General features: G+C 37.0%; 4 protein-coding genes across 11 annotated transcripts; 1 reads left to right on the plus strand and 3 right to left on the minus strand.

Annotated features, from left to right (window-relative positions):
- Positions 1-19,430: 19,430 nt before the first annotated feature.
- LOC110800313 (uncharacterized) lies at positions 19,431-20,684 on the minus strand. Its single transcript, XM_022005623.2, has one exon. It carries the CDS (start codon positions 20,682-20,684, stop codon positions 19,431-19,433), a length of 1,254 nt encoding a protein of 417 aa, XP_021861315.2.
- A 1,815-nt stretch (positions 20,685-22,499) lies between these two features.
- Positions 22,500-30,972, plus strand: LOC110800320 (myb family transcription factor PHL7). 8 transcript variants are annotated; one of them, XR_008920470.1, is made up of 9 exons: positions 22,500-22,731; positions 22,857-22,996; positions 23,374-23,529; positions 25,209-25,285; positions 25,380-25,422; positions 25,632-25,689; positions 25,980-26,081; positions 26,160-26,320; positions 30,132-30,273. XR_008920470.1 is itself a non-coding variant. In XM_056827926.1 (8 exons), the coding sequence occupies exons 3-8, from the start codon at positions 23,403-23,405 to the stop codon at positions 30,157-30,159; spliced, it is 435 nt and encodes a 144-aa protein (XP_056683904.1). In that variant the 5' UTR covers positions 22,502-22,731; positions 22,857-22,996; positions 23,374-23,402; the 3' UTR covers positions 30,160-30,305. The 8 variants fall into 8 exon arrangements, 7 of the variants coding, with proteins under 7 accessions (XP_056683904.1, XP_056683905.1, XP_021861324.1 ...); XM_056827926.1 differs by lacking the exon at positions 26,160-26,320 and having other exon boundaries at positions 22,502-22,731; positions 30,132-30,305; XM_056827927.1 differs by lacking the exon at positions 26,160-26,320 and having other exon boundaries at positions 22,503-22,731; positions 25,980-26,063; positions 30,132-30,305.
- Positions 30,973-31,748: 776 nt separating this feature from the next.
- Positions 31,749-38,836, minus strand: LOC110800319 (C2 and GRAM domain-containing protein At1g03370). The gene is made up of 9 exons (XM_022005630.2): positions 37,681-38,836; positions 36,470-37,570; positions 36,003-36,185; positions 35,605-35,888; positions 35,384-35,500; positions 34,899-35,161; positions 33,867-34,035; positions 32,527-32,796; positions 31,749-32,394 (listed from the first exon to the last, which is right to left on the minus strand). The coding sequence occupies exons 1-9, from the start codon at positions 38,027-38,029 to the stop codon at positions 32,209-32,211; spliced, it is 2,922 nt and encodes a 973-aa protein (XP_021861322.1). The 5' UTR covers positions 38,030-38,836; the 3' UTR covers positions 31,749-32,208.
- Positions 38,837-40,692: 1,856 nt separating this feature from the next.
- LOC110800321 (farnesyl pyrophosphate synthase 1) lies at positions 40,693-45,676 on the minus strand. Its single transcript, XM_022005633.2, has 12 exons — positions 45,483-45,676; positions 45,345-45,369; positions 45,127-45,242; positions 44,758-44,844; positions 44,565-44,681; positions 44,374-44,462; positions 43,330-43,381; positions 42,323-42,418; positions 41,692-41,736; positions 41,503-41,592; positions 41,351-41,422; positions 40,693-41,234 (listed from the first exon to the last, which is right to left on the minus strand). Exons 1-12 carry the CDS (start codon positions 45,600-45,602, stop codon positions 41,106-41,108), a joined length of 1,038 nt encoding a protein of 345 aa, XP_021861325.1. The 5' UTR covers positions 45,603-45,676; the 3' UTR covers positions 40,693-41,105.
- Positions 45,677-72,089: the final 26,413 nt, after the last annotated feature.

Genomic DNA, 72,089 nt, shown 5'->3' on the forward strand with positions numbered 1-72,089 from the left:
TTTAACTTAACATGATTTGAACATATTCTTTTTAACTAAACTCTTTGCTTAAAGCCTATTGAATTCTACTATGCGCAAAACCCGTAAGGTTTTGCACTTATGGTCAAGAACCTTTGCTCTGAATACCAAACTGTAACGCCCCGACCTCTAATTCAATAATTAACACATAATTAGCAGCGGAATTATCCTAATTGGTCGGGACATTACCTGTCGTAACTTCCTTTTTGGAAATTACAAGGCAACATCATACATAAGCCATAAAAACCTCCAATTTAATATAATAATCCTTTATATTCTCAAAATAAAAGTACATAACTTACTAAAAGTCTTTAATTAAACTATTATAACTTTAAGCATAAACTAGGTGAATATTATTAAAGTGAAATTCCTCGCCTCTACTCGTTTCCATCGATCCCCGCAGTACCTAAAATGGAAAACAAAACAGTGAGCCGAAGACTCAGTAACGACTACCCTAGCAACGTAAATTCATTTCAATTCATTTTATTTAATAACACAGGGAGAATAGAATGGTTAAAACATTTAACAAAACATCATATTTAATTCATTCATAAACTTTGCAATTTAACATGCTAGTTGTCGGCAAGTACGAACCGTGAAGGAATTCTCCACTGGGCCTGGGCCCATAAGAGCCTGGGCTCATCGTAACATGGGGCCTGGGCCCTGAGCCTGGGCTCATAAACCATGGGAGCCTGGGCTCGTAATCCATGGGTGGACAGGTGTCCGTGGTGCATGCATGACCGGTAGATAGGAAGATGGTAGTTTATATACCGCCAGACAAACCTGTTAGGTTATGATACATATGACAATTCATAAATCATGCGGAAAACCCATAAAGCCAGGAAAACATATTATTTACACATAATCATTTAGCATAGTTTAGATGCATACTCTTTGTTGCGTGCCTTCCCTAGCTGCGCCCGAACCGAACAAGAACAAGTCTTTAGGACTCCAAGTGTCGTCCCTCCGTAGATAGTCCACAGCACGTCCGCATCCGCCTTAAGATTGACCAACTAGAATCGCCCTTAAGGTACTTAGAATTTTCGGCACTTTATAGGCAATTGTATGACTGAATTTTGCTCTCAAAAACTCACTTTGAATACTTGAATGCTCGATGTAAATATGTGACCTTAGGCACCTATTTATAGAGTTATGGAAAAGGATTTGGAATCCTATTAGGATACTAATTTATTTAATTATAATCCTATTAGGACTCTAATTAAATAAACTAAATCTTTTAGGATTAGATTTAATCATATGAAAAATCCCGGTAGCTTTAGGATTCGAGTAGCACACAAACACACACGCACGCACAGCAGCCCACGAGGGGCGCCATGCGCGCGCGCGCAGCCCGCGAGCTCGCAGCCCACTGCCGCAAGCCCACACGCTGCCGTAGCCTTGGCGCGCGTTGGGCCTGCCTTGCGGTGGGCCTGGCGCAGCCTTGGCTGGTGCGTTTGTGGCGCGCTGGCTTGCTGGGCGATGGCCCGGCTTCGTGCTGGGCCTTCGTCTGGCAGGCCTCGTCCGATGCTAATTCGTACGATACGCTTCCGATTAATTTCCCGATTCCGGAATTCATTTCCGATACGAACAATATTCAATATTTCCGATTCCGGAATCAATTTCCGTTTCGAACAAATATTTAATATTTCCGTTTCCGGAATTATTTTCCGATTCCGATAATATTTACGATTCTGACAATATTTCCGTTTCCGGCAATATTTCCGATTCCGGCAATATTTCCATTTCCGATAATATTTTCCGATACGTACCATGTTTCCGTTTCCGGCAACATCTACGACTTGGATAATATTTATATTTCCGATACGATCCATATTTCCGTTTCCGGCAATATCATCGTTTCCGGAGTATTCATTTCTTGCCTGTGACGATCTCAGCTCCCACTGAAACCAAGATCCGTCGATTCCGAATATCCATAGATGGAGTATTTAATGCCATTAAATACTTGATCCGTTTACGTACTATTTGTGTGACCCTACGGGTTCAGTCAAGAGTAAGCTGTGGATTAATATCATTAATTCCACTTGAACTGAAGCGGCCTCTAGCTAGGCATTCAGCTCACTTGATCTCATTGAATTATTAACTTGTTAATTAATACTGAACCGCATTTATTAGACTTAACATTGAATGCATACTTGGACCAAGGGCATTATTTCCTTCAGTCTCCCACTTGTCCTTAGGGACAAGTGTGCATTTCCTAATTCCTTTGTCGCTCGATGCTTGCTCTTGAACATAAGGTAAGAGTTGTCATCCTTATTATGTCCAGAGGTGTTCCTCGGTTTCAGAGTTCAACTGATCAAATAAACAGATAATCATAGCCTATGATTCATCCGAGCACGGCCATGCATTTCACAGTTTCTAGCTCTCCGAGTGGCCTTGTACAACTTTTAAGCATCTCATCCCGATTTATGGGAGGACAATCCCAATCTTGCGATCTTGAGATTAGACTTCGTTTGATAGGTGATTACCTGAGCGTTGCCTTTATAGCCTCCTTTTACGGTGCGACGGTTGGTCAACGTCAAAGCAACCAGTTCTCAAACAAGTAATCTCAAATCACTCAGGTATTGAGGATTTAGTGTCTAATAATTTTAATGAAATTTACTTATGACAGATTTTCATCTCTTACAGTAAAGTTTCATAGGTCTTGTCCGATACTAGTCTTCCCAAAGTAAGTATCTATGCAAATGATTATGACATTGCCATGTCCACATAGTTCAAGAAACAGAACTACTAGTCATCTTGCATTCTAATCGTCTAACGTTTTCTATGCGTCCAATTTTATAGAAAACTCCGACTAGGGACCATTTTCAACCTTTGACATTCAAGTTCACTTGATAGACATTTCTTAGTCACAGGACTGGTCCTGACAGTCTATCTTGAATATATCGTCAAATTGAAGGGACTCATCATTTAATACTAAACCAAGATTAAATGGAATATGAAAATGCATTTCATATATGATAAATGTTCAACCCCAATGTTTTACAACCATGGGCCTCAAACCCATCTTCTAAAACAGTTCATGGAATTTCAAAGCTATGCTTGATTTCCAGTGCTACAATGTAAGTGTTGCTTCTCACTTGTTGTATAGGTTTAGTTATCATGCTTTGCCAATCTTAATATCCTTTTCATCGAATGTTCTTCGAGATAGATGATAAGATCTTTTGAGTATGTTTATTTTGTGATCTAGTCTTTCTCGCTACAATGGTGGTTCTACGCATTTCTCAATGAAGAACCATCAAGTTAGCAGATAGGTGATCTTCCCAAGTTCAGTGAAGAACTCTTTAACATAAACAACCCTGTTTTATTGCTTCTTAGGCAATAAGTACTTTTACTTCAACTGTTTAGGTTGCTAGTGATGCTTTGTTTGGATTTGCTTATCCAAGCAGTTCACAGATATGTGGAAGACTTTCCAGCTGTATCTTAGAACATAGAAATTAATATTTTAATTTCCCACGCAACAACTCATGGTCTCCAATCCATGTTGCCATTTCGAAACACGATGCTCTTTAGCTCGTCCTTGTCAATGGTTAACTCCAAAGGGTCTTGCTTGATCCTTTGCCAGTGTTTATGCGTGTAGCATCAATATTTAGCATATCTTTATTTCCTTGAATCAAGAACTATTCCTATGTACCTTTTCAAGTACCATAAGTGTTCTTGATCTCAATCTAGTTGATCTTCACTTAGATCAATAGAGATTGGTATATGTTCGTCATGCCTAAAGTCATACGATACATTTTTGGTGATCCTCATATTATATCATACATGATAAATTCTTTTGCAGAATAATTCCCAATTGAATTCTATTCATGTAACTTTAGCTCATTCAATTTCAGTAGATACTGAATCCAGCTAAATTCTTTGACATATAATATAGGTTAAGAATCTCACTTAGATCCTTTGATGTTTTAACTTAGTAAATGCTTATACATAGTTCAAACATTCTTTTACTTAGATTTATTCACATGGGTCGAATATCTCCAATGGAGTATTTCGTGTTTGATTTAGTAAATGCCATTACTTAATCCAAAACAATATTATAAGATCTTTGTAAATAGATCTTAGTACCCAGTATGTACTAAGTTTCGCCTTGGTCCATCATTGATGAATAATCTCAAATCTAAGTATTTAGCATTTGAATGTTATTTCACAATAGAGAGATATGTGTGTGATACACATAGGACCAATTAAGTTTTATGTACTCCCACTAAACTTCTTATATATCTATAAGAATCATGTACATTTTATGAAACCAAAATACTTATTAGCTTCACTAAAATACATTTCTAATTCCCAATTGCTTGCTTAAATCTGTACTTAGATTTTATAAACTAGCTTTTCTTTTCAAGCATTTATTTGGATCCACAAATCCTATGACATAGCATGTACATAGTTTCTTCCAACATTTGACTGAGGAAGATGTTTTGTCATCCAATTGCCATATGTACCAATATGCAATCATTGCTTGAATTATAGACTTAAGCATTACGATTTTGCATGAGGTTTCAACACAATCCACATCGTGAATTTGCTTGTAACCTTTAGCAACTAATCAATTTCATGTTTGATGGTATTTATCCTTAAAACAAACTTTGCAACCAATAGGTGTGAAACTATTCTTGCAAATCAACAAAATTTCAATTTTGTCATCAAAACATTGAGTATGTTTTATGGCTTCTAACCATTTAAAACATTTGAGTCTATATATGGCCTCTAACCATTTTAGGGAATCTGGGTTTCGTCATAGCTTTCTTACAAGTCACAAACTCATTAATCTACATGATAATAGTTTGACTGCAAGTTGTAGGTTTCTTCACTATCTAATAGAAGAATTGCATAGTTTCAGTGACCGGAACTCCATGTTTCTTCACTATCTAATAGAAGAATCTCATAGTTTCAGTGACTTGAACTCTATGCCTACAAGGGTATAGAACATCAAACAACAGAATGTCAATAGCCACTTAAAAGTCCTTTGAATATTCTGTTCTCCTTGAAGCACTTGTAAAGTCTTCTAAGAGATGTCTATTCTTTAAAGCCACTTCTAAAGTCCTTAAATAATACGTGTTCGGATTTTCTAAAGAACTTCGAAAAGCCTCCGGAATGTCCGTTTATGTTTGTTGTTCGCCTCGAAGACTTTCGAGGTCTATTTTCTCCCACTTGTCATTTTGGAAACGAATCTCCAAAAGGACATCATTTCGAGCAAACAAACATTATGTTCTCAAAAATTCGTGGTAGAAACAATACCCTTGTGTCTCATTTGAATAAATCACAATGAAACATATATCTATACTTGGGCCTTAGTTTGTTGAATAACAAACACTAAGCTCCCACTGAGTTTAGCAACTCTCTAGATATATATTATCGAAAAGATATTCTGAAATTTCTTTTCTATAGCTTTGACGAATTTAGTTTAGTTTGGTGGTAGTTGAGCATTTTGTTTTAGAAATTAAAGGAAAAGTCTTTATGATCCATCATTGATCGAATCAAGTACTAATCGACTTCGATCATTCCAACTTAGATATGCCATATCTTATGGAGCTAGATTGTGAATTTTACTACACAATCATTGATGATCATTCTTGATTTAAGTAATCATCAACATGATCTAACCTAGATCTTTATGATTTCTTACCAAGTGGGATTTATACTTCTGAATCTTTGAACTAGCCAAACAGATTCAAACTTATATCACATTGAGTAAATAAACCTATATTCACTCAAATCTGTGTGAAATAATAAAGTCATAAAACCTTTCTTTAGCTTTGAACTCTATTGTCTAGGCGTTCTAACAATAGTTCATATCTTTTGTTACTTTCAACAAGTAAGACTAGTCGTCTTAAATTGATCTAGAAATCAATGAACTTTCAAAAGTCCATCAAAATAGAGCTTTTAAATGTTAATTTGTTGATATGGTCTAAGCAACAATGCCAAAGATTAGTGGAACTCAAATCAAGGGGTTGATTTGAACCTAGTAAAGTTCTTTAAAGAGTTGTTTGTTTTAATCAAGCATATTGACTCAACCTGTAATTGACCATTTCATTCAAATAAACAAACAAACATTGTTTTTGTTTTTCTTGAATGTGAGTCTTTCTGTGTTTGAAAACAGAAATTTAGGTATGTTGATTATGGAACAAAATAGCCATTAAGTTCCAGCCTTTGAAAGGACTTAAAACAAACTAGATGACCCTACAACTAATGTAGCATTGCCATGCTTCATTTCCCACTTGTAGTTCATTAGTGTATCCTAGTTTCCATTGTTTGAGTTATTACCGAAGTAAGAACCTCAAGCGGTATATGATACCAAGGAAGTTTGATTGCTAGGTGACTTCTCTTTAAACATAAACTTATAGGTAGAAACGGAATCGTAAATTCCTTTCATTTGTTCCTCGTTTTCCTATTTCTTGTACCCTTTCTTATAGTCTTAAGAATTGATTTCTTTAGTGTTGACTTTTATACTTTGTTAGACATGTCCAATGTCACCAACAAGGTTTTTACCATTTTAATTTATGTTGAATATTTTGCTTCAACTAGATGATCTTACCAGAAGCTTCTAAAGTTCTCTAAGCATCGATCTATTCGAATGTCTAGGGACTAGACTCATTCGAGAATTAAATGGACAAAGATGTTTAGGTTGTTAACCATTGGTAAAGCTGAGCGTTTAAGCTCAATGCTTTATGATCTCAAAACTACAGTGTATTTTGAATTCACAAGCACCAATTGGTTTGCCATTCGATTTTGATACTCGAAAAACAACCATAAAAGTCGCTATAAGAAACGTACATTTTAAATTGCTCATTTTCTCTCATTTCCGTGAATCGTTCTTGGATTCACTACCAATCGAGGAAATTTACTGTTACCTTTCTAAAAGGATTTATTGCAGTGCAAGATATTTAATTATAAACAATACTTAAAACATACATTGAAGCATGCAAAGTCTAAACATTTATCATGAATAATAACTTGAAAATTAAAGCAATCATGCAACAAGTCATTAGCATTTTATTCGAGTTATGTGTTCCGGCAGGTGTGAATAAAATGATTCTAAGACCCTAAAACCATTGAAGAATTAAGCACAGTTTGTCGACTCAATTCTAAAACATTTTAGGTAAGCAAAAGCCTTTTGCTAATAGTCTAGAAACTACTCTTGGTTGATAGGTACGTCTAAGAACTTATTAGGTAAACCTATCGATTTTGCCACGACATAAAAGGACTCCTTACTTATATCGTTGAGTTTCACCAAAACTAACGTGTACTCACAATTATTTGTGTACCTTGCCCCTTTAGGACCAATAAGTAACACCTCGCTGAGCGAAAACTATTACTAGATTGATGTAAAGGATATCCAAGCAAGTGTATATTTTTGCATGGCACCTTTTAACTCAATTTTTAAGTTTGGAACTTAAGGCTCTTACTATGTTGGTTAGATTTTAAGTGAACTAAAATCCTTAATCATGCAACATAATCAAGCTTTTGATCTCATGCATTTTAAGACATATTTAAAAGCAATAAATAACTTAAAACATGCATAAGATAAATGTGATCTAGTATGGCCCGACTTCATCTTGAAGCTTTAACTTCAAAGTCCGTCTTGAAAATCTCCGTGGGAGGCACCATTTTCTTCAAATAGAATAAGCTATAATTAAAACTAATTACAACTATTTGATGGTACGCAGACCATATTTGAATTGAAAAACAACTTTGGTACTTTAGACCAATTACATTCAAATTAATGGTACGCAGACCATATTTTCTATTCTATTTGGGCCATACTAGTCACTTCATAACCTGCAAAACAGTACATATACAATATATACCATTCACCCATTCATTATCATGAATGGCCCACATAGCTGGTTAGTAAAACACATTATGCATCACGTAAACATTTGCATCAATTAATCAAGGGCACCAATAATCTACAAATTATTCAGTCCTTATTAATTCTAATCAAGTTGTTTTAACCTTAAGGTTTTGTAGACCTAATCAAGAGTTTATGACTAAAAAGGGGCTCCCACTTAAACCAATAAATTCATATGCTTTACTAATTTTAAACATAAAAATGTATTTCTAGTCTAACCGGAAACATACAAATTTAATTAAAATTTAAAGCTCATATAAATTTATAATTGAATCCAAAAAGTTTAATTTAATTTCAGTCGTATTTAAATTAATTCATGATTTTAATTTTAGTAAAATAATTAGAATAAATAAAATTTATTATAATTACAATATTCAAAATTAAAATCCAAGAAAATAATTTAAATTATTAATTTTAAAATTAACTAAAATTACGTAAACTGAAAATTTCAAATTAAAATTTCAAAACGATCCAATCGCAACGCAACAACCCCACGCAACGCACGCCCATGGGCCACACGCACACAGCCATCGTTGGCCATGTGCGCGCAGCCCATGCACTGTGTCGCATCGCTGCTGCTGCTCTCCTTCGCAAGGCATCACGCGAGCTGGTGCTCGCTGCGCGCGCCAGCACTCGATGCACGCGAGCCATCGCTCGCTGCGCTCGCTCGCCAGCGCTCGCTTCATGCGAGCCAGCGCTCGCTGCGCGCGCTCGCTTTATGCGGGCCATTGCTCGCTGCGCGCGCTTGCCAGCGCTCGATCCTGCGAGCCATCGCTCGCTGCGCGAGGCATCGACGCTGGGCGTAGCACTCGTGGCACGCGAGCTTGCGCTGGCTGCGCGCGAGGCTCCGCACGCTTGCGCGAGGCAGTGCGCGCTGTGGCGCAGCTCGCTTGCTGCCCACACGCGACTGCTCTGCCTTGCTTTCGCCCTCGCCCATTCGTCCATTGCTCATAGCCCACGACACAAGGCAGGGCTGCTGCCTTGTGCTCGTGCACCATGGCCTTGCTCATTGCATTCGTGCCGCATGGGCGACGAGCTCCCTTGCTCGTCGTCACATGCCCGCACTATACAACACCCCTTAAGGGTAACACGTAGCGTCCATTGCTTTGTGCGTGGAAGTTATATGAGCGAATCGCATAAAATTTAAAAATTTATATTTAAAATTAATGACAAATTAATAAATAATATTAATTTCAGAATTTTAGGGCGAAAAATCGAAAATTTATTATTCAATTGATTTCCGATTAACATGGATTCAAGTCTAGGTCATAAAAATTTAAAATTTAACATAAATTTACAATTTTTATGGTGGTTTTTAATCATAGGTATCTAATTAAATTATAATTAATTATGAAAATCAAATTAATTCTAAATTATTCTAATTTTCAACAAATTAATCATAATTACAAATTAGATTGCATAATTAACAAGGCTAGGCATTCAAACTTGTTAAACATATACAGTAGGTCAATCAAAAATTCAAGATTTATCAACAAGAATCGCAAATGTTTAATTTAACATCTTAAATTTACGAAATTTTGCATTCGAAAAACTAAAACCTCCGAAAAGTCATAGTTAGGCTTCGAATTTGAGAATTCTGGGTTCGGCAGAAAAAAACCCTTTTTGTCAAAATTTTAGAATGCCTTTTACATGCGGAATTGACACAAAAATCACTCGATTTGGATGAGTAACGAAGAAACTGCCGAAAAACTGCGTACGTATAATTAAATAAACGCAATTTGCAATTAATTAACAATTACGAAAATTAATCACCCCTTTTAATTCTTGCAAATTTGTAATATTTAACCATGTTCATGCAATTTAGATTATGAAAATAATAAGAGGCTCGTGATACCACTGATAGGTTATGATACATATGACAATTCATAAATCATGCGGAAAAACCATAAAGCCAGGAAAACATATTATTTACACATAATCATTTAGCATAGTTTAGATGCATACTCTTTGTTGCGTGCCTTCCCTAGCTGCGCCCGAACCGAACAAGAACAAGTCTTTAGGACTCCAAGTGTCGTCCCTCCGTAGATAGTCCACAGCACGTCCGGATCCGTCTTAAGATTGACCAACTAGAATCGCCCTTAAGGTACTTAGAATTTTCGGCACTTTATAGGCAATTGTATGACTGAATTTTGCTCTCAAAAACTCACTTTGAATACTTGAATGCTCGATGTAAATATGTGACCCTAGGCACCTATTTATAGAGTTATGGAAAAGGATTTGGAATCCTATTAGGATACTAATTTATTTAATTATAATCCTACTAGGACTCTAATTAAATAAACTAAATGTTTTAGGATTTGATTTAATCATATGACAAATCCCGGTAGCTTTAGGATTCGAGTAGCACACAAACACACACGCACGCACAGCAGCCTACGAGGGGCGCCATGCGCGCGCGCGCAGCCCGCGAGCTCGCAGCCCACTGCCGCAAGCCCACACGCTGCCGTAGCCTTGGCGCGCGCTGGGCCTGCCTTGCGGTGGGCCTGGCGCAGCCTTGGCTGGTGCGTTTGTGGCGCGCTGGCTTGCTGGGCGATGGCCCGGCTTCGTGCTGGGCCTTCGTCTGGCAGGCCTCGTCCGATGCTAATTCGTACGATACGCTTCCGATTAATTTCCCGATTCCGGATTTCATTTCCGATACGAACAATATTCAATATTTCCGATTCCGGAATCAATTTCCGTTTCGAACAAATATTTAATATTTCCGTTTCCAAAAATATTTTCCGATTCCGATAATATTTCCGATTCTGACAATATTTCCGTTTCCGGCAATATTTCCGATTCCGGCAATATTTCCATTTCCGATAATATTTTCCGATACGTACCATGTTTCCGTTTCCGGAAACATCTACGACTTGGATAATATTTATATTTCCGATACGATCCATATTTCCGTTGCCGGCAATATCATCGTTTCCGGAGTATTCATTTCTTGCCTGTGACGATCTCAGCTCCCACTGAAACCAAGATCCGTCGATTCCGAATATCCATAGATGGAGTATTTAATGCCATTAAATACTTGATCCGTTTACGTACTATTTGTGTGACCCTACGGGTTCAGTCAAGAGTAAGCTGTGGATTAATATCATTAATTCCACTTGAACTGAAGCGACCTCTAGCTAGGCATTCAGCTCACTTGATCTCACTGAATTATTAACTTGTTAATTAATACTGAACCGCATTTATTAGACTTAACATTGAATGCATACTTGGACCAAGGGCATTATTTCCTTCAAAACCAGGTCTTTCACTTTCATTTATCATGTTTTATGTAATTTTACCAAGCCTTGGCTTGTATTTCAGTTGAAATAACATAACTCATTTTATATCATAAAACATCATTTAGATCCTGGGATCCATAAAACATCATTTCATTCAACGCATCATATAAACATCATTTTATGAGAAAACTCAATCAAATCATATTATAAAGAATAATTCAACAAATCATAATTCATTCCCACAATCCATAAAACATGTCAAAACATTAATTCATAAATCCAATCATAACGTCATAATTTCATAATACATTTATAAAGGGATTGCGGGTACTAGCAATAGCCGTTACCTCAATTCCATGATTGCTAGGCCTTTTCCTTGGTTCGTTCGTCCTGAGCTCCGAGTTCGATTTCTTTCAAAGTATCAAATTATTGAATTAATATTAAATCGACAAACAATCTAAAATCGGTATTTTATAAATATTAAGTTTATAAATAATGAATTTATAAATAACGTATTTTAATAAAAAATATAATTTCATAATTTAAATGAAAATATTATTAATCGACATTTTAATCAAAATGTATATTTCATAAATCGATTTACATTATTTAAATTCCATTTTTGGTAAATAAAGCTAGTAATCTATTTTAGTAAAATCGATAATTAAATCTGAAAATAATAACAATTTCTTAGTAATTACTTGGATTTTAAAAACTTATTAAATCATTACTATGGCTAAATTAAAAATCTGAAAATTTAAATTTGGTCTTACCCAAAGCCCAAAGTTCTAGAGTTTTTGGCCCAACTTAATCAAAGCCAAAGTTTCAAAAAGAAACTTGGTTTTGGTTTCTGAAAAATAGAAACCAAGAAACAGGGGAGGGGGTGCACGATGAGGAGCAGGGGAGGAAAGAGAGATTGGGGTGGCGGGCTGGGTGGTTCGGTGTCGCAAGGCTGCGCCGGTGAAGGCGACAATGATGGTGGGTGGTTTGCAGCGGTGCGACGGTCAAGGGAAGGAGGAGGGAGTGCGAAAGAGGCGAGAAATAGGGGAGTTTGGGAGTGGGTTTTCCGATTAGTTCTGGGGAGGAGGAAGGCCGGTGGCGGCTGGATGGGCGGCGCACCAGGGTTGCGCTAGTGGTGGTGATGGTGGACGGTGGTGGGGCGTGACATTGCTAGTGTTGTGCGCAAGGAAAGAGAAAAGAAACAGGGGAGGGGGCAGGGGTGTGCGTGTAGAGGAGGGAGAGGGTGGGGGGGTGTGGTGGTGGTCGAAGGTGTTGAGGTGGTGGTCGAAGGTGTTGAGGTGGTGGTCGAACGGTGGTGGTGCGTGATGGAGGTGGTGCGGCGAGGTAGAGAAAAGGAAAGAAGCAGGGGAGGGGGCAGGGGAGTGCGGTGTTCGAGGAGGGGGAAAGGGAAGACGGTGGTGCGGTGGTGGTTTTGGGTGGCCTCAGTGGTGTTTAAGCAGTGGTGAGGGTGGTAAACAGTGGTGGATGCAGTGGTGGCCTACGGTGGTTGCTGGTGGTTCGAACGAAGGAGCAAGGGAGTGAGAGTTTCAGTTTTTGGTAATTGATTTTTGATGTTGAATGTCTGAAATTGAAAGGGAATTTGTATACAGGAAGAGTGAAGAACAAAATGAGGTGCTTGGGGTCCAAGTATCTGAATTTGGACTGATTTGAGGGAAGGAGGAAAGGAAATTTCCATCCTGGTTTATACGTGGAGAGCAAGGGAAGAGGGGAAAGGGAATTTTTGGTTCCTTGAGGGCATTTTAGTAATTTCACATGGTTGGACTAAAATTCATAAATTTTGTTGCTATTTTAGGAAACTACTAAAAATGGAAATGTTTAGCTACATTAATTCTTTATAAAAATAAAAATAATAATAGATATCGTTAACGAAAAATAAATTTAGTTTTCCGAATAAAAATAAGAACGTTAAATAATTAATTTAGTTTCTGAATAAAATAAATTTAGAAATCCGAAAATAATTAAAATTTAAAAAGTTCATTAAGCTCGTAAATATGAAAATTAAATTATAAATTGAAAAATAAATCGTGTAGCAATATTAAAAATTCAAGCGAAATAAAACTTCGTTAATTAAAATAAAGTTCGAAATTAGGATTTAAAACTATTTAAGCTAAATAAAAATAATTAAGCATAATTAATCGAGTTTTTTAAAAACTCGGGGTATTACAGTATAGTTCAATAGTTAGACTTTGTTAAGTCTTTCCCTTAATTGGATAACATGAGTATAGTCGTAAACTTTAACAGTTGCAATTTTGTTTGGTCTTTGTACAAATGATATGTTATTGGTGGTAATAAATGATTTAAAGTGGATCTATTTTTTCAGGGAAGATGAACATAAGCAGAAAAATGTAATGATTAAAAAGACAACACTTCATATGTTAAAGTTTTAATTATTGTCATTTGGTTTAAACACCTTCTAACACCTACTTAAGAACAACATAACTTCTAAATTTCATTACCCGACCAATATATAACGACGAATGGGCCCAAAAACTAGTTATAATAAAAAGTAAGGCCGTATCACTGTTGTAATAATTAAATAAAGTAAAGTAGTTTGTATAATACAATAGTATATGTAATATCTTTATATTTATTTGTGTATTACATACAATAAAATAAGCAACGGTATGTAGTACTCCCTCCGTTTCTTTTTGATCTTCCTGTTTCTATTTACGTCGTTTCTATTTGATCTTCCTGTTTCTATTTTTGGACATAAAATTTGACCAAAATACCCTTATATTTCCACATAATTACACCAAATACCTTAGAATCTTTTCAAATCAACCCTCAAAATCATCACCATACCTTATTTAATTATTTATCTTTCCGAAAAACCCCACCCACCCCTCCCTTTTTAAACGTTGTTGTCTCTCTCTCTCTCCCCTCATTCAACCTCCTCATCTCTCATTTTCCGTCTCTCTCTCTTAAGAAACCTCCTCTATTCTCTCTCTCTCTCTCCTCTGTTCTTCAGAAAACCCTAATAATCTCCGCCTCTGTTCTCTCATTTTCTCCTCCTCTCTCTCGGATCTGAAGAGTTTTCGAGTGAAAATCTTCATAAACTTTGATCCAAATATTGATCCGATCAGATCCCCTATAAATTTGTCCCCTCTAATCGTCCCTTTTGGTCGCTGCGAGTTGATTTGTTCCAAAAAAATTTGCGGGTTTTCATCGGAGATTTCTAGGGTTTATTTTGGTCTGATCTTATGGGGTCTTTGAGTTCAAAAAATTTGGCCTCTTCTTTGTTGGGTACTTCTGGCCAACATATCCCAGATCCAAATTGTGACTGGGTCCCAACTGTAAGTGTCCAAACGACGAGCACTCATATTCGGCGGAGTTTTTGCATAATAGAATGCTGGCCCAGAAAGAGAATACGAGCACTCGTAACTATCTAAAGGCGTGGTTCGAGAAGTGGGAGGTAGAGCCTGGTGAAGAGGTCGAATCGAAATACGACGATCGGTTGCACACGGCCTCATATCTGCGCTTTTTTGGAGAAGATGACAAAGATGAGGTATAAATTCTTGTGTTTGTTTGTTTTTATGGTTAAGATCTGAAAAATTAGGGTTTTTGTTGAGTTGCATGTCAAAAAATCGTGGTTCTGAATTTGCCTGATTTATTTGGGGATTTTTTGAATTTATCTCGTTTTTTGATGTTATATTGGGTTTCAGTTTAATGTGTTGATGAAAATGATTTTAATTCATTTGCATGTGGGTTTTTGTTGAGTTGCATGTCATAAAATCCTGGATCTGAATTTGCCTGAAATGTTTGGGGATTATTTGAATTTATCTCATTTATTTATGTTATAATGGGTTTCAGTTGAATGTGTTGATGAAAATTATTTTAATTCATTTGCATGTGGGTTTTATTTGAGTTGCATGTCATAAAAAGTGGATCTGAATTTGCCTGAATTATTTGGGGATTTTTTGAATTTAACTCGTTTTTTGATGTTATAATGGGTTTGAGTTGAATGTGTTGATGAAAATGATTTATATTCATTTGCATGTGGGTTTTTGTTGAGTTGCATGTCATAAAATCGTGGATCTGAATTTGCCTGAATTATTTGGGGATTTTTTGAATTTATCTCGTTTTTTGATGTTATAATGGGTTTCAGTTGAATGTGTTGATGAAAATGATTTTTATTCATTTGCATGTGGGTTTTTGTTGAGTTGCATGTCATGAAATCGTGGATCTTTTGGTTATTAAATCATGCATTGGTTGGTTAAAAAAACATTGTAATTTTAAAGACTCTATTTTTTTTTATGATGCTAATGACCCGTATTTTATGTCCCCTATTGCGTGCAAGGAACCCACTCGGTCTGACTCGTGTGAACTATATTACGTTGGTGAGTGTGAGAATGAGGATGGCAATTCTGTTGTGTCCTCTGGGCAAGAATCATCAGCGTTCCCTTATTCAAAGAAAAAAGACACGACTGCTGCAGATGATCATGATGATCATGATTAGATAAGTCTGTCCCCTCTTTTAATTTTAATTAGCAATTTAGTAAACATGGTCAGCTGTTGAAATTGTAGGCCAGCAAGTGTGATCTCTTGCTGGCAGGGTTGGATTTGTTGTTGTTGATGAAGGAGGATTTGTTGTATCATGTGGAGTTTGGAGGGTTTAAATATTGGAAAATGCTCTGTTTTCATTCATGCTGATATGACCCTGTTTTGGTTTATGATTGTATGCAAATGATGATATTATATGTCCATGTATGCAAATGATGATATGATGGTATGCCAATATGTCCCTGTATTGATCATATGTCCTTGTATTCAGTTCTGATATGATGGTATGCCAATATGTCCCTGTATTGATCATATGTCCCTGTATTCAGTTGATTTGCACCTGTTTGCAATATGTCCATGGTATATGTGTTTATTGTCCCCTTTATGTGCCTTGTGTATATGTGTTCAATGATGAGTCTTTTAAATGTTGAGAAGCAAGCAACACAACGACGTTTACAAAGGGAGGGGTGGGTGGGGTTTTTGGGAAAGATAAAATAATTAAATAAGGAAAGGTGATGATTTTGAGGGTTGAATTTGAAAAGATTCTAAGGTATTTGGTGTAATTATGTGGACATATAAGGTATTTTGGTCCAGATTTATGTCAAAAAATAGAAACGGGAAGATCAAAAATCAATTAACGTCTTGTTTGTTGTGTTGTTTATTGTCCCCTTTATGTTCCTTGTGTATATGTGTTCAATGATGAGTCTTTTAAATGCTGAGAAGCAAGTCCAAATAACTACAACCACTCATGCTGCCATTAGTATGTCTTTTGATATACTTTTCAGGCGCTAAGTGTTTGTAGTTTGGATTTGTAACTATGAAGCTTGGGGACATCTAAGACCAAAATGAGCATGATTTGTTTTGGCTTTTTGATCTTTTTCCAGTCTAAATGTCTTTGGAAACAATTAAATTGATTCCGTCACATATAAACTGGCATTAGACCGGAGAGGCAATTCATGTCTTGTTTACTTAGAGGTTAGTTGTCCCCTTAAGTTCCTTTGTTGTGTAACATCGATGATGAGTCTTTTATATGCTGAGAAACACTTTCATTTACCTACACCCACTCGTGCTGCCATTAGTATCAGTTATGATGCTTCTCAGGCGCTAAGTGTTTGTAAGTTGAATTTGTTTCAATGATGCTTGGGGACATTCTGAGATGAATATTGTTGTCTTTCATGAATGCAGCATTTGTTGTTTGATCTATGATGTAAGTGTTGATGATCTGAGATATTTGTTTCTTAATCATTCCTTCGTCCCCTTTTGCAAAAGGGGATAACTGTCATTACTCATAAGACAAAGTGATCATGTATTCCCTTTTGTGAAAGGGTGATGAGGTTGAAAAAATTAAGAAACAAACAAGGTCAATGATGTAATTCAACCTAACTGAGATTGAAAATGATCTTGTGTATCCCCTTGCATGTTTGACTTTTGTTAATTAGGTGGTCCTTCAAAGGGGATTGATTGATTGTTAAACTATCCAATGTGACAGTTCACAATTTGTCAATTCCCTTTGGAAGGACCACCATAACACTAAAAGAACATGTTTGAATGTGGTGTAAATCAACCTACCTGAGATTGTTGTTCCTTGTTCATTGCTGCCTTGTTATTGCTTTTGTGTGATCAATGATGAGTCATCATTTGCTGAGACTCAAACCCTTTATTCCATTAACACTCATGCGCCATTAGCTTCAATAATGCTTTTCAGGAGCTAAGTGTTAGTGGTTGGGGTTTGTGTCAGGGATGCTTGGGGACATTCTGAGATCTTTGTGTGTTGTTTGTTTCTAAACATGTCCTTCATCACCATTTCCCAAAGGGAATAGAGATCATTTCACATGATTGAGTGATCATGTATCCCCTTTGGTAAATTGGTGATGCGGTAATTAATCATTTAGAAATTGCTTATGTTCAATGATGAAATGGTTGTCTAAATCGAATATTGCTTTTGTTGACGCATCGGCGTCGAAATGGGATGATTTTCCATCTGAAAATGATGTGATATGCATTCATCCCATTTTGATGCCGATGTGTTTAGAGTTGTGATTTTGTATGTCCTGAGTTTCCTGAACTTTAAGTATCCTCTATCAAAATGGAGTGATTTTCCTTTCCCATTTCTGTTTGAGTTAGTCACTTACTCAATTTGGTAGAAGGATATTAAAGTCATAGGATTCAATGATGATAAAGAACTAAAAACTGAGAACAACACCAATATTAAAGTCACATGAAGTATGCCTTGTGCTTGCTGCCATGAAGTATGCTGCCTTGTTCATTGCTGCCTTGTTCTTGTTGCCTTGTGCATTTCTGACTTGTTCATGTTGCCTTGTTCATTTCTGACTTGTTCATGTTGCCTTGTTCATGTGATGACCCAAAATAACATGATTTGTTTTGGCTTTCCGATCTTTTGCCAGTTTTAATGTCTTGGGCAACAATGAAATTGAATCCGTGACATATAAACTGGCATTAGACCGGAGAGGCAATTCATGTCTTGTTTACTTAGTTGCTAGTTGTTCCCTTTAGACCCAAAATAACATGTTTTGTTTGATCTATGATGAGTCATCATGTGCTGAGACTCAAACCCTGTCTTCCATTAACACTCATGCGCCATTAGCATCAATGATGCTTTTCAGGAGCTAAGTGTTAGTGGATGGGGTTTGTGTTGGTGATGCTTGGGGACATTCTGAGATCGTTGTATCTTGTTTTTGCTGCCTTGCTCTTGCTGCCTTGTTATTGTTGTCTTGTTCAATGATGAATTGATTTTCTAACTCGAATATTAAGTCTTTCGGCACATCGGTTTCTAAGTGGGAAGATTTTCCATCTGAAATTAATGATGTGATATGCATTCTTTCCACTTAGCAGCCGATGTGTCTAGAGAAGTGATGTTGTGTGTCCTGAGTATCCTGAACTTTTAGTATCCTATCTCAAATGGAGTTAATTTCCTTTCCCATGTATATGTGTGTTAGTCATTTACTCCATTTGGGAGTAGGATATTAAAGTATAGGATTCAATGATGAAAACCAACTACAAACTGAGAACCAATAAAGTTATGTTATGTGTTGCCTTTGTTATGTTGGTTATATTTGTGTTGCCTGGGTTATGTTCTGTTAAATAAGTCAGAACAAGGATATTTGTGTTGCCTTTTTCCTTGTTCTTGCTACCTTTTTCTTGTGTTGCCTTGGTTATGTTATGTTATAAATTAAAAAACAACATTCTCATTAATAACATTGATTTCATTCATTGAACTTTCCAAAATGATTGACATTTACAAAATGTTTTGCCTACATGTAATGCTTACATTCAAGCCCACAAAAGTGACATTTTAAATATTCGTGTTACTTTCAAAACATGTCCCCAAAACACAAAAAGTTACCTATCTTTTTCCCCTTGCTTCATTGATTTGCTTTCCATTCATCATAGAGTTGTGTGCACTCATTCACTGCCCATATTGGTGCCTTCACTTGTTCTGGCAGATTGCCTTCATCCTCTAAATTTTTTTTCTTGTTGTGTGGAAGTTGGTAGTTATTGTCTCCCTTATGTTTTAGAATTTCATTACCCACATATTGTAGTGTCATCCACACATTAGACAATGTCTTTGGATGAAGTTCTTTGTAAGAGTCCATCACTGCTCCACTTAAATCTTCCACTGTCTTTGGCATTTTCTTATGCATGAGTGATTGTATTGACCTAAAAAACCCCAAATCCAATATGTTACAATCTGGACGGTTTGCTGGTTGTTGAGTTAATACAAAAGTAAACCCATCTTGTTTGTAGTGTTGTTGCCACTATGGATCAGATTGCAATATGTGTGCTTTTGCGTTGTCTTGAATTATGTAGATCACCTTTTCCCCGACATGAGGTGGCCATTTCTCTTTGATTGTTGGAATTAACATGTTGATCATCATGTCCCTTGTTGCTATTTGATTCACTGACTTCACTGGCTTGGTTTCTATTGTCCCCTTCACTCTGTTCTTTGATGTTCTTTTAGCTGCAACTGAATTTGTGAATGGAAAAATACCTAATTTTCCATCAAACTCACAATTGCCATCATCACCCCATCTTGGCCTTGCCACTGCTGCCATGAACATAAACTTATGGATTTTTGTTCTTGACTTTCCAATTCTGTGTGGCTTTGGTTCATTGTTTGCAAGATATACTCTTTGACTTTTCTGTGTTAGGTAAAACCATTTTTCATCTATGTGAATGAAGTCATACATGCCATAATATGTTGGGTCATGTGGTATTGAGTAATCCATAATTAATCTAAGTACCCATCTCATTCTTGTCATCTTGCAAGTTTCTGAAATACCGGGACATAAGGGACTTGAGTGAGCCTTTAACACCTTTCTCTTGATTAATCTCCAAACTGTTGACGGGCTCAAATTAAGCATCCTTGCAAGATCTATAATGCATGTTCTGTCCCCCATTGCAATCTCTACAATTTGTTCATATGGTACTTCTTTTCTTTTTCTGCCACATTTGTGGAAATTGGTGGACATATCATATGTTTGCATTTCTTCCTTCTGTCTCCTGGCCTTGTTCCATATGCTTCCGATTGTTCTTGGAGTGTAATCATACTTGATAGCTGCCTCTTTGATTGTCCCCTTGAAGAGTTTCTCTAAACCTGATTTTTTCCTACGTAGGAGGAAAATCAAAATTTCCAACTTCAATCCAACAGTTAACCTTGGCTTCCCCGGCTTATGATGACCAATGTTAATAGGAGTTGCTGTTTCATGGTATGGAGATGTTTCTGACTCATCTGTTTGAGGGGTGTTTAAATCAAATAAATGTGGAACAACCTGTGAGTTTGCTGAGTTTGTTGATGCTGTCCCATCTTCATTTGGAAAGTCTTGTGCCAGTTCATTTAAATCTGGTACTTGCTGAAATTGCTCCATGTCCCCATATTGATGAGCATTTGTGGGCACTGCACCATCTTCAACAGCAACTCCTTCGTCCCCCGAGTCAGAATCCGTGCTGGAACCATCACCTTCATCGTCTGAAAATCCGAGGAATTCATCATCCTCTTGATCTGAAGCCATGATTTTAATTTTTTGGAAGCCAAGTGATGTCAGAGATTGAGGTTGGAAGTTTTGTCAAGTTGTATTTATGTTTGCAAAACAAGAAGTCTTTTATATGTGTACTCTGTTTTTTTAGTTGGAGGGAAATCCTAAATTTCGTTTTGGAGGGAAATTTCCCTCAAAAATTTTAGGGGGAAAAATGATGACACTGTTGGTATTGTATGCTGATCCGTGTATTTGAGTATACTGAATTCTCATTGGTCCATTTTTGGTGTTGAGGTCCCCAACTCAACAAAAGTGGTCCCTCTTTGTAACAGATCGATTTTCTGATTTCCCCATTAATTTAATAAAATATCTCAATTTTCCTTATTTGTTTAATGTTTTCTCTCTCCTTACTTTATTCACAATCATTACTCTTACACCCAATCATTAAAAGATTCCAGTTTCTTAATTTCCACCCAATACTCCAAACAGGAAGATCAAAAAGAAACGGAGGGAGTATATGTTATATATCAGATATATGCATACCAAAGTTTATTAAATTATTATAATAAATTACAAAGTAAATTTTGTTCTTGCATCTTAATTCTTATTTGTTTTAGTTGATTCTTTATATTTAGTACAAACTCAAATAGTATGCATCTTTTCATAATATACGGTACCAATATTATAATTTTGTTATGTATATATTTTCTTTTTTCTACACCAAATGTAACAATTTAAACATAGGATATTACGAGTGAATTGTTCTACTAGTTTGGTTGTTATTAGGATTTATTCAATATTTCACCTACGTAATGCGTATATGATTTACACAATGACTAATCGTGATTATATTCTACTAAAAAAAAATTAGTGCCAACAAAAAGATTGACTTTGAGATGACATAGTATTAGGCTTGAATGAGTAAGGTTTTTGGTAAAATTAGGATTTGTCCATGTGTAGTATCAACAAACAACATTCGTTTGTCGAGGACCGCATTACAATTCTATGTAATCAAACATTCAACATAGAGATGACCACGTACGCACAACTAAACACATTTTGGAAGTTAAACCTTGAACATATAATGTGCAATAACTATATACCCTTCTGTAGTACAATAGATGCACGTATTGTGAAATATGTTCTATATTATGTACAACTATCACCATGCCGAAACACTGCGTATGCATAGGTTGTAAAATATATCCCTTGTATTTCACTTACCTGCTACTAAGATAAATTACTTTTTTCGATAATAGAAAATTTATCTATGACCATTCAGGTTTACTATTATCATCATTAATTTGTGAGTAAAAAAAATATTAATCATTATTTGTCATGAAATTAAATGATGATTAAAGGACAAGTTAATAAACATATTGATAGGCATTTTAACTAAGTCATCTTTAACATTACCTTTTGATCAGATAACTTCTTTTTTTTTCTTTTTTTGATAACAGATCAGATAACTTCCTTGATGCTATGTTCTTTTCTGTTTTTTTAGATATATATAAAAAGGTAGAGCAATAATATCTAACTACCGTTGATTGGAAAATCAGCTTCAACCATTGATTAACCAAGTTGGCTGCCGCGTGCGTAACACGCGAATGCCCAACTAGTATACATAAGACAAAATATAGTCGTGTGTAGTCTTGTTAGATTTGTATCAATGAATAGTTTTTAAATATCAACTTTTTATAATTTTTTCTCATCCATAATGAAAAATATTAATATTTGAAAATCGTGCATTAATAAACGTGCATAAATAATTATGTCATTTAAAAAGAACAAACGAAGTATTTCATTAGGTTGAAGACCAAAATTATTTGATAAACATGCTCTTATCCTCATCCCTATCTGTATTACCAAATCCAAGTAGGTGTAAATAGGAAACGGAAAACAATAGAGGTAAAATGTTTTGAAGTTGAGCTACATTTGAAATTCATACTTGTATCTCCGACTCTCTTTCTCCCCCTCCTTTCTCCTCCTGAAACCTGCTGCCGGCAACCCAGCGAAGCTGCTTCCCTGTAGATTCTCCATTCTCCATGACAGAATGGCAGCAGAACTAAGAAAGATTTCTAAGGTTTGTCTTTTTTGGAAATCTACTTCTCTCTCTCCCTCTTCTCGAATGAATGTTTCTGAAATTAAGGTTTGCAATGACTTGTAGAACAAAGTATGATTTGATTCTCACTTTATATGTTTGTCTAGATTTCCAATTGACTAAATTCCTGGAATGCTTGTGTTTTATCACCACGATCAAGCCGAATCAAACGCAGGATTTGAAAACCACTGCGTTTAAAGCGCATCAAACCCAAGATCAGCAAACCACTGCATCTGCGCTTCTGCGGGTATGTTTTTGATTCAATGATCATATTGCCAATTCGACCAACAGGTTTTATCAAAGTTCTGGTTTAAATTTCTTTAGTTTTCTGATGAATGAGCTATGGTTTTTGGGAGATATGGAGGGTTTTGGACTTGAGTGAGTTATGCTGATGCGAGTCTGAACATTACACTAGTAATCTTGTACTTAATTCACTTGAACACTTTGTTTTTCCTTTTCAATCTTAACATGATAAGATAAAACCCTCCTGTTTGATTGTGCATCTTTTGTTTATGATTGTGCATCTTCTGTTTATGATTGTGCATCTCCTGTTCTTTACCATAGCCAAACTTGTGTATTACGTGTAAACATTACAAATTTACATGTCGAAAATCCTTCCTCTAGTTGGCATTTGGACTGTGGTGCTGGTAACAATGGATCCAGTCAACGGCAATAATCTCAGTAACAACCATAGTATGTCTTCGAAGCAGCGACTCCGTTGGACCAATGAACTTCATGAACGTTTTGTTGATGCCGTAGCACAACTTGGTGGGCCAGATCGTAAGTTCCTTTAACTCCCATGATACTTGCTTGGAATACGATGGTGTTAACTGAGGACCTAGGAGGGACATGCTTGTTAGTGATCTGCCCCCGGATAGGGGTTCTAGTATTCATTCTCTTTGTGTTTGACCAATTGTCCCCCCTTCCCCAACACCTTATGAATCATAGGCTTACATAATATATACTTGATCTTAATGTCTCCAAATCAAAAAAATTCCGTCCTCCTTAAATATGAAATGGTTCACTTGTTTAACTTGTTTATGTTCTTCCATTTATCAGCGCATATTTTTGTTCATTCAATTTTTTCAGTTTGTTCAGTGGGTGTTTGGAGCAGACCTGTGATTTTTCCTTAGCATGAGGTTGTTAATGTCCTAGTGGCTGCATGTAATCCACTTTCTCTTTTAGTTTTTACGACTTATGAATAGGCTTTCTGTATTTTTTGGTTTGATAGCACTAGGGATTTTGTACTGTTATTCTGCATATTGGTTGTTCAATGATTATGTAATGCCCTGACTAGAAAGCAATATGAACAAAACACACTTCAATTTTCTGGTTTTGATAACAATAATGATTAATGGGTATATTGTGTATTGACCAGTTATATACACCACCAGATTGCATATTCATATAAAGAACAAAACAGACTTCTATTTTCTGGTTTTTGATAACAATAACAATAATGGTTATATAATTATGTGAAATAGAAAACGGAAGATTGAGCGATGTCTTTTTTGTGGTTGTGCATGTGTTTTGTTATGTGTGACAATCAACCATTTCCGATGGAGCCAAAGATTCATTTGTTCTTTTAGCTGTGGGATGTAATGGACTAAATCAAAATGGCTCTTAAAACATATTCGCTTCCTTTCCATGAAGTAGAAGATGGTCTTTCCGTTGTCCCGTTATCGCTTTTGGGTCAATTGGAAACAACCTCTCTGCAATTGCAGGGGTAAGGCTGCGTACACCTGACCCCCCCTTACCCCACTTCTTGCGGGAGCCTCTTTAAGGCAATGGGGTAATGATAATAATAATAATAATAATATTGGATCCTTAGCATCATACAAATTTTAGGAGTACGAGTATCATTATGCTAATGAGTGTAAGGGCATGTAAACATACCTTTTTGGACTAATTAGGATAATTTTGGGATTGCAACAGAGCCTAGTCCCTAATAGTACTACGTGCTAGAAAGATTAGGCCAATAAACATCTCATGACATAAATATCTAAGTCATTCATTTATTTTTGCACTACTCGGCATAAGTTTGGGAATTGGGATTAAATTTGTAATTTGTTCTGTTTGTTTCCTTCCATGCCATCATCCAAATGATTGCGGGATCCTCTCTTTTACGAAAGGTGTTTTTATATCTTCCTCAATCTACTGTCTTATTCATATGAGTAATAAGCCAAAGATGAACATTATGGAAAGACACAAATCAACAAGTATGGTATATGTGCAAGAAAGAAACTTCACAAGCTTTATATATTTAGGTAGAAGTAGACCTCGAGCTCTGGGGCTTTAAAGGATAGGGCAGGTTAACTATTTGTTTGATATGGAAAACAAGATGCAAGAGGCTAGGTTTAGATGGCTTAGGCTTGTCAGAAGAGGTATCCAAAAGTCAATTTATAGTTTTCATTTTATAATCATTATTATTGCCTAAACTTAATTCTTATTTCTTTCAGGTGCTACACCCAAAGGTGTCCTTAGGGTTATGGGGGTACAGGGCTTGACAATATACCATGTGAAAAGCCATTTACAGGTAACTCTTTTATGGACTTGTTTTTCTTATCTTGTATTCAGCTGTAAAATAATAATAGCGCTTCTTTTTCCATTGCTCATGTTCTTCCTTTCAGAAATATCGTCTTGCTAAGTACCTTCCCGATTCCTTATCCGAGGGTTAGTATTCTTACACGATTGTGCTAAAGGTTATTTGTTTTGATGTCCATAATATGGTTTGTTATTATTATCTGCGTGTAATCCTGCAGCATAAAATTGATGTTTGTGTTCTGGGTTTGATAGATTTGCTTTTCATTTCCCCTTTTAAGGTGATTCATTTTTGTTACTTTTGCCATATTTATTTTTCAAATTTGGCATTGTTATGCTAGGGGAAAAAACAGACAAGAAGGAATCTGCAGATTTGCTTTATGGTTTGGAAAGTTCATCGTAAGTTAATCTTGTTTTATGTTGTTAATTTATCCGCTTTATGTTATTTTTCTTGTAACATTCAGTTGAGGAAGTACAGTAGATGGAGAAAAATTGTCATTTACATCTAATTTATATTGTATTGATGAAAAGATAATATTAGATTCACCTTTTGTATGAAGGGTTTTTTGAGGTGATGGGGGTGCTAGCTAGATATAGCCAGTCAGCCCAGTCTTTTTAAGTTAGTGCAGGTCTTTTACAATTGGATTAAGGTGGAAAGTCATGCTGATTGGAGTTTTCTTCTTTTGCAGTGGTATGCAAATTACTGAGGCACTAAAGTTGCAGATGGAGGTGCAGAAGCGATTGCATGAGCAATTGGAGGCATGTGTTTCTTTGTCAGTCTCTATAAAACTGTTAGATCCTATTTCTCTTGAAAGTTTATCCATTCCAATTGTTGTTTCGTTCCGCTTATGTTAAGTGACTCTTGTTAGGTGTAGGACTGTGGGTGCAAACCTGATGTTTTTCTTCATCTTCATGCCCCCCTTTCTCTCATTTTGTTTCTTGGGAAGAGGCCGAGGGTGGTTGTTCTGCTAACATTATGCTCTTCTTTGAAATGTGTCAAAAGCCAAATTTCTGACATCACCACAGACCGGTTTGTTTTCTCGCACTTTTTCGCTTTTAAAGCAGATAGTAAATGGGAGGGAAGTGATACCAGTCTAGGTTCTGAGACACTATACTGGTGTCGTTTAGATTTCTTTTTATTTGTTTGATGTGGCAGAAGTTCTCTACGCCCTTGTCAACATTATTATGGTTTCTTAGGCAGTGAGTGAGCAGATCTGCTTAGCATAATGTATTTTCAGGGGCTACTGGACTTGATAGTTATCTGTTTTATATTTTTATCATTTGTACTTGTTTGGGACTTGGGGGTGCAGCTGTGCAGGGTTGTCATGGGCCTCATGGCATAATAGATTTAACAAGTTTATGCATGTAAAACTGAGGCTACCAAAAAAAAAGTAAAATCATCCGATCAGAAGTTTATGGTTTAAACGAACCATTACCATCTAGTGTTTTGCTTACAAAAAATTGAATGCTCTATAAATGAGAATCGAAAGGCAAAAAGATTGTTAATTTGGATAAAGTGTAATCTTTATTACAAGACCGATGAAATAAGCATATCTAAAAAGAACAGGATGCTTTAAAAACTAGTCCAGCCAATTAATACCATAATTGAGTTATAGCTCCTCATCATGTGTATTGGTTGCCTGGAATCTTATCTCTCACAATTATGGGGTCCAAATATGGAATCACTTCATTGTAAACTAAGCAGCCAGAGGGATTACATTACACAATCTGAGTTCTATCTATATAAACTAAAGCTTCATTAAAACAACGAGGTACATGACCATGAAGTATTGCTGCAACACTAGGTACACCGAACACCCATTGAGCGCAATACTTAATCCACTTCAACATGCATCCTTTCAATCCAAGACGAACCCGTGAGAACTCTTCTATTTCCATGTACATCCACATTTCCATCACAAAATATCTGTTTCACCAAATAATTCTTAAACAACCAAGTACACTCAAGAAATTACATGCATCAAATCTAATAGGAAATATTAATTTTGTGAGAGAGAAAGAGGGTTGCTCGAATATGGTAGTGGCCTGGCACTAATTGTGGGACTTGGTTCAAATTTGGTGGGGTTAAAGAGATGAAATATCCTTACAATCTTTTGGGAGTAAGAAAATAGTGGCTCCTAGAATTAAGGAACGACAGAATTGTTTGATTATGTATGTGCATCTGGCACACAAGAATCGGAAATAAATGGAACAAAAACTTTTTGGGGGAGAACTCACTCAACGAACAACAAAAGTAAAGGTGGTATTTTTGAGGGCCGAAACCCGTCAACAAAATCCTCAAGTATTTAAGAAAATCCTCAATCAAGGATCACTAAGGCTAATATCCTTGCCTCATATACTACTTTGATCCAAAAACTTCAAATTTCCGAAACTTTTTCCACTTTACAGGCTACGGTCTTGGGGGGGTTTGTATCTTTTGGAATAATAAAAGAACTAACAAGGAAAAAGGATAAATTGCCTCAACAATCACAAACTTGATGAACTTCAATCTTTGTGATTAATGAATCTTAATCATATTTAGTATGAGATCAAAGATTCCAGCCATCGTAGGTCTTGATATCTTTTAACTTAATGATAATTGAATCAAGCTTTTGTCGTTTTCTTGTCTTTTCAAAATACAACCCCCCCCCCCCCCCCCCCCCCCTTTGGAAAGTTGAAGATTTTGAAGTTGAAATATATCTGAAATTTGAAGATTTTGGATCAGAACTATGAAGATAGACTTCAATACTTACCACTTGTGAACAAACAAGCAACTATTTATTATTTGCAAGAATCATTATTTCAAATACTTTTGACGCATTTACTTCTAAAACTACAAGTTGCTCTCACTTATCTGAGATCTTCACATCTTCATTGCACAACATCTTGATAAAGATGCTTTCACCAAATTGGTTTGTTTTTTGTTTTTGTGTGAGACAATAAAATACACAAGTTTTTGTTAGGTGTTTGGTCCTTTTGGTTACTAGGTGGGTTTAGCTTGCTATGTTTTCAGGAAAAAGTTTCTGCTCCCTCAATTTTCTGCTTCACATATCCATTATGAGTTATGACATAAATTAGCCCTCTATTCTTAGGTCTAATACCAGCATTCTGGAAAATGGAATGCCTGTTTGCTAAATTGGCAAATCGGGTGTGGAACATGTCTAAAGCTGACATGACCTGTATAATAAAATACTGGATCCATGACACCTCCTTATGCCAGCCACGAGTCATCAGTCCATCACCTTTTCCTGCCTTGTGTGCAGCTTTTAGCATTAGGTGGGCTAGTTAGAATGATCTGTCTTAATGCCCGTATTTATTTTGTTGTTCATTGGTCTGAAGAGGCCCTAAGAATGCTGAGATCTTTATACTCTTCTATTGCAATGGCAATAATGTTGAAACTTTCAAAATGAAGGCTAAAAAGAGTTTTCCCAATTATGTTGCTATCTGAAATAACACCTTTGTAAAATCTTTTTTCTTCATATTCTGGAGTTCTTCTGAGGCTTAATGGACCCTATCTTGTCTTAGCCTTGAGACAATGAAACCTGTCCTCCCGGAGAGTGTCAGGAGACTTGTATATTTTGCCCTCTAATCTATTTAAATTTTTTTTTTTGGGTATGTGAGACTTGTAAGGGCTTGTTTTGTTCATCTTATTTTGTCATTAAGTCCAGATAATATAAATTCAGAAAAAATAAGTTTAGACAAGTTCAAATAATATAAGTTTAGACGAAATAAGTTGTGACTCTTACAATTTCAGCAAACTTTTAGATAACAGATAATAATAATATAAGTTCGGTACATTAGGTTCTGTTCTCTTCACCTGGTGTGGTATGATTTTTCTAGTTTTTGGTCTCGTCTGAATTTTTCTAGTGTGTCTGATCTAGTCTGAATATTTTCTATGAGTATTTTTTGTTTTTTCTGGTCTAGTTTGAATTTTTTAGTTTGATCTGAGTTAAGAAGAATAAGTAATAAACAATAAGAATAAGGCGAAGAGAACAAAGCCTAAGCGTTATGGAGACATTTTTTCTTTTCCTCAGGTGCTAAGCCTCATTTTTTTTAGAAGAATTGTCAGACTTCATTCCCTTGGGTGTATCTTTAAATACAGTTTTAACATGTCCGAAAAGAGATTTGTTGAGGAGTTCAGGTTACAATTGAGAGAAAAAAATTCCATGATGGCTGATTATAAACTTCTAGCCGTTGCATCCTTTGAGATTATATCAATACCCATACGGCCATACCCCTCATCATTGAGTATTTTGCTCCTTCAGGTGGTTCAAACTCTAAATCCATCGATCTTTCTTCGGCCAATTATGAAGCCTTTGTTTTGTCACATTAAGTATTGAATTTTATTTTCTCAAAAAGGTGGTGCCAATGTAAGTGTTGAAGTGATGGACAGTAGAAACTATGGTTCAAACGTAAAGTGTTTGTTGTTGTTTTTGTTGTTGTTTAGAGGGGAGGAAGGGAAGGACCAATTTATTTAGAAATGGAAGGAGGAAATTTTGTTTCTGGTCTCTACTGTAAAATTGATTATAGTACATGGTGATGTGGCTCTACTCCAAACACTAGGCATGTGGACTTCTTTTTTTTTTTTTTTAATATTATTAATGTTAACTTCCCTTTAATTTCGCATGTTTTATACATGATTAGTACTTGATTTTATGTTTCTCCCCAGTTTAAAGGACTGTTCAATGTCTACAAGGTGTTGTGTTAACTGGTGCCATTTTCCTTTGGAAACAAAATCTTTGCTAGACTTCTGTTTGTGTTTATGTGTTGTAACAAATCTAGTGCTTCAAGTACAACAAATCCTAGTTTCAGAATCAGTTTATGTATTTGATGTGAAATAGGTGCAAAGACAGCTGCAATTGCGAATAGAAGCACAAGGTAAATACTTGAAGAAAATAATAGAGGAGCAGCAGCGCCTCAGTGGAACTCTTGCTAAAATGCCTGGCTCTGGAGATTCTGGGTCAGGCTCATTAATGTGCCCTGAGCCTACAAAGAGTGACCCAGCAACTCCTGCTCCTACATCAGAATCACCCTTAGGCAAAAACAGCAGAGAATGTGCAGTTTCGAAGAACCCATCTTTAGATGACGAGTCTTTCTCATCTCAACACGAGCCATTGACTCCTGACTCTATTTGCCTTGATGCTACCACATGTGAAAATCTTATAGAAGAGACAGTAAGGAATCCATGTTTGACCAATGATGAAGCATTTTCAAACCAATATTCATCCAGTGAATACTAGAGTCTCTTCAACAAAAGCACCATGGTTATGCCGGAGATTTGATTTGTTTGCATTAATCAGAAAAACTATGAAGTATCTCACTTGCTACAGGTCTTCATTAGCAAGTAATTCCTTGTACTAAGTTTCCAAGGGAACACATCTTCTCTGTTAATCCTGTAACTGTTTTGGGCTTCTATTACTAATTTAATCAGGCTTCAGGAATAGTTGCTAGATTATTGCAGTACAAGTTCGAGCGATTCACCTCTGGTGCTGGCCTGGGCACTGTGAATGTTTTTCATTCCGAGCTTATTTCTGTTGTTGTCGATGTTATAAGCATCAATTACCTAAGTCCAAATCATTTGTTGCTCATTCCTTTTGGAAATGTTGAGCATGTCCTGTGCATTTAACTGCTTATCATGTTGAGCATGTCTCTTGCTTCTTGTTAATTCATTTATTTACCAAATATGTACAATTCATTTATTTACCAAATATGTACCATATCCAATAATATCTCCCTAGTGTTGGAAATCTTGGGATTTGACGAGCTTCCAAAATCATCCCATCCAATTTTAGCACAGGGTCTTCACAGGCTTTGAAATTGCGAATTATAGATTGCTCATTTGATAAATGATTCACAACCTAAATATTTACCATGAGTTGAAAAATAAACCGACAAATATATTGTCATTGTAAATCTGTATTCGTGTCAAAGATCAGTGGTTAATAATTTATGACATTAAGACTGTTTTGTTCACCTTATTTTCACTTATTTAAGGAAAAATAAGTTTAGATAAGTACACTTTGTGCGTGTAAGACCATCTATAAGTTCAGGAAAAAAAATAAGAGTTACTCAAGTACTTCCTCTGTTCTTATTTACATGACACAATGAGGTTTTAGACACTATTCACACAAACACCTTTGACTTCATTTTGTGGTTTATACATAAGAAAAACATAGTCGTGTGGGGTCTTATTAGATTTGTATCAGTAAATATTATTTAAAATATCAACTTTTTATAATTTTTTCCGATACACAATTACAGATGTTAATGTTTGAAATCGTGCATTGGCAAATGTGCCTAAATAATTGTGTCATTTAAAAAAGAACGGAGGAAGTATAATTTATACAGTAACTAAAATAAGTTTTGATAAATGTAGTTTAGATAAAATAAATTCAGAAAAATCAGTATAAATCAGATAAATAAAATCCACCATAAATCGATTCATTTGGCTAAACATGTGAACAACAAGTCCAAGATTTTGACTTAGAATTATTAACCTTTATTTTTTGACATTCATTCTCTGATTTTGGGAAGTTAACAAAAGTGAACAAATTTCTCCCTTTACAAATTACTCACAAGGAGACCCAAAATAAGGAAACATTTGAGGATGCAGCTGCAGTTGGAATATGTAAGTGCACCCCTAGTTGGGTCTTACACTTTATCTAGTGTTACAAGTTACAACAAGTGGTTGAATGTACAATAATTAGCACCAAAAATTCGTCAAACCTGCAATTTTACAAGAAACTCAGCATCATGATGTGAAACCTGTAACCTGCATTGTGTGAAACCTTCTCTTTTCTGGAAACAGTTGCCTCGGTTCTGAAAAGAGAAGTACATGTGTGAGGGCGAGGCTGAGGCTGACGATCTATCTTGCGAGGACATCAGGTGTTAAAAGCGACAATAAAAATATTGGAGCTTCTATCTTCCATTTACATATTCTTTTTCGACAGTAGCAAACATCACTTTCAGACGATCTACCAGATTTGAGAGTATGTTTTTAGAGATTCTTTTCTGATGTTTAGTTCTTTTCAGCCAAGCAATTCCAAATGATACTTTCACAGAGCAACTCTTTGCTCTATCCTCAAGCTGGTATCTGAGATGGAGCTGCAAAAAAAAACACAATTACAATGGAAGCTAATATTAACACAGATTTTTCAAAAAAAGACAGAAAGTGCTCTGAGACGAAGCACTTCCCTAATAAATAACTGTTGGCTGTTTAAACAAAACCATTCATACATTAAAATAGTCACCAAGAGGAATCCCATGAAGTGTCAAAATCTCTTCAATAAGCCAACCATTCTGTTCAGGAAGAGAAGACTTTTGTTGTATGCTGGTCACTTCTCCTTTGTAGCTGGAAATACGCTTGTCAAACTTGTAGCACACTTGCCTTTCATATACATCTTTATCTAGTTCCCAGGGAGAACAAGAATAATTAAGGCACCCCGTTCTCTCCATGACTCTTCGGTCAACTTCACCTCCACTAAATAACTCCATCAAGAAGTTCATCTAACAAAAATGTGTACAGGACAAAAAGGAAGTTGATAACTTGATAAATAGAAGAAAAACAAATGAATATCAAGGGCCTAATAACGGCACAAAAAGGCATGCCGAATTAAAAATGTAATTCTAACGAAGATATTCTTACTATGATTATCAACAGAAATAATTTACCCTTACAATCATGATATAATTCGAAGTTACTTAGCCTTTTCCTCATGCAATAAGTCTAGATTCAGAAGAAGAAAAAGGGAGCAGGGTTTGAAGTAATACTGGATAATGATTAGGTCTGAAGTCTTTGGGCTAACATTACAGAAAGAATTGAAAGCATAGTCACTAGGAGACTCACAAACAACATTGTGTATGCACTACAGTCAGTTTCCATTGGTGCACCCTCTCTCAGATAAGGCTGCTCCTTCAAACAGTAATAACGGCTAGGTAAGTTTATCAACGAAACCTAACACCATGTTCAGGCATTTTCAATTTTCCTGATCAGAGGTGCTTCACATGACAATGCATGTCTATAGGCTTAAAGCCTAACTAAATTGGTTTTTTAAGGAGACCATGCAAAGACCTTCAGAAGAAAAAGGTTGATATAACCTTAATAACTTGGTTATTTTACAAAATAAACTTAAATTAGCAAAAGAAACCAGAGAATTTTCTTGCATCTCGTTTGGATTTGGGATACTATAAGTGAAAGAAAAACTTGAAATGACAGGAACATGTTCTCGAGTGAACCAAAACAAATTGCCCCTTTTAATCTCACAACTAAAAGCCTAAAATTACTCAACAAGTGAAACATATTAGTCCATCTATTGTAAACTACAAATAAAAGCTTGATAAACTTATATATGGAGTAAGGAGAAAAAATAGTCCATAATAATCATGCAGACAACAGATGCACAACTACACAAAATAAGCGATACTAAGTTCACCATAAGTCCAATTATTAAAGCATAGCATTAAATTCTGTTATAGAAACAGAAGTTTTGGGAGGAATCTTCACGAAGGCATTTCAGGGCTCAATGATGGGTGACAACTCTACATGTTCATAGAGAGAGAGAAAGAAGAGAGCTTACAGGAACAGAGAGAGCAGAAGAATAAACCTCTGTCATGCTAACATCCTCATCACCCACAAAGGTTCCACTCTCTTCTGTCTGAAGACTGGTAGTTTCAGATTCTTCTTCAACAATTTTCACCTTCTGCTCAGGGCTCAAGGATCTTGCCTTCCAAAGGGCCATAACTGTTCTGTTCACGGAGTTGTCAACATAGTGCATGTTAGGCTTCAAGTATTTCTTTTCCAACTAACTGCATAGCCACTCATCACCAGAAAATTCTGTAAACTGAGCAGGCTCGTAAAAGAAACTAAAAACTCCTTTTGGAGGAAAGGTAGTTAGTTGATATTTCAAACATCCCACTACAGCTTTCAGACATATTGCTTGTCCCATTGGACTTCCAAATCAAATTTTTCCAAGAGTATCTGTTTTTATTGAAAGTAAACCCACTCACATTTAGGGCATGCTTGGATTGAGGGTAATGCATTAAGGGGTTAATAAAAGTCAAACTAAAAAAAAAAGGTAATTGAAGGTGATGATAAGGGGATGAAGTGGTGGCAAAGAGAACAAGCCAGTGTTGGCAAGAAGAAAATAAAAGGAAAGGGGGAACAAATACCCTCATTATGGGGGGAATAGTTACCCACCATCCCACTACCACAACTAGGGTGATTATTACCCTCATTTTGGGGGTAATAACTTCCCCCTTCCTCCCTTCTCCTCACAACACCACCACTACCACAACTTCTCATCACAATACCACCACACCATCCTCCTTGCAACCACCTCAATTCACCTTCATTGTGCTTTTATTAAGGTGGTTGGACTTTTATTACCCAATCCAAGCATGCCCTTAATGTTAAATTACTCGTATTTCCAAGATTTAACACCTCTATTGGGATAGATGAAGCAAATCACAAGCTAATGACTGAAAGAAAGCTTCATTCGTTCTATACAGATTAAATTATGACCAAGGGAAACTGTGTTACTTTCAGCTAATTTTCCAAAAGTATAATCAGCTAATTGATTTTGGTAAAAAGATAGGAGCACACTATTTACCTGTGTGCCATGGTGAAAGACACAAACGAATGGAAATAAAATTTTAGCCTCCCTTCCTCATCCTGAGTCCTTGCTCCATGCTTTGCATCTAAGCCTTTTCCCTTACGAAGAGTTATTACAACAATCGGACTCCCCATTGAAGAGATATTAGGGGAAGCAACTTGTATGTCCTCTACGTCTTCCCAGAGAAAAAAGAAATTTGTTTTATGTCCAAATAGGCTAGCATGGAATCCTATTACTCTTGGTGATAGAAAAAGACGTCCCTGAAAGAAAGCAGATGCAACTTAATGAGGTGGTATTTATAAAGTGGGTTAGTTGAAGAAAAAATCAACAGCTTGGCTGGCAACTTTATCCAAATCGTAGACTTTCCAAGTGAAAAATAACTTAGATAGATCACAGGTAATAAAGAAAATGCTTGGCATAGGCATTTTTGGAGATAGTGCATCTATAGTTTGAGCATCATTCATCTGTTGAAGAGACAATACCTGCAGTGGCATCTTGCGCTTCAGATGGCAAGTGAAGTCGTTGATAAGAAATTCCTCTTGTGGAAGGCAGAATAGCTTCTGGAATGCTGAATTTGTCTGAGGCGACCTCTGATTTATCTGCAGATTCAAGAAAAGGGTAGTTGATAAGCATGTCTGTAAGAACAATGATGGTGAAACCACAATATGTGTTCAAAGGACATAAATAAGTTGAACATAAATACCTTCTTCCCAACCTCCTTTTCCATTTTTTCAAGGTATTCTCTGACAGCATTACCACTTCGAGTGTCGTCCACAAATATCCTTAATCGCAATTTTGACTGCCATGCCTGTGCTAACTTTCCTTGGAGAGGAACCGATACATCTGCTAGCTCTGATATGTTAGCCTTCAGAAAGTTTATTTCAGCATGCCCTAAAGATGTTGCCTCATCGAAAGGACCATCAAAATCAAAAACCTCCACTTCTAGAACTGACGGTGGCTCATCCATAGCGTCAAATTCAAATATTTCTGCATTTTATCATAAGACATCAAGGGAAAATATCCAGTTTAGATCCATGTCCAATTATTCAGGTATGCAGGGACGGCCATTATCATAAGAGACTGATAAGGAAACAACTTAACCATTCCATTTAGGATCTAGCTTCTGGAACTTGATTGAGCTTGTTCTAGTTCTCCCGTTGCAAGTAAAAACTACATACGGGTCAGAGAAACCAGTCGAGTCGACAGCTGCTAAGCTGATTCCCTCAATTAGGGCAACAGTGAGCATCCATCCATCTCCTTGTGCTTTAATTCCATGGTCACTGCCTACAGTAAGACAGAAAACTGTAGAATTAAACAGAAGAAAACTACAAAGCACAAACAGAAGAAAACTACAAAGCACAGCTTGTGTTTAAAGATGCACATACTGCAATGGAACAAACTTGAGTTCCCATAAGGACGTGACCTTAAGAAAACAAAAATAAGCTCAACTGAGGCCACATGAAAGAACTAATGATGAGAATTATCATCATTATGTTAAAAGATATTGTACTTGCTATATCATTTGCAATGTGAAAAAAAAAAAAAAAAAACAAGCTCATCAGCATTACCCTTTTGCGATTGTGATCTGGCCTGCATGAAGCGCACTACCAAGTCAAAAATTCTCTTAAGTTGAAGGACCAGGACACCACATACTATAACTTCACCAATTGAATCAGGCAAATCCAGTCCAACAAATTCAAGACCCTGAACGGTGCTTGGTGTTGCCAGGCAAATGTGGATAAAAACATAAATTCCAATAATAATAGTAGAAACCACGGTAATATTAGCAAAGTATTGAACTGCCAGCTTCCAATTTGACTGGGTTTCTACTTGCAATGAAGCCAGAAGTTGATCTTTTTGGGAGCCAGTACCCTTGATATCAACAGGCTTGACATGTTGAGACAAAACGGTTGAGAGTTGATCAAAACTCTCCTTTACTGCTGGTCGGGCTCCATTCTCAATCATTCCCTTCATCATAGTGCTCTGAACGAAATTCATTCCCCAAGAAGTGAGTAACCTTGAAGATTGTTCTCCAGATGGCAAATCAGGGCCAGGCGTAATGCAGAAGAGCATCTCTACTCTAAAGGTGCTCCCATATATGACATCTGGAGTGCTAACACTGATCAAAATTGCAAAAGAGTTGGCATTAGCAAGTTTATAAGTTTGGGTTTCAAAAGCCTTAAGAGACTTGGATAGTTTAGATGGCGGCGTAAGGTAGGTGTTGAGTCTTTTGAAAGTATCATTTTCGAATTCCCATTGCCCAAAATGTAATTCAGTCTTTCCTTGAAATTCTGCAAGTGTAACAGGAAACTTTGAATCTGGTGAAAAAAGAAGAGCATTGAGTTCAGAAGAGGAGATTGAATAGAGCTGATCTAAAAGTACCCCTCCAGGTAGGTTGGTTGGAAGCTCAACACCTTGGTCCCTCCCTTGCATAGTTTTGATTTGGTCATCAAAAGAGGAAGGAGAAGGCGGGTCCTCGGGGAATTCGGGGTTAACATTTTCCGATGTATCGTCAAAACTGATAGAACAAGGGTCCAATCTTGGAGGTAAAGAGTTCAATTTTAGATGTAAACCAGCATTGTCATTCCTTGGAGTCTTAAGGGAAGGGGCAGTAGACAAGTCCAAGAAAGAAGTGTTTTGAGAAAGATAAATGTGGAGGCAGATTTCACCTAACAACAAGAAATCAACATTCAATTAATCAAATCAATGGGATTCATTCATACATGATACACATTCAATCATTCATGATTTGAAGAAAAAAGTGGAGTCGAATTCATACCGCAGTCCTTGGGTTTAGACTTCTTGGTCTTGGGTAGCAAGGAGTACCAGGCAGTACCAAGAGATTTATCAGGAGAATCAAAAACCCTTGAAACAGGGAATTTAACAAGACCAATAAAATCATCATTGAAGTATTTATCTTCGTCTAAAACAGAGATGACAAGCTCATCACTTAAGTCATCAACACGGAAACAGAATTCGTCACCCCAGTACGGATTCAAGCATTTCTTCACAACCTTGGTTCGAGACCTCTGCTTTCCTAAATGTATTCTCACGTATGGATCACTCAACCCATTTAGATCCATTGCTGGTACATTTCTTGCTTCTATCACTTTCACCACTAATTTCATTTTCTTTTCCTTATTAAAAAAAGAAAAAAGGGATTCGGAATATATGGGATCAAAAAGGGAAATGTAGGAATCAATTAATAAAGTATGCTCAGATTATCCCCTAAAAGGAATGCCTAAATGATAAAGAATTATCCAACTCCTAAGACTAAAAAAACAAGGAAGATGGAACTCCGACGACAACGACGACACGAAGACGAAGACGAAGACGAAGACGAAGACTGGCACTAATAGGATAGATTAAAAGTCTTTATACAATTTCCATATCAATCAATCAACAACAACAACAACAACAACAACAACAACAACAACCAGAAGATTGGAGAGAAGATTAGGAAATGGAATTGTCGGAACAGGAACCCTAAAAATTAGACTCGTTGAAAATCAATTGAACAATTCAATTGGATGACAGAGTCGGAGAGAGAGGAAAGGGAAGTTACGTAGAAGTAGCAAGAAGAAGAAGAAGAAGATGGGGAGGGTAAATAAATAGGAAACGCCGCAGACTTTTCTGAAAAAGTGTCGCCTTCATTGTTACCTCTTCTTAGTTTCAATCTTTCCTTTTCTTTTTTTCCCTCTTTTTTCTGTTTTTCAATTTTACCTTTTTCACCATCTTGCTTTTAACCCTCTCCCTTTTTTTCAGGAAAAAGAAAAACAGTAATAAAACTCATCGACATATAACTTTATCTTAGATTCTAAAAATAGCATTTTTAAAGAAATTAATTTGGAGATCATATTTTTATTATCCTTTAGTATTTGTGCATCAATGGTAATTGGTAAGTCTATCACCCCTTATATGTGTTAGAACATATTATGTGCATCTCGTACACCCTCTCATTGGCGGACCCACGTTAGGGTCAGGGGGCACGTGCCACCCCGAAAAAAAAAAAAAAAAAAAAAAACTAAAAATGTGTAAAAAAGAAAAATAACGCAGAAGGCTTATATACAAAAATCTGCACTAATTGTTAGGGAATGTGATTGTGTAGGTCAATAGAGTATATTTTCCTTGATTTTTAATGCCCACAAGTCAGGGGTTCGAGGCCAGACAATGACAATTTTGGTTAATTTAACTTATTTATTTTTTTCCTCTTTAATTCGTTTTTTCTACCCAATTCTTTGGTTGTCTATTTAGTTCTTTTTTTTTTTTTATTCAGATGCGGATTACAATCCAATGAAAAAAGAAATTTAGTTCTTTTAATTGATTCTACATCAATCGAAATATTTTCTACTTTTATTTTTCCATCTTTATATTAATTGGACTACACATAAAAAAAACCATGACCATCAATTGTCATTCATATTATTTGTTCCATTCCCTTTCTTTCCTAATAATTCCATTTGTTGTCTCTAGCTTTTTTTTTAACACCAATTGAACATTGTATGCTTTTTTTTCACCTTCATATTTAATTGGAATATATTATACTTCGTATTAAAAAAAATTGCCGAAACAAAATAAACTCAATTCTATCATTTACTGCTCTATCCTAATTAGTAGCTTTAAATTTTGTACAATTTTGTTACATTTAGTTATATATATTGATAAAAAAATATAAATTCCTCGCACCAAAAAAATTCGTGCCACCCCTAACCCAAAGTTCTGGGTCCGCCACTGCACCCTCTTACACTTTTGCCTACATGTAAGGAAAAAATATGGTGGGAATCATTAATGGGCAAAAATATATTTTTGGGTGCATGATGCACATGGATGTACTTAATAATTTTCATATATGTGTTGGACTTTTACCATTACCGTAAGTACATTTAGGTGAACAAAACATATATACTCCATGAACAATACCTCATTTTCTACTTTACGTAGTAAAACGTTATTTTTTTCAACTTATTTTTATTGTTTATTAGATCAAATCAGAAAAATCAAACCAAAAAAAAAAGAACAAGGCCTAAAACTAATTGACAATTGACATCCCTTCCACAATAATGAGTCTTAGATGTTGAGCTATCTTGCACGACCAGAACGTATTAGGTGCACCTTCTCACATTTTACCATTACATGCGATGAGTAAATGTGGGAGGAATCACCCATGGACATAAAAAATACCTTTGGGTGCACGGTGTACCCGGGTATACCTAATAATTTTTAACCATTTACCTAACCTTTTTTTATGCATGCACAACCAGTTCATCAAAGCTAATCTCCAACTACATCCTAATTCGATTCGTATCATACACATATTCGACATACATCGAGACTCTAACTCAAAACCTTCCTTAAGCAGCATCAAACTGTTTACCACTTAAAAGGTTAAACCAACTCATTGTTGGTGCCCACCTACCCAACCAATGTGCAATGCTCTTTTTTTTTCTTTTTTTTCTACTGCACCTGGCACGTGCCGCACGTCCATGTAATACCCAGTTGGCCAGTTCAGTTAGCACTTTGTCAAGCACTCAAGCGACAATATCAATGGTTCTGTCTTTTTGAGCCTTTTGATTGCTTTTTATTTTATTTTTGTTTTTTTATTCCTCTTATAAGTATGTGATAAGGCTTACAAGCCTATTGATGAATGAAAATTATTAGGTGCACGAAACACCATCATGCACCCAATGATATTTTTATACCCACTGTTGATCTTTATCGAAAATGTGAGAGGTGCACGGTACATCCAGGTACATGTAATATGTTCTGAACTATATAGTGAGATAATGAGAAATTTATGGTTGAACATTCACTTTCATGCTTATAAGTAATAAAACGTTTACAAGTCAAGTGTATTGAGTATTGAGTGAGTTCAAAAGCTCAAATTTTTTGTCAGCCTTTCCTTTATCTTATCAGCAATATTTGAACTACGGAATATTTTTTTATTTGTCATCTTAGTTGATCAAGTCAAACAAAAAAATTTGACCAAATTATAACAATAACCAAAACATGTACCCCTTGACTGAGAAGATTATTTCCCGGTTTGCAACTTGATCAATCACGCCGTGGAGCTCCTAGCATGGGTGGTATGTCACCGGTAAGTCTGAGTCTTCATCCCCTGCCTGTCACGAACACGAGATGACTGAATAAAGATTCTGTAAATCCTGGCGTAGTTGATCTGCAAGTACAACGAGCATCTTCCTATTTCTATTTCTGCCTCTTGAATATTTTACTCATGTAAGACTTCAGCACTGCTTGCACGGCTTTGCCCGGTAGAGCTTCAATGCTGATTGTTAGCTTCTCATATACATCAATCTCATATTCAACAAAGATACCCTACCATAAACATATCATTATCACACACAAAAACAAGTTAAATGAGGGAGAAAAGAATCAGCACTTACTGTGCATGCTACTCTAGTTTTTTTTGTTTTTTTTTTAATTAATTATACCTGAAGATTGAGGTCTTCATACAGAGATTTCACAGCACCAACATTTGCTGGATCCGCTTTCCCGTAGTTATCCTGTAAATGGAGATCTTTGCTCATCAAGCAAAGGTGTGTCTGCATTTTTTTTAATTCTATTTGCATAAACAGGACTATACCAATAACAGTTTCTTCTGCTCCTCGTTGGAAACTTCTAAAGCTTTCACCACCAACCAAGAACACTTAAAGTCTTCAATGTCTGATCCAATCTGATGCAAATGAATATGTAATAAGAATCAAAACCTACAAGATAGCTGGGTAATTATTACTCACCACTGAACAATCATCAAACTTCACATACTCCTTACCTTGCCACTCTTTTCGGGATCACCAAAGCAGTCTAAATAATCATCCTGCCAAATGACACAAGAAAAATCATTCCCTTTGCAAACAAGCATCCCAACATTCCCAAATACCATAACTACTACCAACCACCTGAAATCCCTATCTAAATATTCCTAATTACACGTTTAAGGAACTTGATGTCAGTATACAGCAACGAATTACACCAAAAACGGCATAAAAACTGCTCAGAATCAGGAATCCGGTATTTAAACTCACAAGGCCATTACCAACATCTATGGTCATGTAAATCATGCCTACAAGTCCACAGCAGAGCATTCGAGCAGCAGCACCATGTCATAGCAGACAATTTAACAACACTACGGTATTGTGAATCATGTCTACAAATCCAAAAAAAAATGGGGAGAAAAAGGGAAGAAAATCAAGGAAAAGTAGGCATTCATCCAGCTCTACTTTAGATAGAAGGTAAAAATAGACTCAACCCCTTTTCAAATGCCCAGCATGACTCCCTTTCTTTTTTGACTTTTAGCAATTCGCATGAGTTATGGTAAGGTCCTGGAGGAAAGTTGTTTCAAGCAACATAAATGATCCATCAGTAAGATTTTAATTATATTCTAGCTGTGCACAAAAGGATACCTGAACTTGGAAGTAGATGCCCATCTCAAGAAGGATGTCCTTCACGTCATCGTAGTCATTCAGCTTTTCACCTAACATGAGCAGAGCACATGCAAACTGCACAGGAATAATAACGCAAAATGTTGACATAGTGCTAGTAGTTAAAATTATATGTGACTATCAATGACTATGGATAAGAAGCTAAAACTAAATATACTAACACCATACGTTGCATGATTTTGTCATGATTTCGAACTTAATAACATTTTGGGGAACATATTTCCTGGACAGAGCTAAGGTTAGCAAACCCGTGAATATCAACATTGAAACCCAACATTTCTAGCACAGGAGAATAAGTCCAACAGTCTGAATAAATATTAAAGTATTATTCAGAGACGATAAAGCAATTAACACCTAAGCTTCCACCAGAAACAAAAGAGATGAGTAGTTATATCTAAGATCCATGTATTCCTTCATCATCTAGAAGAGAGTTGGCGAGAATAGGTGTAAAAAAGAGTTTGATGGTTTAATTGGCCATACAGGTGTGCAGGACGCTAAAGCAACATCATTACAAATCTAAAACAGAAGGTGTTTTGGATCCTGCATTGACTGAAGAAGACATTCTACAGGAAAAAGAAGAGTCAACTGCATAAGTACATATTTATGGCTTACCAAGAAGTATCATAATAGTTCCCAAAATAAAGTTTTAAGAATCCAAAATCGATTTCAGGGGTTTGATATAGGTGTTAATGTGTCATTCAACTACTTCCAAGCAGCTCATCGGGCATGCAAAACAAATGTCCACGCTACTCAATTGGTGCAATCAAAGGCCAATTAGGCTAGTACTAGTAACACAAATGTCAGCTATACCCGGTCGGCACAATTACACATGTGATACAATTGCACATGATCTAAGAACATAATATACTCAAGTAACCACCAATGCCAGCGACTCCAGGTCGGCACAATTTATACCTTAAACATCAAGGAATTAATTCAATATTCTTTAAGTGAATCTAGTTACTTACTGGTAGATAAAATGTTCCATATGCAGTCTTGTACTGACTGATGCGTCGATGACTGCAAGCAGCAGATGTTATCAACTAGATTGTATAATAGTAAAAGATAATGAAACAGATTTTACATGATGATGAAAGCATCAGAGCATGAAATGAAGCTGACAAATGTTTATAACAACAAAGAATAGAAAAAACAGATCCAACCGGACATTCATGAATAATTATAGAATTAGTCTACAAAGAATCAGCATTATCATTACGCCATTCCCTTTAAAGAGGCTCCCGGAACAGGCAGGGTAAGGGGTATTGGGTAGGACATACGCAATCTTACCCCTGCAACTGCAGAGAGACTATTTCCAATTGACCCATAAGCGATAACGGGACGACCATCTTGTGCTTCATGGATCGGAAGAAAAGAGGTTTGGAGAGCCATTTTGATTTAGTTAATTATATTCCAAAGCCAAAAGACCATGCTAATCTATAGAAAAAAAAAAGACGAGTTCCTTCCAATCTGCCATCACAACCTACAAATATCACCACCAATCTAATCTAATCTAATCTAATCATATACTTACTATAATGAAGCTGAATAAATTCACCCAAAAGTGTCACTTAACATTTCTTTTGAATGCCAAGTGTCTCCTTTATTATAGAATACTACATATAAGTAAATCCTATTCATACCACATGCATATCATAAGTGGTTTAATTATTAATATGGGATGTATTTACATTACTGGCATATCAAATGTTTCCTTGACAGAATATTTTCTTCAATGATATAATTGTTTCTTATAAATATTTGATAGTCCTATATTATATTCTAAAAAAAAGAAATTTATTAGAAATTTTAGCCTTGGGCATGGCACCAACCACCAAACTACTACTTAACTGAAGTACAAGAATAACAAAGTATACTTTATGTAGAATTAGGATCATGGGAATTCTCTGACAGTTGAGGAAAATATCAAGGGACAACTTTGGCAATAACATCATGCAACAATAAATTCTTTAACATTATCATGATTAAATATTGAAGTGATTTTCACTCACAGGGTTGGAGTGTATTTCAACAAATCTTTCTCCCCTTCGAGTGTAGTTATCAGATCAATCATTTCTCCACAAGCTGTCTGGAACTCTACCTGTGAAAATAGATTTATTGAACAAGGAAAAAGAATTAATGTGTTTATCGTAAGCCTCCCAGTCACGGTGAAGCTTAAATCAACAAAACAATAGACATCCACCTCATTGAATAAATCAAGGAGATCTGCATAGTAAGGTTGATCTCTAAAGTGTTTCCTAAGAATCCTGTGAATATGATTCCAAAGTAGAATGCCATCGTTGACAGCGATCATGCCAACCTGCAAACAAACTTCAAACATGAACTTGCTTCAACAAGTGAAAATAAAAAGCAATGGTGAGAACTGCAGCACAAACCTTAGGCAATCTAAACCAACAAGGCTGGCCACGCCTAGTGTGAGAACTATCCAAAATATCATCGAGAACAAGAACACACCCCACCAGCTGCAACGCAAACATCAAAAGGAGTATATTGTAAACAGTGTGATTCAAGGCTAATACGCAAGTAAGATTGACAAAGAAATTAAAGCGTTTTGTCAAGCTAAAAATTAAAAAGCAATTAACACAGTCTGAACTCTGAAGTATTGATATCAGAGAAACAAGAAAAGCAATGATAGTTCCCTAAGGTTAACTGATAATTGAGGGCCTGTGTACGATATACCCCTAATATGCAAAGCCCTTGTGGCTCATTCGACCAAAAAGAAAATTGATAAATTGAATGAATACCCATTGAATGCACCAGCCAAGAACAAAAGCGCGAAAAATGGCATCTTCAGGGATTTGTTTCCCGTCATTTAGTAACCTGTAGCTCTCAATTACAGACAGACCCCTATTCATTTTTCCTGACCCAGAAACAAAAAAAGTTAACAAATTCGAGATTACGAACTCAAATTACATTGAATTGAAATGAAATTAAATGAATAATTAGGACTGAAAAAATGTACCTGCAGGAACATTATAATCCAGCATCTGAGAAATTTGAAGAATGGGTTTTAAAACATTAATTAACAAGAAGGATAGCGCAATTTGGATAATACACCGAGGTGATGAACATGGAGAAGGGTTAGATTTAGTGAAATTACCTGATGGAGCCATTGACGGGAGACATGGTCATACTCAAAGGCAGGATCTTGCAGCAACTCCATCTTCAGAACTTGATATACTTCTCTAAATCTTTCTCTCCCGTCCTTCTCTCCCTCCATCTTCACTACTTCCTCGACTTTTTTTGCACTCACTTCTCCACAACCCCAGCGAGGTCAAAGACACTGCTCTATCACTGACTCGTGTTACTTTATTGTTTTGTTTTTTAATATAACTAGATTTTAAGCCCGTTCATAGAACGAGCGGTTGTATAGTGGTTGTTCAGATGTGTTTTTAAGTTTTAATTAGTGAGTACTTGTGATTTTTGGTAATATATGAATTAAATAGATGTGTAATTTAAAGGTTGAAAAAATATAAAAATTATATGTTGAATAAATATTGGATGTTAAAGGGGTGGAGTGAAAGAGACTAATGAGTATATTAGACTATTAATAACTTGATGGTAAATAAGGAAAATGGAGTGGAAGAGTCGTTAGAAGTTGTAAATTATAGAAACAATAAAGAAAATTTGAAAAAAAAATAAAACAAAATGATGGATGAAATGAGAGATGTCACATGGCTTCTAATAATGAGATGTCACATGGCTTCTAATAACCTATGGTGTTCCTTTTTAAATACTAGGTATAGATTTGTCATAAAGGATTTTTTATAGGTTAATATAATTGGAAAATTTGGTAATATTAATGCAACATTTGAACGATTTTCTTTTATTAATTCACTTTCTATATATTTTTTAATAATTTCACCTTTATTACCTAGCTACTTAACGATTTTCATTAGGCCCAACAGATCATAAACCTGTTATAGGCGGTAATATGTCCCTACGTGGCAGTACTCTCTCTCGATATTTTCGCGGTCAAATGAGTCTACAATAAATGTCGTATACCGATGTATTTTGAAACTGATTTGTACCGCTATGTATTGAACTAGTATTTAATTTAGGAGATTTTTACTCGGCGCCCGCGTTAGCTAAAAACGCCGGCATATTCATAATGAAAGGACAATAATGCCCTTTAAAAAAATCACCCCCTCCCCTGTTACTTCTGCCATTGTTTTTCTGACCACCACCCCCTTCCCTGTGACCTCTGCCATTGTTGTATATATCAACAGGAAACTATTATTCTTGCGAAAACAAAGCACATACATAATTGTACCAGGCATTAGATTGCACAAATATTCTTGGTGAAGACTCGCGATATAATATTTGTCACCAATTACGTATTCTCACTCATTGATACAGAGTATTAGTTTCCTAATAACCAAAACATATTTGTAAATATTCTTTAGTACTACATATTAACTAACCTAGATATACTTAATTATAATAGTTAGCTCTTAATTAGCTCCATGATTCTAGGAGTAACTTGCGCTAAATAGTCTAGGAGTAAATTACTGTCAATCAATAATAATCAAAGAATTACATTCTAATGCTCATCTCTCCCAGTACTCTGTTCACGTAGCCTGCTCTGTTCTGTCACTGCGCGGGTATAATGAGTCCATCAGCGAACGAGGTTCCCCCCCCCCCCCCCAGAATTTGTCAATTAGGTCGTGCACGGACATTGGGGGTGGAGTCAAGGCAGCCGCGCACAGGTTGTGCGCCGGCGACACGACAACCACGCAGATGTTATGCGCGCCCTTCTTGTAGCCGGCGCACAGCCTGTGCGCGGCTGCCCTCCCTCCCCCCGCAAAGGCTGTGCGCGGGATTGCTGTTTAACTTTTTTTTTTCCCTTTAATTCCTGTAATTGCTCTTTAATTGTCGTTTTATTTTCTGTTATTATTGTTGTTTAATTATTGTTTTATTTTCTATTATTATTATCATTGTTGTTTAATTATTGGTTTTATTTGAAAATTTATTTTGTTTATCATAATAATTTCCATTTAATATTAAAAAGTTTAATAAATTTTCGAACATATAGCGTTAAAAGAATAAAAAAATAATGCAGGAAGTTATGGCTGCCGGAGGAGAGGGGGAGGGGGTGAAAGATGGGTGAAAAGAATGAAGGGAGGGGTAATGTTTTAAGGGCAGAAATGTACTTTCACATTAAAAGCACTAGCGATTTTAGCGTACGCGGGCGTCGAATAACGATACACTTAATTTAATCATACAAACAGAACCTATATTTTAATATAATAATTCAAGTTTTTTTAAAGGTAAATAATACTTCGTACAAGTTAATTACTTACCAAATAAAGAACCTCCCTTTTTCAGTTTTTTACATTTTACACTGTATCAGTCTTTCTCCTCCGTTGATTAGTTGAATATTTTTCTTCTTATTCTATCCCATATTAATTAATATTCATCATTTTTTCTTCTTATTCTATCCCTTATTAATTGATAGCCCTAACAACCTAATTTCATTAATTTTAATTATAATATTTATCATTCATTAATCTAAAACCTTAATCAATATATGTTTCTGAATATTTGTAAATTAGTCTTTAGGAATGAGAAAATTAGGTATTCATCACACATTCAAAGTAATACGGTGCTTCGCCGGCGTTCAGAGAGTTAATTTTTCAAGGTTTTATTTCTACTAGCTCTTTTTTGTTCCTTTTCGGACTATTAATGACATGCTATTGATGTGTTGTGATTCACAATTTGTGAACCTATACTTCGTTCTTTATAGAATTTTATTCATTAATCCTGACCTTTTATCAATTGACCCATTATTTATCGATAAACAGCAGCAATTAAATTGTCGTCTTATTTCACCGATAGGTATCCATGCAAGCTCGATCAATTTATTTATTTAATTAATTAATTGGGTATATTATTGGTACAAAGCGAAACACGTCATTTATTAAACTAGTGGTAAATAGCGATACACGACGTTTACCTTAGAATTTTCACATTCATCAATATCATCATCAATTCATCACCATCTCGTTGACTTTTTCACCGGTTATCGGTCAATTAAGCCCAATAAAAATCGTTGGGTAGCAAAGGTGGGATTATTAAATAAATATGTCGTATGTGGGATTAATAAATGAAGGCCAAAGGTTGGATTAATATTACCAAATTTTGCTACTTTTTATCTAGTTTTTCTTCAATCATCCGTTCCATAAAGAATTAAATATTTATCAGATTAATTGTTAACTTAATAGATAAAGTGTAATCTATATCTTAAATTATTTTCATACTCTGTATTATAATCGTTACGAAGTATATCTTATTTTATATAATTACTGATGTGGCAATAACCAGAAGTCCACCTTGGACCTACCGTAGGGTGACACCTGGCACCCTAAGTCTTACTAAGAAAACGAGCCAAACGTTTCAGCATATTTAACTTATAAACTGCAAAAGGCCCAAAGGCCCATACACCGAAAATGGCACTTTAAAAGCCTCTTTGATCCATGTATCAGATGAGGACGCATGTCCTCATCTATGAGGTTAGCCAATCATATGGCTAGGGTTTTGGGACACTTCTCAAATCCCTAGTCCTATAAATAGTTCAAATCTCAAGGTAAAAGAGCAATCAATTTATTCCTACCTACCTTAAACTATTCTGCTATGCCTTCTCTCTAAGAATTACTTATCTCTCTAGCCAATACTTACTTAGGCATTAGAGAGAATATTTCTACGGGAATATTCTTATTTTGCAGGTTGCAGGGAGATTGTGCCAGCGCATACTTGATACCTCTGAGGAAAGGGTGACACATCAGCATCAACAAAGTTCCCACAATATTTGGCGCCGTATGTGAGGAGGTACAATATCATGGCGAAACTGCAATCTGGAGGGCATAAGAATGACTCAAGGGGAAGACGACTCCACAGGAACAGCGCCGCACAGGCTATCGGCAAAGATAGTCAGTCTACCACAAAAGTTGTGGCACCTTCTATAAGTCGAGAAGCTGCGACACCTCTCAACGCAGCAGCAAGCCAACCGACCTCAACAAGATATATACAACAAATGTTACATGGTCTTCATCAGGACATCGCGGCAAGATGACAAGCGCAACTTCAACATACCCTCCAAGAATAAATTGCAAAATCCTTTAACGAAGTCGTCCCGATGAAGGAGCAAGGCAAGACGACCATGCAGGAGGAGGATAACAATGAGGATAAGCTGATCCACGACCTCCATGAGGAAAATCAGATTGCAGACGAAGTGATAGAAGTCAGCAGTGCACCCAGGGTAACTCGTTCAAATGAAACACTCAACTACCACGTAAGGGAAGAATTCCCAAGGCGACGAATGAACTCAGTACATCACATCCAACAAGGGATCCTGCCCGCGCAACAAGGCTATACATCCCCTTACAGTGCCACCATCATGTCTGCACCTAAAGAGTCTAAAGTGAAAACTCCTCTCATGGATGCCTACGATGGTACTTCCGACCCTGGCATGCAGCTAATAGCATACTTATAACACCCTAATAATTCCTTGCTTTTTATAAAATATTTTCCAACTTAAAACAAAGGAATTACCAAGATATATTACCGCCACCGTGATAACGGCTAAGGCTATTTACCATAATTATGCAGCGGAATTTAACTAACTTTCAAACATATTAAATAGTTAATGGTCGTTTAACAACTTGGAACCACTAAGGCCCAAAACCAAACTTTAAATAGTTAAAAATCCATTAACTAAGGTCCAAATAATTATTGCAGTCATGACTAAAAAATAAATGTAGAGTTTATAAATACATAAGAGAAAATAATCTCTCAAACACAATCCCATGATAACTTCTCCCGCAAGTTATCTCTACAAACCTGTTTATTAAAATATACTCCCCAACAACGCAAATGCAATGATGGATCATCATAGGGTCATTAAGGCAAAGGCCATGACCGAAAGACATGAAGCACGAAGTTAGCGAAAGTTGAGTACGGACAAGCTAGAATGAATTCCTAATCTAACATGCTTCACTCAACTATATATAATAATCCACATGCAAAAGCCGTTTTAAAAAACAAAGTAATCATGGAGACAAGAATCGACACTTGACACGACTCTTAACTCACAGATTAATATGAATTAGCTTCGAACGGGTAAAAGAAAATATCCATAAAAGGAAAGAAAAGGTGTTGGAAGCCAACCACACACCAAAATAAGTAAAGGTCGGGCCATACCGACGGAATTCCCGCGCATAAAAGCATAAAACAAATAATGAAACAACGTCTTGTATCATTCAAGGAATACAAGTTTTCCAGCAAGACTCCCCCCATTGTTCATACTCAAGGTATATACGTTCCAAGAGTTTTGAAGCTCATTCGGGTTGCACTTTACGTTAATTAATATTTTATGCACAAGGTGAACTCGAGACACAACAACAAGACATAACATACAAGCAACTAAACAATGACACTTCATTTTAATCCTTTAGGACTTGTGATCAAACATAGGACTCAAGTGATATTACTCCCATTGTTCCTTCTCAATATGCTATTGAGATAACCCGACATTTCCAGTTAACAAGCGGGGTGTGCACATGGCACGAATAGTCCTTAGTTCAATTCACATAAAAGTCTCAAATGTATTCTACACGGCGGTAGAATAAATACTGCACTACGACACAACTACTTGGCTTAAAGTATGCTAGACATCCTGTGCAATATCATAAACATAATCCTTGCACGTAAAACACTCATACATGCATATAAAATTGAACAACATGCTTGACATAATTCAGCAATTATAAATGGTCACAACATGACTGTTCACATAGGCTTCATAATTCATCAATAAACCACAACATGCTTGTTCACAACATCAAACATGAATTCAATAATACTTCAAGTCACATGATTCACAAATAATAATCATTACATAGTTCTCATGTAATTGGTGGGCACCCTAGACATGTATGTACCTCGAATATCTTAGTACGGGGGCCACTTTGCGAATCACAATCAAGGCTAGAAATCACCTCTTATAACAAAATAATAAAACTTAGTTATTATCCACGCTTAGTAAATTTCCAGCAACTTTTAAGAGTTTTAAAACCTTTGAATTAATTAGAAATTAGTTGCTCATAGTTAAAATAATAGTCTCAATTGAACGATTAAAGTCCTAGTACGAAAATATTAATATTTAGCCTTTAAAATCATTAAAATCATTAAAATCAACACTTTAAAGCTTTGAATCAAATTTGAAAATTATATTTGATTTCCATAATTTGAAAACGACTTTAAATTATGTAAATCATTCATTTATTAAATTAGGATTAAAAACCTAGTATTAAATAATCATAAAAATCACTTTAGGACATCAAAAATCAACACTTTATTAATTTATTAAATCTGAAAATAATAACTCTTTTAATTAAAATCATCCTCATGAATTCAAACACGTAAAATATCACAATACGATGTTCATAACCATTCCCATCAGTTTAATTAATCAAAACCAAAAATAATAATATAATTTTAAAATACGGAAATGAAATAGAATAATCTTGATGGGGATGCCTTCTATAACTGTTGGTGGATTTTCTTCGTGTTTCCTTTTGACTCCGATTCCGGTCGGATCCTTCCTCCATGTGGACGGGTTGAGGGTAGTTAGATAGCAGTCTCGTGCTTGTTGCTGATCTCCGTGAATAGTTCCTATCGTACCATTGTCACATACGTATTTTAAGAGCATTAGATGGGTGACAACTACATCTTTTATCTTGTTCAGGGTAGAGCGTCCCAGGATTATGTTGTATGCTACATCTTTTATCTTGTTCAGGGTAGGGCGTCCTAGGAATACGTTGTATGCTGTTAGGTCTTTGACAATCAAGAAGTTCACATTCATTTTTCTTTCGTCGATGCGCCCCCCTATTCTTACAGGTAGTGTTATGACGCCTACAGGGTGTATAATGCTTCCTCCAAAGCCAATGATGGGATAGTGAATGCTTTCGATAGTCTTAGGATCATGGGCTAGGCGGCTCAGGCACTCCACACTCATTATATCAGACGAACTTCCCGTGTCTACAAGTACACGCTTTACCCTCATGTTGGAGATCTTGATTTCTATGACCAATGGATCATCATGTGGAGTGGCTATGCGTCCTCCATCAGACTCACAAATTTCAATTCTGGGGAAAGGGTCCATTGGAGATTTTCCTGAGAGCATTACTTCTCCCAATCGCCGAGCATAGTCTCTTTGTCCCCTCATGGTTGGTCCCCCAAAGGCAGGGCCTCCTGATATGACAGCTACAAATCCTCCTTCAGTTTGATTCCCTTCCTCGGTTGAAACAGGTGATTTGTTCTTCTTGTAGTGGCTCTTTCCCGTGCCGTGGGTTGTTCCTCTGCATATAATTTTTCAAGTGCCCTTTGGAAGTCAGTCCGTCCAAAGCCCTTTCCAGACTTCTATAGTCTTTAGTGTCGTGACCTATATCTTCGTGGAACTGGCAGTATAACTTGGGGTCTCGACTTTCAGTGGGGGACTTCGAAAATGGTCGCTCTAGGTCGAATCTGGTCCCTACGTCTAGGGGTGTTCATTACCGGGTACCCGGAACTGCGGGTAGTTGTTTTGTCGGCCCATGACCCGACCCGGAATAATCGGGTACCCGATAAACGGGTACCCGGTTATCCCGGGTCGGGTCACCGGGTACCCGGCTGATTTTATATAAAATAAATTTCCTACATGTATTATGTATATTACATTAAATAAATAACAAATATCTAATAATAACATAGTAAAAGTAAGGAAGAAAACATAATTCCAAGGTAGTAACATAATTTTTAAGTTTCCAATACATTCACAAAGCCGTAGCTGCAAAGTTTCCAATACATTAGCATTTTTTTATAATGAAACAAAGCAGTAGTTGTTGGCTGCTGCAGACTGCAATCTTCATACCTGCACTAATCCAAAAAACAAATGTTACACATCATTCACAGTAAAAATTTATCACACCTCTTATTGCTATTCAATTACGGAGTATCTTAATGGGATTTTAAATTAATGAATTATTGTTTAATTATTCAATTGTTCATTATCAATTACATTAAATTGGTTAAATGCCGTCCCCAACTGCTGAAATTGAACAAAAACAAATCAATGAATCATACCTTGAAAGAAGTTCTTTAAAAAATAAAAAAAAGTTAAATAAAAAACAAAGAATTAGATAAGAAGAGGGAAACCTGGGTCTTAGGCGGCGAAAATTCTTCAATTTCTTTAACTTCTTGACAAATAAAATCTTGCGGTGGTGTTGTGATGTGGCCGGATGAGGGACTGAGCGAGAGAGGGAGTGAGACCGTGAGTCCGTGACTCCGTGAGAGAGTGAGGAGATACTGAGATAGGGCGAAAACACCAAAGCGGTGGAGAGAGGGAGATCAGTTTGAGTGTTTGAGTGGGAGGTTGGGAGATAAAACCCTAAAGAGTTGGGCTTTTGAGTGCACTGTACACAATAACTGGATAACACACTAACTTTAAAACGCGACTTTTTATTTTAACGGGTATTCGGGTACCCATTTAGTGAAAAGAACGGCCCATGCCCCGACCCGGTACCCGGGATTTTTACCGGGTCGGGTACCCGACCCATTTATTTTAAAAAAATCAGCGAATTACCCGCTTTATTTGCGCCGGGTCAGCGGGTCGGGTAATGCGGTCGGGTAATTTTGAACACCCCTACCTACGTCCACCAGGATGGTAAGGAGATCCGTGTTATACTCAAAGAATTCTTTCTCATGTGGTCGTCCCCTCTTTTGTCCGGTAGATGTGGGGTCTTGCTCCTTAGATATTGCCTAGGTGTCTTTGGCCCGTGTAGCCTTTAGATCAGCCTTTTCTTTCTTCCCGGACGATTCCGTTGCCTCTCTAGTCTTAACGTCTTTGGACACACTGCATATTTATGTTGCATGTATGAATGCCTCGGCTTCATCAAGGACTTCTGCCATCGTGCGCACACTCTTCTTGAATAAATCAAACTTAAACGATCCCTTCTTTAATCCCTTGTGAAGTTATCGAAAGAGACCCCATCTGGCAAGTCCAGAATTTGTACGGCCTCCAGGTTGAAGCGCTTGACATAGCTTCGCAAATACTCGTCCTTCCTCTGCTGAATGCGGCCTAGATGCATACTCGTTTTCCTTTCTTCCTTGTATTCCATAAACCTTGTGGAAAATAATGTCTCTAGCTCATTAAAGGAGGCAATTGATCATGCGGGTTCTTTCGAACCATTTGGATGCTATGCATTTGATAGTGGCCGGAAAATATTTGCACAATGTAGCCTCATTGGTTCCTTGCACATACGTATGCAACCAGGTGCATATCTGGGTCAGAGGTGCCGTCGTAGGCTTCTATGGTAGGAGTCTTTACTTTGGGTTCCTTAGGAGTGTTCATTATAGCTTCACAAAAAGGGGTACTCATATGCCTTAATGTCAGGTTGTTCAATCCTTGTTGGATGTGATAAGTGGGTTCACGACGGCTGGAAGCCATTTTGTGATGCATGCCCATTCTGGGAGAGGTCATCTGAGTTTTCCCTCGAGTGGAGGGATAGAAGGGACGGTCTTCCATGACGGTGGTCGATCTTGTTAGGTTATGAATAATACAAACAATATAATTCATGCGGAAAAACCATAAAGGCATGAATCCAAATTAATTGCCACATAGTCAATTAGCATAATTTAGGTTACATACAATGTGATGTGTGCCTTCCCTAGCTGCTCCCGAACCGAATAAGAACATGTCTTTAGAGCTCCAAATGTCGCCCCTCCGTAGAAAGTCCACAGCAAGTTCATATCCGCCTTAGGTTCAACCAACTAGGATATTACTAAGGTTTTATGCACTCGGGTTTGGCTATAAACTATGTTCTCCCTTGAACACAATCTAAGTAAAGAATATATTTTGGTGTATGAAATTATGAGGGCTAGCCTCATATTTATAGGGTAGGAAATAAGGAATTTGAGTCTTACTAGGAAAAGAATTACCAACCCTACTAGGATTGATATTCTTATCCAATTAGAATGGTAACAATAATTAAACTCTTAATTAATCCAATTCTAGTACGAGTAGGAAAACTAATACTTAATGCCAAAGTTACTTGGCAACTAAGTAATCGAACTTTGCTTGGAGCCCAAGACGAAGCAACCAACGCAGCCACAATGGGCCAAGATGGCGCGCGTGCTTGCCTAGGCCCAAACGCAGCCGCAGCTGGCCAAAGGCCCAGCGTGCTGCAGTCTGGCCTTTGCGGGCTGCTGCTGCCTTGACTTGCTGCTCGTGCCTTGGCAGGCTGCTTGCTGCTGCTGCCTTGGCTTGCTGCTCGCGGCCCACAGCGCTCCAGGCCCATCGCCTATGGCTGGGCGCTAGCGCTGGGCTTCGCGCTCAGTGCTATGCGCTCGACCTTTTGCTTGTCGAGCAATGGCCGGCTCGCTTGCCGGCTTGTCACTCGTCGAGCGATGGGCCGGCTCGCTTGCCGGCTTATCGCTCGTCGAGCTTCTGATTCGTTTCCCGATTCCGGAATCTATTTCCGTTTCGAACAAATATTTACGTTTCAGTTAATATTTCCGATTCTGCAAATAATTTTCTTTTCGGACAATATTTCCGATTCCGGTAATATTTCCGTTTGCGGCAATATTTCCGATCCCGGCAATATTTCTATTTCCGATAATATTTTCCGATACGAACCATGTTTCCGTTTCCGGCAAAATCTACGACTTGGATAATATTTATATTTCCGTCACGAACCATATTTCCGTTTCCGACAATATGTTCATTTCCGGAGTATTCTTTATTTTACCTTTTGACGATTTCAGCTCCCACTGGAACCGAGATCCGTCATTTCCGAATGATCATAAATGGAGTACTTAATGAATAATATATTCACTTAAATACTTGATCCGTTCACGTACTATTTGTGTGACCCTACGGGTTTAGCCAAGAGTAAGTTGTGGATTAATGTTATTAACTCCACTTGAATTGAAACGACCTCTAGCTAGGCATTCAGTTCACTTGATCTCACTGATTATTAACTTTTTAATTAATACTGAACCGCATTTATTAGACTTAGCATTAAATGCATTAAATGCAAACTTGAACCAAGGGCATTATTTCCTTCAGTCTCCCACTTGTCCTTAGGGACAAGTGTGCATTTCCTAATTCCTTTGTCGCTTGATGCCTGCTCATGAACATAAGGCAAGAGTAGTCATCCTTATTATGGGCAGAGGTATTTCTCGGTTTCAGAGTTCAACTGATCAAATAAACAGATAATCATAGCTTGTGATTCATCTGAGCACGACCATGCATTTTTCGATTTCTAGCTCTCCGAGTGGCCTTGTACAACTTTCGGCATCTCATCCCGATTTATGGGAGGACAATCCCAATCTTGTGATCTTGAGGTTATACTTTGTTTGATAGGTGATTACCTGAGCGTTGCCGTTATAGTCTCCTTTTACGGTGCGACGCTTGACAACGTCAAAGTAACCAGTTCTCCAACAAGTAATCTCAAATTACTCAGGTATTGAGGATTAGTGTCTAATAATGTAATGAAATTTACTTATGACAAATTTTCATCTCCTACAGTAAAGTTTCATAGGTCTCTCTAATACTAATCTTCTCAAGTAAGTATCTATGCAAATGATTGCGACATTGACATGTCCACATAGTTCAAGAAACAGAACTACTAGTCATCTTGCATTCTAGTCGTCTAGCGTTTTCTATGCGTCCAGCTTTATAGAAAACTTCTGACCAGGGACCATTTTCAACTTTTGACATTCAAGTTCACTTGAGAGACATTTCTTAGTCACATGACTGGTCCTGACATTCTATTTTGAATATATATTGTCAAATTGAAAGGACTCATCATTTAATACTAAATCAAGATTAAATGGAATATGAAGATACATTTCATATATGATAAATGTTCAACCCCAATGTTTTACAACCATGGGCCTCTAACCCATATTTAAAACAATGAATGGAATTCAAAGCTATGCTTGATTTCCAGTGCCACAATGTGAGTGTTGCTTCTCACTTGTTGCATAGGTTTAGTTATCATGCTTAGCCAATCTTAATATCCTTTTCATCGAATGCGTTTCGAGATAGGATGATAAGATCTTTTGAGTTTGTTTATTATGTGATCTAGTCTTTCTTACTTCAATAGTGGTTCTACGCATTTTGCATTGAAGAACCATCAAGTCAGCAGACATAAACTTTGTTTCATTGCTTCTTAGGCAATAATTACTTCTACTTCAACTGTATAGGTTGTTAGTGATGCTTTGTTTGGATTTACTTATCCAAGCAGTTCACAGATATGTGGAAGACTTTTCAGTTGTATCTTAGAACATACTCCCTCCGTCCCGGAATACTCGACCCGGTTTGACCGGCACAGAGTTTAAGGGACTTGAATTGACTTATTTAATTTAATAGCTAGTAGTTGATAGTGGGGTATTATTTTAATGTAGTTAGTGGGAGGTGGGTTAAGAGGTGGGGTTGGAGAAAAGTAAGGGTTGAATTTTTAATTATTTTTTGTATGGAGTAGGGGGTAGGTGGGTTAATAAGGGTGGAGTGAGAAATAATATTATATTGTTAGAATATTTCCATTTTTAGAAACAGGTCAAGTATTAAGGGACGACCCGATAAGGAAAACAGGTCAAGTATTCCGGGACGGAGGGAGTAGAAATTAATATTTAATTTCCCATGCAACAACTCATGGTCTCCAATCCATGTTGCCATTTCAAAACACGATGCACTTTAGCTCGTCCTTGCCAATGGTTAACTCCAAAGGGATCTTGCTTGATCCTTTGCCAGTGTTTATGTGTGTAGCATCAATATTAGCATATCTTTATTTCCTTGAATCAAGAACTATTCCTTTGTACCTTTTTAAGTACCATAAGTTTTTCTTGATCTTAATCTAATTGATCTTCACTAAGATCAATAGAGATTGGTATATGTTCGTCATGCCTAAAGTCATACGATACATTTTTGGCGATCCTTATATTATATCATACATGATAAATTCTTTTGCATAATAATTCCCAATTGAATTCTATTCATGTAACTTTAGCTTATTCAGCTTCAGTAGATACTAAATCCTGCTAAATTCTTTGACATGTAATATAGGTTAAGAATCTCATTTAGACTCTTTGATGTTTAACTTAGTAAATGCTTATACATAGTTCAAACATTCTTTACTTAAATTTATTCATATGGGTCGAATATATCCAATGGAGTCTTTCGTGTTTGATTTAGTAAATGTCATTACTTAATCTAAAACAATATTATAAGATATTTTTAAATAGATCTTAATACCCAGTATGTACTAAGTTTCGCCTTGGTCCATCATTGATGAATAATTTCAAATCTAAGTCATTAGCAATTGAATGTTATTTCACAATAGAGAGATATGTGTGTGATACACATAGGACCAATTAAGTTTTAAGTACTCCCACTAAAATTCTTATATATCTATAAGAATCATGTATATTTTATGAAACTAAAATACTTATTAGCTTCATTAAAACACAGTTCCAATTCCCAATTGCTTGCTTAAATCCATACCCGAATTTCATAAGCTAACATTCATTTTAAGCATTATTATCCACAAATCCTATAACATGCCACGTACATAGTTTCTTCCAACATTTTATTGAGGAAGATGTTTTGTCATCCAATTGCCATATGTACCGATATGCAATCATTGCTTGATATATAGACTTGAGCATTACGATTTTGCATGAGGCTTCAACACAATCCACACCGTGAATTTGCTTGTAACCTTTAGCAACTAATCTAGCTTTGTGGGTGAACACAATTCCATATTTGATGGTTTTTATCCTTAAAACCAATTTGCAACCAATAGGTGTAAACAATTCTTGCGCGCAAATCAACAAAATTTCAATTTTGTCACCAAAACATTGGTTATGTTTTATCGCCTTTAACCATCTAAAACATTGAGTTTATATATGGCCTCTAACCATTTTAGGGAATCTAGGTTTCGTCATAGCTTTCTTACAACTCACAAACTCATTAATCTACATGATAATAGTTTGACTGCAAGTTGTAGGTTTCTTCACTATCTAATAGAAGAATCTTATAGTTTCAGTGACCTGAACTCTATGCCTACTTTGGTATAGAACATCAAACAAAAGAATATCAACAGACACTTGAAAGTCCTTTGAATATTATGTTCTCCTTGAAGCACGTGTAAAGTCTTCTAAGAGATGTCCATTCTTTAAAGCCACTTCTAAAGTCCTTAAAGAATAAGTGTTCGGATTTTCTGAAAAACTTCGAAAAGCCTCTGGAATCTCCGTTTATGTTTGTTGTTCGCCTCGAAGACTTTCGAGGTCTATTTTCTCCAAAATAAACTTGTCATTTTGGAAACAAATCTCCAAAAGGACATTATTTCGAGCAAACAAACATTATGTTCTCAAAAATTCGTGGTAGAAACAATACCCTTGTGTCTCACAATGAAACATACATCTATACTTGGGCCTTAGTTTATTGAATAACAAACACTAAGCTTCCACTGAGTTTAGCAAGTCTTTAGATATATATATATTATTGAAAAGATATTCTGAAACTACTTTTCAATAGCTTTGACGAATTTGGTTTAGTTTGGTGGTAGTTGAGCATTTTGTTTAGAAATTATAGGAAAAATCTTTATGATTCATCATTGATCGAATCAAGTACTAATTGACTTCGATCATTCCAATTTAGATGAACCATATCTTATGGATCTAGATTGTGTAATGACAACACATAATCATTGATGATCATTCACGGTATAACTAATCATCAACATGATCTAACCTAGATCTTTATGATTTTTTGCCAAGTGGATTTTATACTTCTGAATCTTTGAACTAGCCAAAAAGATTCAATCTTATATCACATTGAGTAAATAAATCCATATTCACTCAAAACCATGTGAAATAATAAAGTCATAAAATCTTTCTTTAGCTTTGAACTCTATTTTCTAGGTGTTCTAACAATAGTTCATATCTTTTGTTACTTTCAACAAGTAAGACTAGCTTGTCTTGAATGATCTAGAAATCAATTAACTTTCAAAAGTCCATCAAAATAGAGCTTTAGAATGTTAACTTGTTGATATAGTCTCAGTAACAATGCTAAAGGTTAGTGGAACTCAAATCAAGAGATTTATTTGAACCTAGTAAAGTTCTTATTGTTAAAGAGTTGTTTGTTTTAATCAAGCATATTGACTCTACCCGTAAATGACCATTTCATCCAAATAAACAAACAAACATTGTTTTTGTTTTTCTTGAATGTGAGTCTTTCTGTGTTTGAAAACAAAAATTTAGGTATGTTGATTATGGAACAAAATAGCCATTAGGTTCCAGCCTTGAAAGGAATTAAAACAAACTAAATGACCCTACAACTAATGTAGCAATTCCATGCTTCATTTCCCACATGTAGGTCTTTAGTGTAGCCTAGCTTCCATTGTTTGAGTTATTACCGAAGTAAGAACCTCAAGCGGTATATGATACCAAGGAAGTTTTATTTCTAGGTCACTTCTCTTTAAACATAAACTTATAGGTAGAAACGGAATTGTAAATTTCTTTCATTTGTTCCTTGTTTTCCTATTTCTTGTACCCTTTCTTATAGTCTTAAGAATTGACTTCTCTAGTGTTGACTTTTATACTTTGTTAGACATGTCCAATGTCACTCCAACAAAGTTCTTACCATTTTATTTATGTTGAATATTCTGTTTCAACTAGATGATCTTACCAGAAGCTTATAAAGTTCTCTAAGCGTCGATCTATTCGAATGTGTAGTAGCTAAACTTATTCGAGAATTAAATGGATAAAAGATATTAGGTTTTTAACCATTGGTAAAGCTGAGTGTTAAACTTAATGCTTTATGATCTCAAAACTACATTGTATTTTGAATTCACAAGCACCAATCAGTTTGCCATTCGACTTTGATACTCGAAAACAACCATAAGAGTCGCTATAAGAAACGTACATTTAAATTGCTCATTTTCTCTCATTTCCGTGAATCGTTGTGGAATTCACTACCAATCGAGGAAATTTACTTTACCCTTTGTAGACACCTACTTTTGTCCCCATTCCCGAAAGGGAAGGTTCGATGATGAGAACATAAATCTCCACTTGGCAACGCATTTCCTATAAAATAACGAATCTCAATCACCCTTTCATTTCAGTCAAAACTGCTATTTCTAGAAACCTGCTAAGAATAGTAACCGCCGTAAAGGTAGTTGTTAAAAGTGCCAAAGTCATAAAAGATAGAAACCTGTCAGAATTAGGTGTTGCACTCCAACATAAATCTTAAAAGAGATAGAATTTACATTCCTGGTATAATTCGAAAATAAGAGTTACGTATTAATTAAATTCCTAACGGACCTAGAGTTCGTAATGGGCCCAGACGCATTCCGTCATAAGTTAATACGCACTAAAAGATTCGGATAAATCTTAAAAGCTCCGTGTTCTAAGAGTCCAAATCTGACAAAAAACTCGGCCCAGATCCCATTTTCAACGCCTGGATCTGGGCGCTGAAATCTTCGGCGCCCAGCCCTGGGCGTTGAAAATACCTGGGGCCGTTTTACCTCCGGATTCTTTTTGGATTCGAATCTTAAAATCTATCTTTCCACACACCCTTTTCCTATAAATACAGCCTAAAACCGACGTGAAAAGAGGACACACAATTGCATAACCTGAGTATTGACTCTAGCCTTAAGCCTAAGCCTCACGCTGCGAAATTGATCCGGCGTTCTGTCGCAATCGACCCAAAAGTCGAACAGAACGCATCCTGCCCCTTGTAGCTTGATGAATTAAGCCTAAATACTGGAACATTGCTTAGAAACCCGAGATTCGTTAAATAAAAGGAGAAATAGCAAAGCCAAGTGGTTAGTTTTCTGAGAACCACAACGCACCTCTCAAGGGTGCGTTGTAATGTGTCCCTCATATGATTTAATCGCTTTCATCACCCTTTTATAAAATTGTCAAACTATAAAATTGATTGATCTATCACACCTAATAAGATAATACCTTGGACAATTGAATTATCATGCTAGGTACCTTAAATCAATCTAAATAAGATAATCACGATCAATTTAGTATTATGTGTTGCATATTGCTAAAATCAATTCAAAATAGTTTAACGCATGTCCCTTCAATTATTTATGCTGAGCTAGTAAGGATAACCTGCCTCTGGAGTATTATCGATGAGCACTCCTCTCGGTAGCTACAGTCCCCCGAACTCTCAATCTCTGCCCTGCGGGTGTACGTTGAGCGATCCCCACACCAGGGATCACAAGGGAACCTATGGCCGTCGTGGTCGAACATAATTGCACTCCCGTTATGTCACGATAACCGGGTTTTGTCAGTTTTTCTCATTGTCGTTAAAAACTGAATGGCGACTCCTATATTACTAGTCGATTGGGTGTAAACTCACAGGAAATCCAATTACACTTGATCTGACGACGTCACGCCCACGAGGGACGAGGTCATGCATTAGCCTCGTGCTTTTTCGACCCCCTCACTGTGGCGACTCCGCTGGGGATGTTAATGAAATACTCGTGCTCGTAGGTAATCAAAATAGCCGAAGGGTGAAACGATCCTACCCCGCGTTTATTTCCCTATCAAGTTGGGACGACCTGAAAATCAGCATATTAATGTGAACGGACAGAACCGCATAACGAATCTTGGCTCCCTTGGCATGTTTCATCTCGGGAGTTGGGAATAAGGATACCCATCGCCACCCGGGGGGTGCATACGCTTCGAATGTGTTGTCCACTCGGCACTTTCGCTAGTAGTACACCTGTCCCAAACCCAATTGCTCGCCCATTAGGTCCCTCTCATTGGTGCATGCCCCCTTGGCTTACATCGTGATTGGCTTCTTGGGACGAAATTCGCTCGTGAATGCACTACCTCGACCGGGGCATGTGTTGGATCGACGATAGAAGCGGTACCAAGCCGGCGCAAATATTACCCATAGAAGCCTATCATAAACTACGTGACATATTATTTTGCTTCATGTTGTAATGTTAGTTATGTGTAGCGAATTATGTGATTCTGTGTGACAAATAATACTAGAAAACCAACGACCCTAAAAATTGCCCAAACATTCATAAACACCAATTGGCCAAAGAGTTATACCAAAATACGTGTCCCGTAGCCCCGGGCGATCGCCAACAAAATAAGCAATGCCCAGGACAGCCTGTAACGGATCCCACAATGCTGCACAACGCGTAAAGGATGTTATTAGGCGAGCACGCAAAATTAAGTCGTATATACGAAAAACGGATACGCGAACAGAACACGAGTACCAGTTAGGGACGCATTTTCAGCGCCCCTAGCTGGGCGCCAATCATTTTCAACGCCCAGAGCTGGGCGCTGAAGTTGCTGCCTGGCCTTTTGGTAAGGCACAGCAGCCTCGGTACCCGCGCATAAAGTATACGTAGCAATAAAAAAAATTTCGTAACAAATTTGCTATGAGGACGTATGAAAAAAGGCACTCGATTCTAAGAACGACTTATAAAATAAACAACTCCTTGTGTCATCATTAGGCCTCCTATGACGACAATGTTTGGCACCAAAACCGAGCATGCTAATTAAATGACCTTGAATGTCACATGGGCAAAGTATTCAAAAAATGGCGTTCAAATAAAGTTTTCAAGGAAAAATAATGTTCGAATAAAAAATAAATAAATCCGAGTCTAGACTAAGGCCATGCCAAAGTACAATCTAAATCCTAAGTCTTAGTTGTCTTATACATAGAATCGGTCCTAATGCTTGGTGTCGTTCTGCAAGTTAAAAGGTTAAACCATATTGAGTCTCCCTTCCTAACATTTAAAAGAAATCAATAAGCACCCATATGTAATTGTCATCCCTTGCTAAGAATCTACGGCCTCAATACTCTCTCTCACCAATAAAAAGAATATATTATGTAATTCAAGTATTTGCAAAATGGAAACATTCGCATTCTGAAAATCATTCCTCCATAGTCGCACAACCCCCAAAGTGAGCCTAAGGTGTCAATACCTTTGGCGAAAAAAAAAAATGGCCTCAAGGCTTATGATCACATTGGGTCACGACTAACATAGTCCTCCCGAGCCACTCGCTCCTTGAAGTACTCCTAAGTACGGACTTGAAGATTTTCCATGAATGCAACATGACGAACCATGAAAATACCCAAGTCGGCATGCCATAAGGCTACCATTGGGGTAAAGCAATACACACTAAGAGGGAAGCCGCACTAATGATTCTAGTCCTGCAAAAATGAAAATTCGATCTCCCCAACTAACTACCTTGCCAACATTAAGCAAAATGGCGCATGACAAATGAACACCCAAGGGTTAAAATCTAAAGTGTCAACCAACGAAAGTTATGGTCCAATTAGCCTAAGTCTGAAAGCCGCTTGGTCAAGTATTATAGGCTTACGCCACGTCATTATTTTGAGTCTAGGCCACCTCCTTGTATTCATACACGGGTTATAATCAGAAAAATTAATGAAAGTTCGAGTCTAAATCACAACTTCCAATTAAATCCCGGAAACTGGAATCTGAAAAGAAGCAAAAAAATTATTTTCGATGTAATTCTTTCGTTAAATTTCAATAAAGTAAAAACAACATTTTGAATCTACGCTATTTGCACATTTTAAGAAACGACTAAATACGCTTGCAAAGTAAGACAATTTAAAGGTCCACCCTAGGCCTACTAAAATTAAAGGTCCACTATAGGCCTACCAAACGAGACTCACTCAGTCTCGCCTCGTGACTCAAAGACCACAACCATCTACCTTTTAACCCAAATAAAAAGGGGGGATATCCCAAGCAAAAAAGAAAAAAGAGAAAGAGAAAAGGGAGAGCGAAAAGAGCGAGCCATGAAATACTTAGCCCGTACCTCCCAAAGTGCAAAATTTACCCAAGTAAACGAAGGAAAAGAATTGAGTCAACCAATCCAAATCATACCACAAAACTACATAAAGTTATACGATCTTCTACCCTTTCCAATCCTCATGCTTGACTAATACCTATACAAATTATCCTATCTCATTTAACCCATCTTTCAAGCCGTCTTGAGTCACGAATAAAAAAAAAAGACAAATGAAAAGTACATTCTACGCTTAACGAAAAAAAAAATAATAAAAAAGAAACTTTGCAAAGCGCCTTTAAAGTTCGTCAAAAAAAAGAAGCATTTAGCGCACAAAAAAGATTCGCAAATATTTGGCACAAAACGAAAAGGAGCAGCGCAAAAAGGCAGCCTAGAACACGTTTTCAACGCCCAGACCTGGGCGCCAAAAATAATAACGCCCAGCCCTGGGCGCTGTTCTTGCTCATCACTTTTCAACTCCCAATTCCTAAAAGTGTTCGTATATTTTCCTATATACATGCGGAAGGATAACGAACACTTGGGGGGTAGAAGATCATATAAAATACGCAAAATACGCGCTCTCCAAAATTTTCGTACACTTATTTCACCCTATTTCAAACATTACGATTCCACTCGAACGTACTTGTTTAAATTCAGCATTCTAAGAAACCATTTTCTTGCTAAGAACTACGCAAGACCTGATTCCAAATTAAATCTATTTAAGGCGGATACGTAGGCAATCCATGATTCGGTCCAACCAATTAGCAAAAATGTTAAAGCCTATAGAATAACAAGAATAAAAAATAGAGTCCCTTATTGAAATTTAATTACTTGCAATCCAAGTCGAAAGAAAAATTTAAGTCAAAGGAAGAATCCAAGTCATGAAGATGCCAAAATGAGCACACATCGAAAAATAATAAGGGCACTTGCCAGAAGGAGCACTCACACTCCTAGGCACTTAGCCAATACTCAAAAGATCGCTTTGCCTCAATTGAACTAGCGCGAGCGTCCATGACCTCTAAAGTACTCGACTTGACCCTCCCTAAAGCAAAGTAACTCACTTAAAGACCTGCTTTCACCACTAGACACAGTCATAATCGCCAACAAGTAGTAAAGGCAGTAAGCTTGCAATAAAGAGGATTGTTCTACGGCATCGCCCCATCGTTCCTTCGAACTCAGGGCACCCGTTCATGGTAATTCAAATGCTTGCGAATCCCTTTGAAAAAAATCAGACATTGTCAATAGGACTTAGCAGTTAACCAAGGCTCACCCTACTCAGACATATGACACGGGCATCTAAAATCGAAATCTGAAAGCATCATTAATTAGAAGACATAATAGCAACTGGGGGCTAAAAATTGAAATGAAAGAACTAGGGAAAGAACTAAGTATACCTTGACCTTTTGTGCAGACATACACAAGTAAATCTAAGTCAATTTGAAAACGGTTTATATTCCCGCAATTCTGGAAATGATGGCCCTAAAAGCCTAAAGCATGTGCCACACGGGCACAAGTAATATCTTGACGCCCGCACCCTGGCTTCCAGCAAATCCTTAGACAGCACTCCGAAAATCGTAACAGTATTTTGATTCACTCATGTAATCCTATACGAACCCTTCTATAAGTCAACTTACTTAGGACACCTCGGATTGTACACAGTAGGACTTGGACTTCAAATAATTTTCAAAGACTTCTTCGAACATAATAAAGTGTCGTTGGTTTAAGCTAAGTATGCGTTTATCTCGATGTTGCAAGTGAGTCAATTTTTTTTTAAATATGATTATGGGTAAAGAAAGGCACCTAGCTTTTGGTCAAGGCACACTTCAACATGTGACTACCTTGACCATGGCAATGTCGCACAATACGACATTTACAAGAGAAGTAGCAAATCACTACTCGAACGTACCTCGCACTAAACGAGTTTGGTTCAAACTATTCATGATCCATGTCACCATGAATGCGTAAAAACGTATGCCAAGCATTATAGCACCAAGCCAATCCCGTAGCTACAATTGGGGGCTTGAGAAAAACACTCTAAAAATGCTCGAAATGACGATTTTATCGCAAATTCTCGACGCTAATGCTATACACACATCATAGGGGCACAATCCTAAGGTTTGATCGTGTAAAACGAACCTTAGAATGGCTAAAAACCCCTCCCAAATTCTAAGCGCTACTTAGAATATATAAAGTCACCCCACTAACAAGGGTAAATGAAAATCGCGAGTCACCAAAACTCCGATCAAACTACTGCACATAACGCTCGCCCTACAAGCGCCCGTTACACAGTCTACATCGTTCCAAAGCAAAAGCGAAAGAAAAATCAAGGATAAAAAAAAAAAAACATCTATGAATCCTCGCATCGAACGAAGTAATAAGCCGTGCACACCCACGCAGAAGGTGCTACACTTGTTCGAGCACCTGAACGGGGCGTGATGAAGTACTCCAATGCAAGAAATAATAATGATATCCCAACACTTGGAGGAATGTTCTAAGACACGCTGTTAGGCCACACAAGCCTACGTCGCACCATAAGTTCAACCATCCCACGATACAAGTCTAAAAAAAAAAGAGTAAGGCATATTGCACTAATGCGGGCACGACCAAGAGTATGAGGCAAAGACTACTTATCGCCCAAATTCAAAATGCAAGCCACACGACTTCTAAATTAAGGATTAAAGGTAGCAAAATATTACCTACCACGGAAGGGATAGCTCGCACCTACACGAGCGGGACCCCAAGGCATCTTTCTCGAAGGAACCTACAAAATCGTACGCCAAAAGGAAGCATCCCAACATGCATACTTGGGGGATCCAAGCTACGAAACGACCATAGCAAACTAAAAAATAAAAGTCTCAAAGCAAATATTTGAATTGAACGATCGAAAGGGCACGATGCTTGAGCCCACTTCATGAATAGGCATGAACCCTATCAAGCTTCTAAGCAAACTATTCAACATCAGTCATTGCTCAAAAAAAAATGATTCAAGCGAACTGATTAATGGACCGCACGCAACGGCCACTCTATGAACCCTCGTTCGCACATACATATCAGCATCCTAAGTATCGAACATTCACGAACGCGTTCAAAAGAAAAAATATACGTTCAAGATAACAACAAGAGCAATTAAAGTCTTACACCTCAAGGTATGTTCCTCGAGCCATATTTACAATAACTGTACGCCTTAAGAGCGACAGTTCCTTTAAATAATCGCCGGGGGGCGACAAACACCGTAGTCCACCAATCGGCTACGGCTTCTCGAGAAATCATCACGATCACTCAACTCATTGTGATCTCCAATAAAATTCTACGTTTCAAAAATAAAGAAAAACAAAAGAGAAGAGAATACGTAGAATCTCCAAGTGAAATAAGAGAATGGAAAAGAGGCAGATCTGCCCAATAATCAACTCCAACGCCAAATAGCTAGGCGTTATTGTAATCCCACGCCTGACTTTGGGCGTTGAAAATGAATCCCACAATCGTTCTAAGCCAAGAAATGGTGAACGAATAAGGAAATAATAAACACCGTTGGTCCACTATTAGGCTACGGTTTCTCGAGTAATAATTGTTATTCACCAATCAACAGTGATCTCAAATGAACGGTTCGTTCCAAAAATATAATCTCTAGACGAAAAAAAAACGAACGAACAAGAGGCCAACTGTGTCATAAAAAGACCAGCCCAAACAATATTTTCAACGCCCCACCTGGGTGTGAATTATTTCTAACGCCCAGGCCTGGGCGCCGAAAATGAGCCCAGGCCCAAAAGAAACCCTGACTTCTATAGGGTCCTGCCGTATCCATTCGACTCGAAAATTACCGATTTCTTTACTGAAAGTCGCACCTCACGGCTTTGTTAAGAGTAGCACACCACTACAAAGATCGCTCAGACTTACGAGCACGATCCCAAACACGATCAAGGACATTACAAAATGCGTATCCCTAAGGAACCTCTTTGACAAGAAATTGACCGTGAAGCACGAGTGCTTGGGGGCTCGAAAGAAAATATAGTATGCAAAGTTAAAACAATATTCCCAGACTACGTTGTACGAAGTCCCGTGTTTGGATAATCTCAAAAGATAAAACCGGATTATGACCTCAAGACAAAGGTCGCCGTTGATACTTATACATAGTCCCCTAATCAAGGACCCAGGTAGTGGCAAAATTGAGCCGTAAAGACTAGCTCAAAACCATGAAAGATGATGACCACAAGACAATGGTCCGTCTAAACACGTTGTCAACCCACATTCAGGTTGCAACTAAATCCGAGCATCCCTCGAAAGAATTCGCTCTTACAAGAATAAATAAAAAGAAATTCTCAAAAGAAATCACAAGAGCAAATGAAATAGGGACTTGCCCACCTCAATCGGGCAAGATCGCAACACGTACCATGCGAAGTCCCAAATCGAAAAGACGAATTCAGGTTCGCTCACCTCCAGCGGGCGGGGCGTCCACCCTTAGCGGACAGGGCTCGCCCACCTTCAGCGGGCGGGGTCTGCGTCACTAACCGCGCAGGTCCTCAGTTTTCGAAAATGAAAAGAAAATAAAATCTTCAAAAACAAAAACAGGCTCGCCATCTTCAGCCGGCGGGGTCTACGTCACAAACCGCGTAGGTCCTTATTTTCAAAACATCAAAACAGATTCGTCCACTTCTATCGGACGGGGCGTCCACCCTCAGCGGACAGGCTCGCCCACCTTCAGCGGGCGGGGTCTTCGCCACTAACCGCGCAGGTTCTTAGTCGCTGCAGCGATAACTTTTTCTGGTTTATCTTTTTCAAAAAATCAAAAGATGGTTTATCTTTTTCCAAAAATCAAAAGATGGTTTATCTTTTTCCAAAAATCAAAAGATGGTTTATCTTTTTCCAAAAATCAAAAGATGGTTTCCCTTTTCCAAAAATCAAAGGATGGTTTATCTTTTTCCAAAAATCAAAAGATGGTTTATCTTTTTCCAAAGATCAAAAGATGGTTTCCCTTTTCCAAAAATCAAAGGATGGTTTCCCTTTTCCAAAAATCAAAGGATAGTTTCCCTTTTCCAAAAAAGTGATGTGCTGGATTTTCCTTCGTTTTACGTCCTATAAAAACAAGGGGGTTTTCTCGTTTAGCTAACCCTGAAAATGAGAATCTTTAAAAACATTTTACCTCGTGATTGGGCTTGGCCAAGCCTAGTTACACTTTATAGCTTTGACTTCGAAAACATCTTTAGATACTTCCAATGACAAAGTGAGGGAGTTTCTATACTATCAGTTAACAAATTCCAATGACACGTGAGGGATGTGTTAACACTTCAAGTGATGACCCTTAAGTAAAATGTTATCACTCGGGGGCTCGTGAGACCCTTGCAAATCAGGTCACATACACCATGGCTTGTATGACGCACTCCGTCTAGTACTTTGACCATCATCTCATCTCGAGACTCAGTCAAAGTGGGGCTAACTGTAGACACCTACTTTTTTCCCCATTCCCGAAAGGGAAGGTTCGATGATGAGAACATAAATCTCCACTTGGCAACGCATCTCCTATAAAATAACGAATCTCAATCACCCTTTCATTTCAGTCAAAACTGCTATTTATAGAAACCTGCTAAGAATAGTAACCGCCGTAATAGGTAGTTGTTAAAAGTGGCAAAGTCATAAAAGATAGAAACCTGTCAGAATTAGGTGTTGCACTCCAACATAAATCCTAAAAGAGATAGAATTTACATTCCTGGTATAATTCGAAAATAAGAGTTATGTATTAATTAGATTCCTAACGAACCTAGAGTTCGTAACGGGCCCAGACGCATTCCGTCATAAGTTAATACGCACTAAAAGACTCAGATAAATCTCAAAAGCTCCGTGTTCTAAGAGTCCAAATCTGACAAAAAACTCGGCCCAGATCCCATTTTCAACGCCGGAATCTGGGCGCCGAAATCTTCGGCGCCCAGCCCTGGGCGCTGAAAATACCTGGGGCCGTTTTACCTCCGGATTCTTTTTGGATTCGTATCTTAAAATCTATCTTTCCACACACCCTTTTCCTATAAATACAGCCTAAAACCGACGTGAAAAGAGGACACACAATTGCATAACCTGAGTATTGACTCTAGCCTTAAGCCTAAGCCTCACGCTGCGAAATTGATCCGGCGTTCTGTCGCAATCGACCCAAAAGTCAAACAGAACGCATCCTGCCCCTTGTAGCTTGATGAATTAAGCCTAAATACTGGAACATTGCTTAGAAACCCGAGATTCGTTAATAAAAGGAGAAATAGCAAAGCCAAGTGGTTAGTTTTCTGAGAACCACAACGCACCTCTCAAGGGTGCGGTGTAATGTGTCCCTCATATGATTTAATCGCTTTCATCACCCTTTTATAAAATTGTCAAACTATTAAATTGATTGATCTATCACGCCTAATAAGATAATACCTTGGACAATTGAATTATCATGCTAGGTACCTTAAATCAATCTAAATAAGATAATCACGATCAATTTAGTATTATGTGTTGCATATTGCTAAAATCAATTCAGAATAGTTTAATAGTTTAACGCATGTCCCTTCAATTATTTATGCTGAGCTAGTAAGGATAACCTGCCTCTGGAGTATTATCGATGAGCACTCCTCTCGGTAGCTACAGTCCCCCGAACTCTCAATCTCTGCCCTGCGGGTGCACTTTGAGCGATCCCCACACCAGGGATCACAAGGGAACATATGGACGTCGTGGTCGAACATAATTGCACTCCCTTTATGTCACGATAACCGGGTTTTGTCAGTTTTTCTCATTGTCGTTAAAAACTGAATGGCGACTCCTATATTACTAGTCGATTGGGTGTAAACTCACAGGAAATCCAATTACACTTGATCTGACGACATCACGCCCACGAGGGACGAGGTCATGCATT

Source organism: Spinacia oleracea, chromosome 5 (assembly GCF_020520425.1).
Source record: "Spinacia oleracea cultivar Varoflay chromosome 5, BTI_SOV_V1, whole genome shotgun sequence".
In the NCBI taxonomy this organism is placed as follows: Eukaryota; Viridiplantae; Streptophyta; class Magnoliopsida; order Caryophyllales; family Amaranthaceae; genus Spinacia; species Spinacia oleracea.

Coding starts and splice junctions, on each gene's coding strand:
- LOC110800313 (XM_022005623.2), bottom strand. CDS start 20,684: ATGGCTTCAGATCAAGAGGATGATGAATTCCTCGGATTTTCAGACGAT.
- LOC110800320 (XM_022005631.2), top strand. CDS start 23,403: ATGGATCCAGTCAACGGCAATAATCTCAGTAACAACCATAGTATGTCT. Junction 23,530..25,208: donor ACAACTTGGTGGGCCAGATC/GTAAGTTCCTTT, acceptor TATTTCTTTCAG/GTGCTACACCCAAAGGTGTC. Junction 25,423..25,631: donor TCCCGATTCCTTATCCGAGG/GTTAGTATTCTT, acceptor TTGTTATGCTAG/GGGAAAAAACAGACAAGAAG.
- LOC110800319 (XM_022005630.2), bottom strand. CDS start 38,029: ATGAAATTAGTGGTGAAAGTGATAGAAGCAAGAAATGTACCAGCAATG. Junction 35,889..36,002: donor GCTAGATCCTAAATGGAATG/GTTAAGTTGTTT, acceptor GATAAAATGCAG/AAATATTTGAATTTGACGCT. Junction 35,501..35,604: donor AAAAGGAGGTTGGGAAGAAG/GTATTTATGTTC, acceptor TTGAATCTGCAG/ATAAATCAGAGGTCGCCTCA.
- LOC110800321 (XM_022005633.2), bottom strand. CDS start 45,602: ATGGAGGGAGAGAAGGACGGGAGAGAAAGATTTAGAGAAGTATATCAA. Junction 44,682..44,757: donor GTTGGTTTAGATTGCCTAAG/GTTTGTGCTGCA, acceptor GTTTGTTTGCAG/GTTGGCATGATCGCTGTCAA. Junction 44,463..44,564: donor TCCTTGATTTATTCAATGAG/GTGGATGTCTAT, acceptor CTATTTTCACAG/GTAGAGTTCCAGACAGCTTG.